This window comes from Chroicocephalus ridibundus, chromosome 3, assembly GCF_963924245.1.
Source record: "Chroicocephalus ridibundus chromosome 3, bChrRid1.1, whole genome shotgun sequence".
NCBI lineage: Eukaryota > Metazoa > Chordata > Aves > Charadriiformes > Laridae > Chroicocephalus > Chroicocephalus ridibundus.
In genome coordinates, this window is record NC_086286.1 from 40243876 (window position 1) to 40308502 (window position 64627).

The 64627-nt window shown below is 43.7% G+C and overlaps 1 protein-coding gene across 1 annotated transcript; it reads left to right on the forward strand.

Moving 5' to 3' along the window:
* The first annotated feature begins 4459 nt into the window (after positions 1-4459).
* Positions 4460-55465, forward strand: LOC134512952 (protein ELYS-like). The gene is made up of 36 exons (XM_063328881.1): positions 4460-4650; positions 10488-10614; positions 11848-12101; positions 16840-17020; positions 17838-18045; positions 19083-19199; positions 20180-20264; positions 23037-23187; positions 26106-26238; positions 26328-26509; positions 26891-26952; positions 27785-27913; positions 31321-31411; positions 31500-31589; positions 31752-31892; positions 32660-32764; positions 33536-33629; positions 34578-34701; positions 34823-34879; positions 35869-36015; positions 36107-36294; positions 36464-36608; positions 36703-36834; positions 38034-38181; positions 38272-38422; positions 38961-39068; positions 39540-39735; positions 41022-41219; positions 42529-42907; positions 43612-43714; positions 44319-44422; positions 45627-45811; positions 47531-49373; positions 50145-50278; positions 50744-50850; positions 51502-55465. The coding sequence occupies exons 2-36, from the start codon at positions 10494-10496 to the stop codon at positions 51692-51694; spliced, it is 6786 nt and encodes a 2261-aa protein (XP_063184951.1). The 5' UTR covers positions 4460-4650; positions 10488-10493; the 3' UTR covers positions 51695-55465.
* The last annotated feature ends 9162 nt before the right edge of the window (positions 55466-64627 follow it).

The window sequence follows — 64627 nt, forward strand, 5'->3', positions numbered from 1 at the left end:
TTAGGCCAGTGTTCAGGCACGCCTATAACTGGGGGCGTGGTGTGTCTTTGGTCCAGACCTCTCCCTGGGGCCTTATTCAGGCCATGTCTGAGCCTTGCAAGGTTTGCTCTCTACAAAAATTCCTGACACGGAGCCTTTCTGTTTCCATCCATTCAGCTGAGGCTCTCATCCAAGCTGTTACCACTTTGAATTGTGCTTACTGCTGAAGCACTTGCCCTTAATAAAGGCAGCCCTGTCCTGCACGTCATCACTCTAAATGCCTCAGCAAAGGATATGGCTCTAGCTGGTCCTCCGCGCTGCCATGCCTGTCTTTGCATTTCTCCCCTAGCTCCCTCATTCTCTGTTGCATCAGATGAGACCTTTCGTGGTCCACCCCAGCTCTGCCTGTCTCACGCACAGCCTCTCATGCCTAAGAGAGAGTCGGCCCTGCCATCAACCATCAGCCGGTGGTATCATCCCGCTTGCCACGTTCTCGTGCGCAGCCCCACAGGCATCACGCTGCCCAGCATGTCTGGGAGGAGCTGCCTCCACACGCACCTTCAAAGTTCCCCTTCTCCTCACACGAAACGCTTGACAAGAGTCAGGCTTCCTTTTGTCCAGGCAAATGCTGTCTCACCGACACCTCGTGACAGTGTGCACAACCTCCCCCGTTAGGTCAGGAGCTGGGTTGTCCCATGCGACTTCATCACCTGGCATGGTGGGCTCCTTGTCCATGACTGGCGCTCTTACATGCTACAAATTAATTGATCTAAAATGGCAACAGCAGCCACCTAGTCATGATCATAATTTGCATAATAACGTGAAGAATGGTAGACTTAACCTTAAGAGGCACAGCTGTAATTTAGACATAATGTATGCTGTTAATAGTGCTGGGAGAAATGGAACATACTTGTCACTCCTTTGATGATCCTGCCACTTCTTGGAAGTATTGTATATTTGTTTACTAATGTCTGAAAACATCTGTTTTAAAGTCAAAGAGTGTTTTAACCATGTTACCATACATACACTCAAAAGGGGTAGCATTAGACTTGCACTTTTTGCTTCATATGTACTTTCTCTCCTTTCAATGACTAATGGTGTAACCTTAGTTTTATGTTTACTGGGTTGGCTTTTTACATATGCTTTCTTACGGAAAATAAGAGGAAGACTACAGATAAATAGCCTAGTCTCTTAAAATCCAGAGGGACTGGGAAGGGGTGCAGGTAGTTATCAGATAATTTTAGGATATTGGCAGGGGCTTCCTCTCCTGGGAAACAGGAGGTGAAGAAAGAGGTGGGTGTCTGCTAGTCATCTTTGAATCATGTGGCTTAGATGGTCTGCATAGACAATATTCTAGAGTGCTCAGTGGAAATGTTTTATATTGAGGGTTTTTTCTTCTGATTTTTGTGTTGAATAAATTTGTGTCCTTAAAGAAACTCTGAGTCTAACAGGGACCCCTTGCTGCGATGGGATACAGATTAGTCCTCACTTACAAGAAGCTATTGTTCTGAAAGAGTATAGGGGAATCTCAAGTAGGATCATTTAGTGTTATTACCTGGTTTGTTTTTTTTTTCAGTAAACCTCTCTGAGCAGGTATTACTGTGTTGTGGGTCTAAACATTTATCTCAAAGTTTAGCTGCTTTGCTCTAAAATCAATTAAACTCATTATGGATGTGGTGAAGAGGTCTGGAATGCAAGAACTGCCTCGTATTCTGATTTTCACTTTTACCATTTTTAGGGTATTTTAGGACATATATGTGGGAGTGTGAGAGAAAAGGTAGGTATTAAACTGCTGGAGTGACACTTAATAGCTCTGGTATTTTCTGGACAATTTCTAAATTGTAATGAAAATTATCTTGAATGCGATGTGCAATGAATCTCCTTGTGAAGGATACTATGTGGGCTGGAGAAAAAATAGCACGAAAGAAAAAATTCTGTTAAAATGCCAAAGTCCAAAATTCTCTCCTGTTGTTTTTAAAGCTAAAAACAGAAGACTTAGTTCCTTAGTTTAAACTGAGGGATGAAGATAAATTAGGCTGCAGGCTGTACTGTAAGTTCAGTGAGCTTTACTTAACTTGTGACAACAGCGAAATATTCACATAAAAGAAATTGGGTGGCTGCCACTTAAGTGTGTTAGTGACTGCATTACGCTGTGTTGAAGCTGGGATGGCTAACCATATTCTGAATAGGCATGTGCAGATTGATTAAAAACTGTCTTCTGCATGTTCATGGATATTTGAATACACATGGTAAAAAAGAAAAAAATTCCTAGTTCTTGGCAGTATCTTCTGTAGTCTAATTCTTGCTCGGCATAAGATAATGGGACTTTGCTCATTCTCTGTATGTTATAAACAGTGTTACACAAGGGATCAGTCTGTTACCACAGTCTCATCCCAACTAAAACAACATCCAGAACATCAACAGTCATGAACTAGGATTCAATGAATAATAATTCACAAATACAGTGATACTTCTCTCTCCTGACATTGCTGATGTTTTACCTTCAAGAGGCAAAACCCCAAAGGGCAAGTATCTTGCCCAGGTGATGGTGACACGTACCTTGTGTTGTAAAGTAAATGGAAAGAAGGTCACAACTCAGCTTGTGAGTTGACAAAGAACAATCAGCATGATGGTTGTAAAGAATAGTTTTGTACAGGTAAGTATGTCCAGCTGCCCTCTCTTCAGTGGTGAATGCATGCAATAATCATAGTTTCTACTTGTAAAGAAATGCTAATTTATGCTGCCATAGGGGTATTTTTTAAAAGCTAAAATTTTATCTAATGTCTAGACCTAAACTATTTTTAGTATTGTTAATTGCTGGTATTATTTCATTAAAGTCTAGCTGTGTTTCTGCTTCTTTGCAGTTTAGACCTTTGCAGTCAAGTAGGAACAACTGCAATAAACTTGAGACCACGAATCAAGCACACCTGGAAACCTGTTTATTTACAAAATGTATGAAGCCCTCCTCTCATTGGTACTTGGCATATTTTAGGAGCAAATACTCCTAGCATAAACCCCCCTCAGACTGCTGAAGGATGCTAATACAGAACCACTGCTTTTACAGACACTGCACACACTGGTACCAGGCTTTAAGCTTCACTGAAATAAGGTTGCATCTTCTCCTGAGTTTTCACTAACACTGCCAAGACTGTAGCTGTCGCTGAAACAGCTGTGCTGGCAAGAGTCTGTAAGGAGGTGTAAAAAAGACAAGAGCCAAGCCTGCAAACTGCTAGTGAGGAGCTTGATTTGCAGGGTAAGCTTGCTTCGAGGGAGCCCGGTGGCAAGGGATGCTGCCCCTGACAGCGGGACCTTGTGCCTGGGGAGGGACAAACTCCTCTGAAACCCATTTTCAGCAGCAACCAAGTGCCTCGAGGGGGACAGGCGGCCCCTGCGATCAGAGGGACAGGCGTGGGCAGGGCTGGCCCCAGCAGGCCATCTCCCCACAGGACTAGGGACGTGCTCGTGGTCGTCCCCCTGTACTCGGCACTGGTGAGGCCCCACCTTCAGTACTGTGTCCAGTTTTGGGCCCCTCACTACAAAACAGACATTGAGGTGCTGGAGTGGGTCCAGAGAAGGGCAATGAAGCTGGTGAGGGGTCTGGAGCACAAGTCTTATGAGGAGCGGCTGAGGGAGCTGGGGTTGTTTAGCCTGGAGGAGGCTGAGGGGAGACGTTCTTGCTCTCTACAACTACCTGAATGGAGGCCGGAGCGAGGTGGGGGTCGGTCTCTTCTCACAAGTAACAGGTGACAGGACAAGCGGGAACGGCCTCAAGTCGCCCGAGGGGAGGTTTAGATTGGATATTGGGAAAAATTTTTTCACTGAAAGGGTTATCAGGCATTGGAACTGGCGGCCCCGGGAAGTGGTTGAGTCACCATCCCTGAAGGTATTTAAAAGATGTGTAGATGCGGTGCTGAGAGACATCATTTTGTGGTGTTTTTTGTCAGTGTTAGGTTAATGGTTGGATTCGATGATCTTAAAGGTCCCTTCCAACTTGGACAATTCTACTATTCTATGGTGGGTTCCCCCTTGGAGGGACAAGGGGGCAGACACGGCCCCACACTGCTAGGTGCTGGGCGTGCTCCCTGTGTGCTCTGGGACCGCCCCCCTTCAGCGTCCCCCGGTGGATGGGGTGGCCGCTAGGGCCCCAAAGCAAAACGCTACCTCCCCTACACCCAGCCAAAGCGCCGGGCGCTGTCGTAGGCCAGGAACTACAGTTCCCGGCGTGCCCCGCGCCAAGGCGGCCCGCAGCGGAAGGAAGCCTGTTAGCGGAAGGGGCCGGGGGCGCGGCACGCCGGGACACGTAGTTCGGCGGTGACCAGCGCCCGGGGCCGCGTCCCGCCGATTTGAAAACTCCCGCGGTAGCTGCGACCGTTCTCGCGAGAACTTCGCCACCCTCCCCGCGCGCCCCTCCCCCTCCCCCCGCCCCGCCCCCCGCGAGGCGGGTGAGCGAGCGAGGTGGGTGCCGCGCGCCGGGGGGAGGGAGAGCGGTGCGGAACGGAACGAACAGCGCGGGGCGCGCGCGGCGGCGCAGGAGGGCGAGCGCGGCGCGGGGCGCACTGAGTTGCGCAGGAGCGTGAGGGGCGGCTCGGCCGGGCGGGCGGGCCCGTGACTGGCAGAGGCCGCCGTTAACCGCTGCGGGAGATGCCGCCGCCCTGATCGGCACGTACCGGGGTAAAAAAAAAAACAACACCCAGCGGGCGGGAGTGGGCGGTGAGGGCGGGCGGTTAGGGGAAAGGCAGCGGAGGGGACCTTCCTTCGCCCGTAGCAGCAGGTACCGGGTGCTCCTGAGGCGGGGTAGGCCGCCGGCGCTGGCGCAGCGGGGGCCCTCGGCGGGCCCGGCCCCTTATGTAAGTGACCCCCGGGCTGTGGCGCCGTGCCCCGCCACATGTGGCCCGGCCGCGGCGGGGGGAGGCCGGGGCGGCTGGCGGGGCGGCCTGTGCAGCGCACATGGGAGGCGGTGGCGTGCGACGCTCGGCAGCCGGGAGGCGGCCGTCAGAGGCTGGGGGGCGTGGGAGATGTGGCGGCTGCCGCCAGGAGGTTCCCCTCCTGTCCGGCCACCCGCCGCCGGCCCCCGCGTATCGGTCACTTTTTTGAAGAGTTTGCCTTTTCTACTATTTTCTTTTTCCTTTTTTCTCTCCCCTCCCCCTTTTCGGTGTGGTTTTCCAGGAGGAGGCGGGAAATTCGCGATCTGCGTAGAGCGGCGATCGCGGGAAGAGGGCTGGGTTAATGGGGAAAGCACAGCTTTATAGGAACCCACCGCGTTTGGGGGGGTGGGGGTGTCTCTTGATTTTCTGCATGAAGCATGCATCACGCAGCAGAGGTGCTGACTCAAACAAAAGTCCTTGATTTTTTTCTTTAATAAACCATGTGTCTAGGTCTGGAGCTTCTGCCAATAGAAAGGAAGTGTGGTGTAAGTCTCTCAGGTCTAATAATTGCTTCCTGATCATGTTTGATAAAGTGATGGTAAATTTAGGGACCTAATTCTGTCGGGAATGCTGAGCCCTGTGTGGGGTGTATGGCTAACCGGGGTCGTTCAGGTGCTCCCTCTGGATGGTTGTATCGGTCTTGGCTGGCAGCTGGCACAGGCGTTTGGGCACACAGTACCGTACCCTGTTCTGCTGAGGACAGCTTCTTGTTCACCTGCTGCATCAACTGGTTTTCCTGCATTGATCTGCCTGGGGTTTGCTTTGTTAAGACAGTGAAACGAACATAATCAGGCTTCTGTTAATTTTGTGCCTTCTACCTAGGAAGCTGTCGGATACAGTTTTAGAGAACTAATGGTGACAAGGCTTTGCTGGTGTGGTATTGCTTGACTTGTGTGGTGGAGAGAAGCCTTAAATTGGCAGGAGAGAGTCACCAACAAGCCGGGCCTGTTGCACGTGTTGCAAATGCATTTGCAGTTGGGCTTGTCAGGTTGCTCTTTGTCAAAGTATGTTTCAGAATGAGATACGCAAAAGCCGCCTGGACACGGTCGTGGGCAGCCTGCTGTAGGTGACCCTGCCTGAGCAGGGGGGCTGGACCAGAGGACCTCCAGTGATTCTGGAAGGCCTTTCTCTTCATTGTGATGCTGGGATTCTGGAATTCGTGCTTAATTTTTCTTCCATTTCTTCTTCTTCTTTGGCTTCTTCTTCCCACTCTTTGTCCCATTTCCTTAGAAAATGTCATCTGAACAGCGTCACACAATGCTGTCTGTTCTCTGATCGCCAAGTAACCCTTCCCTGAAATCACTTTAGCTTCCACCTCTGGCGGAATGAAAGAACGACGCCTGTCAGCTGCAGCCTTTCCCAGAGAGCTAGGGAGTCTCTCCGTGCAAGAGGGAGTTAAAAGTTGCCTGACTGTGTCCTGGGTGGTGTCCTTTCTAAAAGTAAAGGGGTTTTTAGCCCTCCTTGCAAACTGAGTGTGTCATTTCACCCGGGTATGAGCTAGCAGCCCGGCTGACTGCCACAAAAAGGAGATGGACAAATTCCCTCTCCTTCTTCCCGATGCGTGGTCCTGCCTCCTTCCTTGTGCCACCTCTTATGCTTGCTGGTTGTCTCTGCAAGGCAGTTGAGCTCTCGAAGCTGGTGGAACACCACCTGCTTTTCTGGGTGAGTTTCCTGCCTGCTCAGGGAGTGAACTTGGCTCCTAAAGTGCTCTAAGGCACTGTTAAGGCAGTGCGAGGTGAGCCACAGGAGTACGGTAGTAGAACAAAGGAGCAGATGGAGAGATGGGAGGCGGCGGCAAGTCCTCTCTTTTGGTGGCAGGGAAGTCAGCATGTTTTGTGAAACCATCTCTTCAGCTGCGGCTGGCCATATTTTTAGCTTGTTCTTCAGCAAGCATTGTTGGCCCTTGAAACGGATTTTCAGGTACTACCGTCAGTCAAAACTGACGTCCCTGAACCCTGACTTGGCTGTATGTGATTCTTCTTGAATGCGTGATTTCTCCATGTTTATTTTTTTCTGGAGCTTTTTAATGCAAAAATCTATCCTCAGCCTGTGACTCATGGTACGCTCCTTTCTTTGGAAATAGTTTGTGAAGTTTGGAAGTCATAAAGTACCTAGGGTGAAGAGCCGTGGTTAATTTTGTCAACTTGTACACAGACCGCTTTGGTACAGCATACAGCTCAGAGGTTGGATTCTGGTTTACTCCTGAACATGAAGTAAGCCTGTGGTGTTTTACACTAATCTCGTTTCTAACAGACAGAAATAGGGATATGATTGTAGTTCTTGTCTTCAAAGAGAGCAGAAATGCAGTTAGTGTTGGATATATCTCTTAAGGAAGAGGCTTCATGCCTTTAACTTGGCTCTGTCTAAGTGTTTTCCTGCTGTTTTGATTTCCCAGTAATCCTTGGTTTAACTTAGCAGAATGATGCAAGTAAAACATCCTAATAACCAGATCACTATATATATTGTTCATAACTTATTATGGTTTTTATCTTCCTCATTGCCAGTGCAGATATCTGGGGAATAAAAATGTTTAAAATGCCCATTGGCTTACTGGAGGAAATGTGGACGTGCCTGATGCTCTAGCATTTTCGCATGTTTTCATATGCAGTTAATAATTGCAGCATGATTAAATTTAAAGTTACATGAATGGTCCAGGTGTGCTCTTCGCCTGTCCAGGTAAGCAGTTGCAAAGGCAGGGTTACTCAGAGAGCGTGCGGTTGAGAAGTTTTCTTGAATGCTGTTACCTGCCCTACTGGGAGATACTTGTTGACTCTCTTTCTTAAAACTATCTTGCTACTAGTATAATGTGTTAGTAATCATGAAGTACTTAGCACACAGACTCATTTTTCAGACATCTCCATGCTTACTTATGTCTTTTTTTATTCACTACAATCATATATGCTGTTTTTGGAATTTTGTGCTGTTTTATAAAATTCCTTAATAGATGTTGTCATAGTCAGTGTTCTCCCTTGAAGGAGGTTTGGCCAACTGAATATTTTAAAATAGGCTGCTTTGGTGGGGTGGGGTTGAATGTTCAACATTTTCATTAATGATCTGGATGACGGGGCAGAGTGTCCCCTCAGCAAGCTGACGGATGATACAAAACTGTGAGGAGTGGCTGACACACCAGTGGCTCGCGCTGCCATCCAGAGCGACTGACAGGCTGGAGAAATGGGCTGACAAGAACATCATACAGTTCAACAAGGGGAAGTGCAAAATCCTGCACGTGGTGAGGAACAAACCCACACACCAGTATATGCCTGGGCCTGCCCAGCTGGGTAGCCCTTTACAGAAAAGACCCTGGGTGTCCTGGTGGACACCAAGTTGACCATGAGCCAGCAATGTGGCCTGGCAGTAAAGGTGGCTGATGATAGCCTGGGCTGCATGAGGAGGAGCATTCCCAGCGGGTCAGGGGAGGTGATCCTTCCTCTCGTCAGCGGTGGTGAGGCCACACCTGAAGTGCTGTGTCCAGGTCTGGGCTCCTCAGCTTCATAAGAGACGTATGGAAGTGCTGGAGAGAGTGTAGCGAAGGGCCACAAAGATGGTTAGAGGGAACTGGAATGTCTCTCCTGTGATGAAAGGTTGAGAGAGCTGGGACTGTTTAGCCTGGAGAAGGCTCAGGGGGGATGTCCCCAGTGCATATAAATACCCGAAGGGAGGGGATAAAGAAGACGGAACCAAGTACTTTCCAGCAGTGCTCAGTGACAGGACCAGAGGCAGTGGGCACAGACTGAAGCATTTAAAAGATGCTATTCACCAACCCAATATATCTGTATTAGTATTTGGTATTACAGGTTACTCATAAAATATATTCATTAAGTCATTACGATAAACTAAGCCAGAATGCTGGTGAAACTGTGGGCCCTTTTACTCTCTGGAGCCCCTGGATGCAGCGCGAAAATTCATCCTGCTGTCAGTTTGAAACAATGACAGGTACCAAAAAGCAAACCCAACAAAAGTACTGCAAATAAGTTGTCCCACTTGGAACTTGATCGGGGCTGGTTGTGAATGCTGGCAGAGCGGTCAGGCTACAGCAGCGTCCTGCGATACTGCCTTTGCCATCGGCAACATTTTTTTCCAAATGTTGACTTGTGTTTAGTGTGGGACCCTGATGTGCACCTCCTGTGTTTCACGTGCTCATTGTGTTCATGCTGGCAGAAGATACAGGAATGTAATGTCAAATAGAGTGCTTCTGGCTTGAAATATAGTAGATTCCAATGCCCGGGCTTTAAAGCGTAATCTTTCTTCAGAAAAGTACAATTAATATAAATTGTAACTATTTATAAACATTTCTGTTTGATAACTTGGTCTTGCTTCCAGAGTCTTGTCTTCAAACCTAGCTATAACCTCCTGTGCTCTACGGAAAATAGGTTACTGGAGCATGCTGGAAGAAACAATCATAAAACTTAATTTGCAGGAGAACATGTATGGTAGTTAATCCAATAGGCTTTGTGTGCACATTTAAGTGGCTGGCTGTACTGCTTTGTAGCATAGGGTAAGGGTTCTGCTTGATGCCCGAGTTGGTCAGCTTGTGTAACACCCAGGAATAGTGAACCATGTATAATATCTTCCTTTTGAGACCTCATGAAGAAAGCAGTGCTATTTGAACGAGATAATTAAAGCTGTCTTGTTTTCTGGGGGCATTTTGAATAACCCAGTGAACTTGAAAAATGTAGTTCCTTAAAGTAGTTTGTATTTCCATGTGTATAGAATATCTCTTATTTAGCCACCTATTTAATCTCGTAAATCCCTTCAGCTTTTGAGTTTTTCCACAAAACGTTGATCTTGACATGCAGAAATGTGAACACTTTGTGGAGCACCTACAGAAGTGTGGAAACACTGAGTGGCCTACAATTTTTTGTAAAATGCTGCAGAGATGTTATAGAGACAGGCAATAGGAAGGAAGGGACTGGAATAAGGAATACAAGGATTTAAGTACAGAATAAAATTGGTGTTTTAAAGTGCTGTGTTATGTTTACATCATAAGTGTATGGAAAACTACTTTCTAATTGATGAGCTATAAAAGTCTTTATTGCTTGTAATGTAGAAAATATCAAAAGCATGTTTTCTGGAATAATTTGAGAGTGGAGGTAGTTAAGAACTTTGTATTCCTTAGTGTTCAAAATAAACACGCTGAAAGTGAACAAGACATAAGTGATGCATGTAATCTGCTAGAAGACATTTGACAATAAGTAAAAAGTATAAAATCAAGGGAAAGGACAAATGGAAAGTTGTACCTGTTGCTGAGAAACCTTTTAAAATCTGATTTTTCTCAGCTCCCATCTTCCTAACCTGTGTGAGTAGACTTGAACTCAGTGTATTGGGCTTTTTCCTGTTATTTCTCTGTTGATACGTCTGGGTCGCTTTTTGTTGGTGATCTCACAGGCATCAGAAAAGCAAAGGATTCTCCTTTTGCTCTGCTGGGAGAGCAAAAAGTCTCCCGAGTGCCATTATTTGCAAGGAAAAGAGCTAGAGGTGATGTCTAGGGGATTTTTCACTGCATACTGATGAAACTTCTGTCACTCTCAAGAATATTTCTGGCTGACGTGAGTCTAGTTGTGCAATTTTTTCCTGTATTTACAGTGAAGAATGCGAGACCTAACAGCTGAGGTAACGAGCAGTCTGCTGCAGTTTCCAGAGGTGACTCTTCAGGCACTTGGGGAAGATGAGGGAACCCTCGGCTCTGTGCTGTGCGGGAGGTTTTCTGGAGGTGAGCATTTTCCTTTAAATTTGGTCTCGGTATAAAGTTGTTCTTGCCTGGAGGCTACCTGAAGCCTCAGGTCATAGCATCAGCTGTGTCAGGTTGGTGCTGTTAAGAGGCATCCTGTTTAGAGAGAGAGAACAAAAAGGGTGCTTCAGCGATGACAAATGCTAATATTAAAACGTGAGTATAGTTAAACTTTGAAGTTAAAAAACCTGCACCAGTCTCATGCTATTAAAATAATTCTCTTAAACATGTGGAGTCAGTGAGCCCTCCTCAATTTTTAATGAAATAAAAGGCAGTTTTCAAAAATGTGATAGTGTTGTTTTGGGTGGTATTTATTTGCACCAGCTTGAGCTCTGTGACCATTGTAACATCAGATGCAGAAATAGTTCTCCTACAGTGTTACAGGGGCAGCCCCCCGTGCTTTTTCTTTTCCAGTCTGACTAAAACCAGAAGGAAGAGGATAAGACTGTTAAGTGCTGCAGCTATATTTCCAAAGTATCTAATAGGATGCAGCTGAATACCCAGGGAGAGCTGCTGACAGTGGCTAAGCAGATCAGGTAGTTGACTTTCCAGGTGATGTGACAGTAGAGCTGGGTGCCTATCTGGAAGTCTAGGCTTCTGTTAAGACCAGGTGGAATCTATCTACCTGAGTGTAAATGCAGGAATTGAGCTCATACTTCCTTTGGGCTGGCAGTAGTTCAGTGAAACAAAATGCCTTCAATTCTTCCTGTGATCAGCACGTGTGAAAGTTGAAATTTACTCACACAGTGCCCTTGTTAGGATAATTTCTTGTTGCAGTCCAAATCCTTGCCCAAAGGAGGCATGTGTCAAGTAAAATGAATAAACCGGAAATGAATAGGCTTAGATTTGCTTTGTGTGGAGTACGCTCTAAGACTTGGTATTCCCGTATGTATTTAGATGATTTCTAGCAAAACCAAGGCGAATATGGTATAAAGGCTGTCGATCAGGACCTTGTAATCTTTATCCCAAACAACCCAGATTCTTCGGTGCAGGAATGACAAGTACAAATGCAAAATAACAAGGTGGTTAATTTTAGGAGGGATTGCTTGGGGATTTCAACGGGTGATTTTGAATCATTGACTAGAATGAGGTAGGTCGGTCTTCCTCTGCTAGGTACGTTTATTGAAGGAAAGGGGCAGGCACTGTGATTTTTTTTCAGCTGTTTTCAGTCTTCCGTTGGACATTTGCTTCAGTCCTCTTTCTTTTCTCTCACAGGGAGAAACGGCCTGGCGTGGTTGACACGTGGTCCTCAACTTGAGGTGGTGAACTCTGTGACAGGAGAGCGGCTCTCTGCGTACCGTTTCAGTGGAGTCAATGAACAGCCTCCCATTGTTCGTGTGGTGAAGGAGTTTTCCTGGCAGAAGAGAACTGGACTGCTGGTTGGGTTGGAAGAAGCAGAGGGAAGTGTTCTCTGTCTGTACGACCTTGGAATATCAAGAGTGGTTAAAGCAGTTGTTCTTCCCGGGAGGGTAGGTACTTTTTAATTGGAGAAACGAAGCTTTTATGATAGGTGCTGCGTAGGCCTGTTTTAGGACAAGCTTTGGAGCGTCTCTTTGTAGGAGGTATTTTTTCTATCGTGCGTTAACATCCTGTCACTTGAGAGTATCCAGTCAAGACGGTGTTGCTGTAAAATCTTGGGCTTAATGTGCCATTATTGTTGGAGTTTACTGAGAGTAAAACAAGTTTTCTGGTTTTATTGTAGAGCACAGAGTTACCTGATTCTCTCCTTCCGCAAAAAGGCCTTGAAAAGCACCTTTGTTTGGCCCTAATTGCTTGATTTCCATCAGAAATACCGTCTTTAAAATGGCTCAGAATTCCATAGTTGTGCTGTAAATGACTTCGACACATTGCCTTGAATCTCAGCCTAGCAAGCAGGCTGAGGAGAACACATTTTTCTGTTGACTTAGGAGAGGAAAAAAGAGCCTCCAGTGAGTTATCTGACAGATTGTTGGGAGGTCACCTTTCAGCCTGCAGTCCTTGAATCTCTGCTCTCTGACTAGTGTGTTTGTGTAGATGGGACACACTGGTGTAATGTTGCTGATGTTTTCTGTCTTCTGTAACCCAGAAACTCAAATGATGTGTGTCCCCTAGCCTCATTATCTTAATGTAAACAAGAATCGGTGGAAGTCAATAGAACATCAAGATGCGCTATATTTTTATCATCTTAGAATCTGCAACAACTAACTAACTAACAACTTAGCTTTCCATCAGGTGCTTTGGTTTGACTTGCTAGAATACAGGTGGAGTTTTGTTTGTTTGTAATGCTACAGTGTGATGACTAGTAGTAAGCATTCGTATTGGGGTCACTTATAGAGACAGGAGTTGGGTTGGTGCTCCACTGTGGTAATTTACCCATCTAAGATTGATAAATCTTAAGAGTTGTAGCTGGAAAGACAAGCTGTGTACTGACATAAGCATATAATCAGTAAGTAAATTATGTTTGAGAAAAAGGACATAGCTTAGTTTTCCTTCCTGAATCTAAGGAAGCTGGGAATAGGAAAAGGAAAGGGTAGGAAGGTTCATGACACATATCGAATCTGTGTGTACAGAAGTGATTTGAAACTGAATGTAGTTATAACTCTCAGTTATATTAGGGAGTTTTTCTATATCACAAAGAAGTGGTTCAGGAGAAAATATGATGAAGCCTTTGCGGGAAAGGTTGGTGGTTGTGAGATAAAGGTTATGAATTCTGGAATGTAGCCAAAGCTTATCTGAATTTCTCCTCTTATCCCATGAACTCTCTTGATTACAAGCATGTCTGGTCTGTTGCTTTCATTTCACTTCCTGGTTTTTTGCTATTATGTTAGTTAGATGAGTATAGACAGGACACAGGTATTGGTAGTTGGACTGTTAACTTCCAAGTTGTCAGTGGGAGTAAGGGTAAGCAAAACTGTGTAGATAAAACTTCTGTGGACAGCTAAGTTGTACAGGTTAACACAAACTACCCCTCTACTCTGTTCTGGTGAGACCCCACCTGGAGTACTGCGTCAAGCTCTGGAGTCCTCAGCACAAGAAGGACATGGACCTGTTGGAACAGGTCCAGTGGAGGGCCACAAAGATGATCCGAGGGCTGGAGCACCTCTCCTATGAAGACATGCTGAGAGAGTTGGGGTTGTTCAGCCTGGAGAAGAGAAGGCTCCGAGGAGACCTTATAGCAGCCTTCCAGTACCTAAAGGGGGGGGCCTACAGGAAGGATGGGGAAGGACTCTTTATGAGGGGGTGTAATGATAGGGCATGGGGTACTGGCATCAAACTGAAAGAGGGTAGATTTGGATATCAGGAAGAAATTCTTTACTGTGAGGGTGGTGAGGCACTGGAACAGGTTGCCCAGGGAAGTTGTGGATGCCCCTTCCCTGGGAGTGTTCAAGGCCAGGCTGGATGGGGCCTTGAGCAGCCTGGTCTAGCGAGAGGTGTCCCTGCCCAGGGCAGGGGGGTTGGAACTAGGTGGTCTTTAAGGTCCCTTCCAACCCAAACCATTCTGTGAACTGAGAATAGCTCTGGTCCAAGGTGTCAAGCCATTAGAGTATTAATACAGGTTATTTCTAGTGACAATATGACTGCCTTTTAGTGGAAGAGAGGTGTGTAGTCATTCAGAGAGAAAAGGCATGAGTTTAAAAAACAAAACTCACAAGCTTAGAAAGACATTTGACATAATTTTTTTTTTGTGTGTGAGCATCTCTTGTTGCCCTCTGGATGATATACATGTGAAATTGTGAAATGTAGCAAAAAACTGAAAATGTTAATGCAGTATTATTTGAATTGGATTCTAGTAAAAGCAAATCTGAATTAAAAACATCAGTTCTGTTAAATGGGTTTATAAGGCTTCAGAACTATTGAAGGGTATTTTCACAACCTTTCCTGGTTTGTATGAGGCAGAAGGGTAGCATTCAGATTCAGTGAGCTGAGAAAAGTTTTCTTTGTTTATTCCCAGAATGAGTTGTCATTAGTCTAAGAGAATATGAAAAGGCACTGCACAGTGCGGTGGAAAAATAGGCAGTTTCAGGAGCTTCTGCATGGAAAACTGAAGTGTTAAAATTGGGAAACGTTTTTGGAAGACTGTATGCAAAAATGGAAAAGACTCATTTGGAGCCAGTTGTACAGCGAAAAAAATCTTAAAACAGAAAGAAGTTGGAATCGGCACTTGAACTTTGGCTAATTCTGTAGCCAAATTCTGTACAGTATTTCTGCTTGCCTTGTAATGATCATCAAGACTTGGAGCAGCAAGAGTTGGAATAATCAAAAGGCTTTTGACAGTCCTTCGAGTAGCAGAGAAGATTGGAAATTTAATTTGATTTACAGGAGATCTGGAAGAGGAAATTTGAGTTGTCTAAAGTGCTCTAGGTACTTCTAAGATTAGCATTCTTGTGAGCAAGATGAAAGGTAAATTCTGGACTAGACTGCCTGGCAGTGTAATGATAGCAAGTGCTTGATATGGGAGAAGAGAAACCTTTGGGGCTCAGGGATTTGGTTATTTTTCCCCACCTCTGGGGGTAAAAAAATAATATATTAAAAAATGGAGTAGCTTGTGATGCTCACTTCTTTGCTTTATTTTCATATAAAGCTTTGTTGTTGCTGTGAAGCTTCCTGTTTGCCTTGTGTTTTGTGAGAGGGCTAAACAATAGCCTATGTCCTTTTGTTGTACAGCTTTAGTGCAGGAGTCTTCATGTGCTTGTATCTCTGTTCTAGCAGTCAATGTTGTCCTGGGATGTGTTGCAACGTGTGCTTGAAAGGTCTGTCTTCACCTTGTGAGATAGTTGCATGCAGACTGCTGGGCACGTGAAAGAGCAGTGTGCGCTTCCTCCTTTAGGTGGAGTCACCTTTTTATCTGAGAAGCTGCTGCTTTAGGCTGGCTTTTAACATTTTTCTCAACATTCGTGAAAGCGCTGGTGTGCATTTAAAGCTTCTTTTCCTTTATGTGGTTGTTACTTTTCTTCTAAATGCGGACTAGTGTGAATTTTACTAAGCTGGTCTCTCCCTTCAACGCTTTCTAAATACGTTTCGCTCCCATGGAAATGGTGTGTCTCCCATGCAACTTGGCCGCTGCCTCGTCTGACTCTCGAGCCGTGATTTATCCTGACACCCGTTTTTCAAGGAAGGCATAGACAGCAGGAAGACCATGAGCCAGCGATGTGCCCTTGTGGCCAAGAAGACCAGTGGCATCCTGGGGTGCATGAAGAAGAATGTGGCAAGCAGGTTGAGGGAGGTCATCCTCCCCCTTTACTCTGCTGTGGTGAGGCCGCATCTGGAGTACTGTGTCCAGTTCTGGGCTCCCTGGTTCAAGGAGGACAGGCGACTGCTGGAGAGGGTACAGCAAAGGGCTACGAAGATGATTAGGGGATTAGAACACCTCTCTTATGAAGAAAGGCTGTGAGGGATTTGAGTCTCTTCAGTCTGGAAAAAAAACAACTGAGGGGGGATCTTATCAATGCTTATAAATACTTAAAGGGTGGGTGTCAGGAGGATGGGGCCAGGCTCTCTTCAGTGGTCCCTGGCAATAGGACGAGAGGTTACGGGCAGAGACTTGAACATAGCAAGTTCCACCTAACTTGAACATAGGAAGCTGCTAAACATGAGGAGGAACTTCTTTACTTTGAGGGTGGCAGAGCACTGGAACAGGCTGCCCAGGGAGGTGGTGGAGTCTCCATCTCTGGAGACATTCAAAACCCGCCTGGACACATTCCGGGGCAGCCTGCTCTAGGTGACCCTGCTCTGGCAGGGGGGTTGAACTAGGTGATCTCCAGAGATCCCTTCCAACCCCTACCATTCTGTGTGATTCTGTGACAGTATCGCAGTGCCGGTGGGCTGTGAGCGGTGGGAGACCTAGATTTAGCTTTGTTTGTCAGTCTTACACCCCTTGAATATGATAAAGTTCCTTGCATGTAACTGATTTCCCATGTTTTCTTTATTATTCCTAAGTAGAAAATGGAAATTGCTAAGCGGTAATAATAGAATGCACCATTTAAGTAGAATTCAGTCAACCGTAGGAAATGTAGTAAACAGAAGGCAGTAACAGATTTTTGTACAGGGCTTTATTTATTTTTCTTTTTTCTTGATCTAATAGGAGACAATACAAAATGCTTTGGTTTTAAGTCTTATGCTCCTGTATTTACTTTCTTGTTTCTGATGTGCTAATTCAGCCTTCACTTTTGAATGAGTTCTATTGAGCTTATCAAAGAGCTCAAATAGTAACTTGTAGTTTTCCTGTAGGTAACCGCTATAGAACCCATAGCGAATCACGGTGGAGCGAGCGTGAGCACTCAGCACCTCCATCAGAGTCTGCGATGGCTCTTTGGGGTGGCAGCAGTGGCTACAGATGTTGGCCATCTACTTCTGGTTGACCTTTGTTTGGATGATTTATCTTGCAGTCAGAATGAAATTGAAGCATCAGGTAAGCTTGCAGTTTTTCAACATGAATTTAAATATAAGAAAACATTAACGTTTAAACATTGTGTCTTTTAAATAAACAGTATGCATCCCACTTTGAAGACCCTTGTGTCAGACATTTCTGACGACTGGTTACAGGTGGCAGTTTGACATCGTATAGTCCTGACCTGATTAAACCTGGGAGTGTCTGACTGCTCCTCGCAGTGTTGTAAATGCCCCCTCCCACCAAGATCCCTGTGCCACTATGATTCTTGCCAGAGAGGTGTAGGAATTTTGCCACGTGAGCCGGTGCGGCCGCCTGGTAGGAAGTTGTGTTGGAGGAGCCCTGTTTCCCGGGAATGCTCTTCTGCTTGTGTTAATTGACTTGGGGCAAATTTTGGGCTTGTTTTTTAAAATAAATCCCGCTTACCAACACCCATGCATTTGGATGAATGAAATCTCGAATAGGTGTACTCAGATTGCATACACCGTTTTGGCTATTACAACAGCAGCTTCAGCAATTGGTGCCACTTCAAACACGAGGTGCCACTTCAAATTGCATCACGAGGCCCAAACTCCTGCTTTTCAGAGTCCAGGAAGAATTTGTCTATGAAGGTTACGCTTTTACCTAGCTTTCAAATGTGAGTGAGAATACTTGTCTGATCCGAGAATTCTTATGTTCTTTAAAGACATACATAATGGAAATGGCAAAAAAAGTGTTGCATAAATGGCTATTTTGCCTGGCACGGTAGCATTAGATGATAGGGGTTGTCACGTCAGTGCCTAAAATGCAGCCTAAATGGCATAACGTATTCATTTATTGCTTGGTTTTGTGTGTGTAGATCTAGAAGTTGTCACTAGAATTCCTGCTGAAGTTGCACAAAGAAGAGAAACTGTGACCAGCGAAGGGAGACATCTCTGTTTTCAACTACAAAATGCTTCCGGAACAGCAGTATCAGCCCTGTGCTACATAAGCAGAAGCAACCAGCTCGTTGTGGGTTTCTCAGACGGCTACCTGTCGCTCTGGAATATGAAAACTTTGAAGAGAGAGTAAGTAGGCCTTTACACTTGGCCATGCCTGGAGGTGCGGGGCTCTCGATTTGTTGCTTAAGGAAGTATGTGGATGTAAAGAGAACTTTTTCAGGGACTGACATGAGTATGAGTATAATCTTGGCACGTTCAGAAATCCTCTTCTGACATAACTTTTCAGTCATACCTGGATGAAGTGGTCCGCCTTCTCCCCAGTGGACTAGGATTGTTTTCCTTATTGTGCCTGTGGATTGAGGAATTGTGGGAAGCATGCTTCCTGGGGTTTTCAGAACCGGTTACTGCAACTGGGGCATCCACTGAAAGGCTGAAGTATGTCAGTGATGTGATTTTGGTGCCGATATTCTCTAAAGTGTCCAGGGTGAAACCAGTGAGACATGAAAACTCAATAGCTGACCTGTGCCTGAAAAATGTATTCTTTCCTGCATGTCAGCTTTGGCCGAAAGAGCAATCTCACCTGAGATATTTGGCTAACTTCTGGTTGGGATTCCCTTCAGCAGATCTGCACTGACTCCCCAGAAGCTGTTGGATGCATAAATAGACAGTGGAGGAATAATTAGGTGGCAAGAGTAGAGTGTGGAGGTACAAATAAGGTTCAGAAGTCAGGAAGAACAATGCTTGACGTAGTCCAAGAAATGAGAACCTACCTGTGTTTGGCCCTGTTTTACATTTGTTCAGAAGATACGCTGCATTTTAAGTTTGATATTGAAATAGGCTCCAACAGTAGGAACAATCTTTTGCTTGGCAGCTGAAGGAATCCGTTATATTCCTCCTCTGGAGGCAGAGGATGACATAAACGCAGGTTATTGCATTTGCTGGGCAGTAACTTCTTTGGCTCTTGACTCTGGCATAAAACGTACTCTCTTCCTTGGCTCACGTGTCTGAGATGGAAGGATGACATTCTGTACTTTGAGGATAAGTATGCTAGGTGCTCTTTTCTCAGAAGATGCTTCTATCCTTCTACAAACAATTAGGGCCACTAGGCTCACATTTTTTTTTTCTTTTTCGTTTTGCTTTTTTTTTTTCCCCTAAACCTGTAGGCACCACTCTCAGCTTGAAGGAGGGAGGATTCCTGTCTATGCTGTCACTTTTCAAGAGCCTGAGAATGATCCTCGCAATTGTTGCTACTTGTGGGCTGTTCAGTCTACGCAGGAAAGGTGAATAAAAACTTTAACTATCAGCCAATGAATTAATTCTTTTTTTTTTTTTAAGGATATTTGTTCCCATACAGTTGAACATGTGTATTTGTTGTGTTTCTTCAGCTGTGCAGGAGATTCTTTCCAGTACAGAAGGTGTTAAACTTAGAATGCAATTTTTACAGGATTTACCAGACGTGAAGAGGGACCTACTAGTTCCTGCCTTCTGTCAGAAGGCAAAGCAACAGTGGCCATATTCTTCTGCTCGCATTCTCAAATGGTTTGCTTTTGTTCCTCGATGACCGCTTCATCATTTGTTTGATAGTCACACCGTGGTATTAAAATACCACTAGGAGCAGTTGAGGCTGCAGATCTAGAACACCAGACGTGCCCACACAACAGCCTGCCGCCCCTAAAGGCGGCGGTGACAGTATTGCCGATGGCCTTGTGCCAGCGTCAGCAGTCTGTGGAGCCTTGGTGAGCCAGTGCAGCTCCCCGGGCAGAAAACGATTCAGCAGAAAAGCCAATGGGTTCCTGCTGTTCTGCTGAATCAAATCGGACTTGGAAGGGTGCAGAGTGTGCAAGAGGGGGAGGGGAACTTTGGTGGTAAGGGAAGGGCAGAGAGATCTCTCTGTCTGCATCAGCAAGCGATTCCATCAGCTCAGCTGTTGGTAGAGTGGCAGTCTTTTAAAATTTGACTTCAAAGCAGTTTTGATGGAGAACTCTTCATTGTGAAGAACTATTTCCAACAATTCTTAGTCCATACAACATATTACAGCTTTCCAATTGTACGGTTGGCTTTTGCCCCTGAAGCTGTTAGTGTCCAAACACCCTCCTTTATGTTTCAGTGGCTAAATGTGGCCGGTGATCATGTTTTGGGAAGAGGTGGTGTTCTTTTCAGCAGGAGCATGCTATTAAGAAAACGTCCAGGTCTACTAACACGACGATGAGGACTATAAAGCAGCTTTGTAACCAAATTTCATAATTTATCCCTTTTTCAGTGAAGGTGATGTGGTGAGTTTACACCTGCTGCAGTTAGCATTTGGTGACAGAAAACGCGTGGCCTCAGGACAAGTCATGTATGAGGTAAGAGGTGCATGCGTGGGAAAAGCAGACAATAGTAATTTTCTCTAAGGGAGTATCAGTTGAGTTACAGGGGTGAGATTTACCATCAACCTTCAGAGCTGGCTGAAAAAATAATCATGTTTTGCTGAGTCTTCTTGGGCACGGCCTTTGTCCATACCTTTTGGAAAGAAGGCGTACCATTTTATACTGCAGTGTCGTGTGTTCCAGCTAGATTCATCTGCAAAGAGCCCGTATAAATGAAATTCCTGAAGAGGAAGCAGCTTTTGCAAATAAAATTATTCTGAAATACCAAATGAATGGCATGTAGGAAGAGAAGACTGGGCCTTGAATCGCTTGGTTTAACCAAGCTTCGGACTTGAATAAGCTTCTGTCTCTCTCCCTTTCTTAAAATTCAGTCCTGTGTCTCTCTGTTGACGATCTTTGGTTTGATATTCTCGGTTTTCTTTTGAGCTCCGTCAGCTGGACTTCAAATGAGATGTGCCTACAGAGTCTCTTAGGTGTTGATCCCTTAATGACACTTTGTAGCTGTAAAGATAACTCCTTTTTGGCTGGGTGAGCTGTTAAAATCTGCTATCTATTAAATCTGCTCTCAAAGCCAGCAAGATATGTAAATAGAGTAAATAGTGGTATGATTTGGTCAGAAGAGTGTACCTAAATGTTAGATCTGGCTCCAAGGAGGATGCGTTTAAAATACAGATGTGAGGTATCCTTGTATCTCAGATAGCTAACAGAGACAAGGCGCATCTGTTAGATGTGTAATTCCATTCAGTTGTACGCCTGGAAGTCTTCCAAAATCTTTTTGAGGGGACAGTAATCTTAGTTCAGAGCAAGTCTTTCCTCCTGATTTGGTACTTTCTCTTGCATATTCTCAATAGCTATGGAACGAAACAGGGGTGACTCTTGTATCGTGGTACGCTGGTTTTTGTAGGGACTGTGCCTTTTGATTTTTTTGGATTAATTTAGATTTTGAGTGTTTTGCTTATGTGTAGGAAAGGTGCTTCCTCATTTGGCACTGTTGCTTTTGCATAGATAGAGGTTAGGTGTTTGGAAAAGGTGGTGTTTCTTTAAAATGCATTATCTGTCACGGTGACCAAGTAGAAGGATCTTCCAGTGATTCAGCACGTTCTGGATGCCATCTCCTTATCTTTGTTGATGTGCAGGGTTTTTATGACAGAAACATACGTTGCTCTAGAGGAGCAGCGCACCCGGATTGGGTGTTTTAGTTTTAGAAGGGATTTTTCCTTGCCATTCACTGATGCATCTCTTGTAATGCTCTAAGCACTTTGTCAGGTTGATAGGAGAAAGTTTCTTTAATATATCTCCAGCTTCACTTTTTCACTTCTGCTTTGTTTATCCTCTTTTATTTTTAGCGACAGTCTTAGTAGTGGCAAAGGCAATACCTCGTACTGTGTACCTCTTTGGGAAAAAAACGCCCAGTTGTCTTTGTCCATTTCTCTGGTGGCTACTTTGTTCTGTCTCAACACTTTAATGTTAAAACGCTCTTTGCAATTTTTTGTCTTGCTCATCTATTTTACTGAACCAGATGTGATGAGTGTCGGGTTTTACCTCAGAGGGCTGAAATGTTTCAGGAGCCTTTAACAATGGGTCTACTAGAAATGCCAGCTGACACTCTTGTAAAGAAAAAGCACACAGAATAATTAAATAACGTTGTTGTGTTTGTGACTCGAGAAAGCTGTGGTGAGGTCAAATGTAAGACTTTTAACCCTCTATCGACTATGCAGCCAGTAACACATTCACAGGCTTGTAAGAAGTGTCGGGCACCAGTCTCTGGCTCTGAGATATTGTCCTCCCCTGCTGTTTCTGCATGCCCGTGATGAGTGTCGTGGAAGATTGAAACACGAAACAATCTTACAAGGCAATTGAGGAGAGAACTAAATAGAGCTGCTATTTGTCCCCAGTACACCCATTCATGTGTTGTATGGTAGACAGTTTGAATGAATGCTGTATTTGGAAAGACGGTATTTCACTTCATGCTTACTTAAAAAATGGCGCTATCAGAGGTTCAACACAATCGTGCCGGGGTTTCTGTGTATCTCAAAATTAGTTTGTTTACTGTGTAGTAATTCGTGATGCTAAAAGCCTTGGCCACGTGCACCCCGTGTCCTTTCTGGTTTTCCCTTTTGCTGTTGGCTGTGCTTGGTGAAGGAGCTGAGGGATATTTCACCCGTTAGTCTCTGACAAGATGAGAGGAGGAGCTGTCATAGCTTACGTGGCTTGAAAGAAGATTGCTAATCAGTATGAAGTTCTCACAGTAACTAGAGAGGGGTGCACGGTCACTCTGGTGGTGTGCCCATAGAAAATACCTCTTGACAGCTTTAGCTGCTCGAATGCTGGGGCTTCTCTAACTTCATCAGTTCTGCAATCAAGACATGGAGCAAAGAGCTTTGCATGCATGTGTGTTGCATCATTTTAGATATCTCTTTGTAGCAATGTATTTAGGCTTATAAAGGACATTCTTGGATGTCGCAAGGAATTCTGCAAAACATGTTTAGATCTGAATAGTGTTAGGGAAATTCTAAATTTTGAAAAAGTGCAAAGCCTTTACAGCCAAACTTACCCGTTACGATTTGACACTGCATTCTCTTGCATGTCAGGCGTAGTTTCTATTTACCGTCAGAAATAGGCTCATGCAAAATACACAGTATAATAAGCCTATTATATTAGATATAGTCTTTCATATTTAGCTATAATGTATGTTTTTATCTTAGAATGACCTTTGCTCTCTTCTCTGTTTTTTTTTTTTTTCCCCAGGGTTTGGAATACTGTGATGAAAGGTACAGTTTAGATCTCACGGGTGGAATCTTTCCCTTGAGAGGCCAGACCAGCAGTACTAAATTAATCAGCTGCCAGACTGTCGAAAAATTTCGCAACCATGTTGACAGAGAGGATAGCGTAAATGAAGGTTTGTTCTGATGTCCGTGTTTGGTGATTTTAAAAGAAGTGCTTTTGGAACCTAAGCAACGAATGCTGTTCTGTCCCCACAGTCTGAAAGTCTTGCCTATCTGCATAGACTAGATTGTTGGGATTATTTACGAAGAAAAAATGGATGCTTAAGTTATGTGGGACTTCTTTAAGGGAAAAAGTGGGTTTTATTTTATGCTTGCTGACATGGTGTCGCAATGTATGGTGGGGTCATCTATATAATGCTTGTCAGTCATTTTATTCCTCCAGCTGTCATCTTTGAATAAAATCATTCTGCATCCAGATGGTGGCAGGTCACAAGTTGGGTTTCCCAGGGCTCTGTATTGGGACCTTTTCTCTTTAATATCTTTATCAGTGATGTGGATGAGGCGATGGAGGGCACCCTCAGTAAGTTTGCAGGTGACACCAAGTCAGGCGGGAGTGTTGATCTGGTTTAGGGTAGGAAGGCTCTACAGAGGGATCTGGACAGGCTGGGTCGATGTGCCAAGGCCAATTATATGAGATTCAAGAAGACGAAGTGCCAGGTCTTGCTCTTGGGTTACAACCGCCCCATGCAACACTACAGGCTTGGGCAGGAGTGGCTGCAAAAAGCTGCCTGGTGGAAAAGGACCTGGGGATGTTGGTCAAGAGCCACCTGAGTATGAGCCAGCAGTGTGCCAAGGTGGCCACCAGCATCCTGGCTTGTATCAGAAATAGTGTGGCCAGTAGGACTAGGGAAGTAATGGTCCCCCTGCACTCAGCACTCATGAGGCCCCACCTTGAGTACTGTGTCCAGTTTTGGGCCCCGCCCTGGCAGAAAGACTTTGAGGTGCTGGAGCATGTCCAGACAGCAACAAAGCTGGTGAGGGGTCTAGAGCACAAGTCTTACGAGGAGCGGCTGAGGGAACTGGGGTTGTTCAGTCTGGAGAAAAGGACGCTGAGAGGAAACCTTATTGCTGTCTAGAACCTGAATAGAGGTTGTAGCGAGGTGGGTGTTGGTCTCTTCTCCCGAGTGAAAAGTGATAGGATGAGAGGAAACGGCCTCAAGTTGTGGCAGGGGAGTTTTAGATTGGATATTGGGAAAAATTTCTTGACAAAAATGGTTATCAAGCTTTGGAACAGTCTGCCCAGGGAAGTGGGCGTCCCTGGAGGTATTTAAAAGATGTGTAGATGTGGTGATTCGGGACATAGTTTAGTGGTGGACTTGTCAGTGTTAGGTTGATGGTTGGACTTGGTGATCTTAAGACTCTTTTCTAACCTAAACGATTTTATGATCTGCCTGTCCATTTTTTCCTCTCTAAGTCTAATAGGTTCCTACCCCTACAAGTTCCTAAAGCAATAGCTTTCCTTGTCCATAGACACAGTTAAAACTCTTATGGTGTCTTTCATTATCTTGCAATAATTGAATATACATCTCTGGGTTTAGAAATTCAGTTATGCTTTGACCATATCTTTGAGACAGCTGCAGAGATAACTTTCATAGCCTTTTGTTCTGAGTGCATTATTCACCTTCTTCCTCTTCTTACTGGCCTTGACTTATGTCCGATGTTACAAAGAAGACACTCGCGTGATCTTTCTAGGCTACTTCTGTTAATTATCTTTGATTTAGTCCTGAAGTGGCAGCTTCCTTCTCTTTTGTGATGCTATCCTCTATCAACAGTGTGTCAAAATCTAATGAAAACACCTTTGGATTTTTGCCACTTATGTTTCCTAGGAGAGTGCATGCTAAAAACTTGTTAAAACCAAACAAACGCCACCATCCCCCGTGCTTCCCCCAAAAAACCAAACCAGACCCCTTTCTGTCTTCTTCTTATGAAGTATGAAGCATGGATAAATATGTAATTTTTTTTATTAGCTTTTATTCAGAATCTGTTCAAGTTAAGTTCTAGGCAAACATGAGCTTCCATTGGATGCGGTTTGAGTCTAGCAATGAAGCTGTCTTCTACATTATCAAAATAATTGTTATCTTCAAAGCAGTTTCAGCAGCTAACACAACTGAAATGGCACAGGAGCTCACAATGAAACATAGCAAAGTATATGAGGATCCCTGAATGGTAATGATGAATTCAACAGAGAAACATTTGCCAAACAAGCTATCATCTTTTTCTTTACTCTGTTAGGTAAATGGTGTATCACATACTTTGCTTACATCTAGAGAATGCATTCTCCCTAAAGAAGACAGACCATTCCAGTTATTGGGAGAACTGGAGTATAACACTGTGAATGTTTATGTTAAAATCCTTATTCCACTTTCTGGTTTGTTTTTTCTTTTTAAATTTATTTTGTGTGATAATCGTGTTCTTCCATTCTGAGTAAGCTGAGTATTTCATTCAAGGCCAGGCTTGATGAGGCTCTGAGCAATCTGATCCAGTTAAAGATGTCCCTGCTTACTGCAGGGGGGTTGGACTAGAAGACCTTTAAAGGTCCCTTCCAACCCAACACATTCTATGATTCATTCTATTCTATGCTGGAAAGGAGCTATTCTTCAAACTTGTAACTGAGTTGGAGCTGGAAATTAATAATGCCAGCTGTGTGAATACAAGTGTATGCGACAATTATTTGTATGCTTTCTAGAAGTAGCAATGTATGTGATTCTAGCATATTTTTTTTGCTAAAGTATTCATCTGGCTAAACATCTTGACCAGCTCTACATGTATGGAAAATTTAATTAATTAGCTGGTAATTTTGTATTTGATTTGGCTTAGAACTAATACAATTTGAACAAGAAAAAGGCGCAGTGTGACTGAAATTTATCACACTGATGTTTTGCTATTCCGTAATTTTTTTTAAATTACTCTTAGGAAGTGTTGTGTTTCACGAGTGACAGAACAGAATGAAGCCAAAATAGAAAGTGGTGTTTTAAAAATACTGAATCTATTGTATTTTTACAAGTAAGAAACAATGTCTTGTCTTTTACAGTCATATCTCCTGACACCAGTGTCTCGATCTTCAGTTGGCAAGTGAATACATATGGTCAGGGAAAACCATCTACTTACCTGGGTGTATTTGACATTAATCGCTGGTATCACGCTCAAATGCCAGATTCACTAAGGTAGATTTTTTTCTTCAGTAGTTTTCCATATGCCTGCCAATAATTCATTTGAATGTCGGCATTTAGCTTATGCGTTTGTTTTCTTTAAGGCCGGAAGAACTGCTCCATGAGTGCCCCTATTTTGCACTGTGGTCGCTGGATACCGTAGTGAGCGTGACTTCTCCGAAGCTCCTTTTGGATATTCTGGTCCATGAGCGGAGTCTAAGTCGGGGAGTTCCTCCTTCTTATCCACCACCTGAGCAGTTTTTTAATCCAAGCACCTATAATTTTGGTAGGTATTTCACTGCTTTTGAGAGTGATAAGCTTAAAATGAGGTCAAATGCCATTCATTGGTTCTCTTGTTCAGTCATTGTTTGTCATTCAAAACCCAAACCAAACCAAAAAACCACCCAGTCGCCCACGAACCCAACTCTGATCACGTTGTACTGACAAGGTATTTACTATTGTGGAACATATCTGACAGCCGGCTGAGTTTTGGTGCTTTTGTAATGTAGCCGGTGAAGTGGTGCTGGTTATAGCCTGAAATGACTGTGAACTGAAGCTCAAAGCACTCAGTTATATGTTTCTAGATATCGGTGTGTAAAAAATGTAAAGTGGTCATGCCATAACTGTGAGAGTACGGAAGGTTGTCAAACGTTCCCTGTTTCTGCAGATGGTACGTGCTTGCTGACCTCCGGAGTCGTTCACATGACTTGCACCGGCTTCCAGAAGGAGGTGATCTTTTACTGTATCTTTATTGCGAGTGGCAGGAGATGTAGCTTTTCTAAGTTTTCTGTTGCACTGCTTTCCGTGTTAGGGACCGTTTCATGCTCATCCTGCCCGTCCACACGCATAGTTGCAATTGTATCCTGTCACCAGTTGTATGCAAATGGTAATGTTTTAGGTCCCCTCTTGGGACTGTACAACTGCCGTTGTCTCCTCTTGAGGCATGATCGGGGATTGAACGTCTAGAAAGGAATGCAACGTTGCTCCAGGAGCAAGAACAAAACCACTGTAAAAGGCGGGGAAAGGTGTTACTTCTTTATTGCCCCTCAGTCGAACTGCCTGCATAGTCTTGAGTTAGAGTTTCGATCCCCGATTCTCTTGAAAAAGGAGGGAATGGAGAAAATGAAAAATCACATAACTGTTTGAGGAGTGAAAATTTTGTTTTCTCCCAAACTCGGCCAAATTATACCTTCTGAGCCACGGCACAGATTGTGACAGATAATTTTGAGTGAAGTTTCAGCTCACTAAATGTTTCCAACATGAATCGGCTTCCATACGAATAGGCATAGAAAGGATCTTCCAAAGCGTGAAGTTGCATGTTAGCTTAGCTTACATAGAATGTATTTTGTGTCAGTGTTGAGGGAAAGAGCAAGGCCTGTGTATAGACAGAGAAGGTAGAAAAGACTTAATTACGCAGATTGCTAACCTAAAGCATCTTAGTGGTTCAGGCTGTCTGACGGTGTCAGTGAACATTTAGATTCTTCCTTTTAGAGGTTATCCAGAAGCGTAGTGACGGAATAACAATGCTGTCTTAATCTGTGGTTTTCGATTGATGTTTCAGACCTTGAATTTTTTGAAGAAATCTGGTCCTTCAATATGTGAAGCCATTCAGGATAGCTACAATAGGTGTCTTGTAGCTGGCTTGCTGTCTCCAAGACTAGTTGATGTCCAGCCATCCAGTTTGAGTCAGGTGAGTGCCTATGAGGGAATCAAGGGGGAAATACATCCATCTGGTCTGACAGGGCTGGAGGGGCTACAAGACACGATAATCCAATTTTTGGATTCTTTGCAAAGTTGCATTGAAATACAGGCGTGACCTGAGCTAGCAGAAGTAATCGTATCCTTAGATCCAAAGTAGTGACTTTGACTGGGAACAGCCCTAAGAGATCTGTCTTTAGAGACCCCTCTCTTAATTCGGTGCCACACACAGATGCGCACAAGGAAGCGTGCAGTCAGTGCTGGTCATGCCCAACATAACGCATGTGTCCCCCAGAGTAACCCCCATCCCTGTCAGTTTCTCAAAGCAGTGGTTCAGTGCAGTAGCCGACGATGGGGGCGTCTCACTGGGATGCGAGCTCTTGCAGACGTCGGCTTGCTGCACTGTCACTGTACGTGATCATTTGCTTCCAAGGAAGTGGGCTGTGGTAAAGGATTACTGCTGTCAGCTCTCCCTGGCAATTTCTTCACGGCTTGCCCTCGTTTTCCCTTCATCGGTAGGCTTTTCTGCATCCTCTCCGGGCGGATCTCCACCTCTGTAGCCTCTGCCTTGTGCTGCAGTAGCCCAGTTTGCTGCTCTGAGACTGCCCTCTTGCAGCTGCAACACCTTAATCACCTTTATCTCATGACACTCGCTACCTTCTCTGTGCTTTATGCCACCACAGTGACTTCACTCCCCCTGCCATAGGTTTTCCATTTGCATCAACCTTTCTCTGTCATTTGAAGAGTTCCGTGAGAGATGGAGCCTTTGTGATGAGCAGCCCATCTTCTTCCCCCCGGCAGGGTCTAAGCGAAAGGATCAGCCAGCTGGTCATCATGCAGTGGAGCCATCAGCAGGAAGGGGAGAGCAGCCTTCCCGCTGCCCTCATCTTCCTGCCTCCTGGATTCTACATCAGGCTTGTTATGCGTTTGAGCAGGGATTTCCTGTGAGTGTTAGGAAGACAAATTTCAGAAGTAGGGTCAAGAAGCTTGCTTTGCAGTTTTGTTTGCCACTGTGAGCAGTATTTGGTGTGTTTCCTTGCCTGAAACCAGTATTCAGAAAAGGTGGAAACATCTCATGTGTCTTCTAATGTGTAGAAATCGCTTTGAATGTCATGATTTTGCCTGGAAGGGAAAGATACTTTTCAATCTGTTTTAAAATAAACAAACAAACAAATCTCCCCTCCCCTCAGCACCCCCCGCAACAAAATAAAGTTTTCTGAGGGATCCTTTCATCTGAAAGAAGTATGAGAACTCCAGCTGAGACAAGCTACTACTTAATATCGCGCGTCTGTGCATACCTGTGGATTATTCTTCTAAAGGATTAGCACTACATTATAATCCAGTATTTGAAGAGCCTAAAATTTAAACCTATTAGAATGGAAATGTTTCACTTCTTTTTTGTTATTTCAGAAAATTCATAGAATCGTTTGGGTTGGAAGGGACCTTAAAAGATCATGTAGTCAACCTCTCCTGCGGTGAGCAGGGACGTCTTCACCTAGATCAGGTTGCTCAGTGCCCCATCCAGCCTGACCTTGAATGTTTCCAGGGATGGCACATCTACCACCTCTCCTGGCAACCTCTTCCAGTGTTTCACCACCCTCATTGTAAAAAATGTCTTCTGTATATCTAGACTGAATCTATCCTCTTTTAGTTTAAAGCCGTTACCCCTGTGTCCTATCGCAACAGGCCCTGCAAAAAAGTTTGTCCCCATCTTTCTCGTAACCGCCTTCTAACTACTGAAACCCCTAATAAAGTCTTCTCGGAGCTTTTTCTTCTCCAGGTTGAACAACCCCAATTCTCTCAGCCTGTCCTCACAGGAGAGGTGCTCCAGCCCTCTGATCATCTTTGTGGCCCTCCTCTGGACCCGCTCCAACAGGTCCATGTCCTTCTGATGTTAGGGGCTCCAGAGCTGCACTCAGTATGCCAGGTGGGGTCTCAGGAGAGCGAAATAGAGGGGCACAGTCACCTGCCTCGACCTGCTGGCTGCACTTCTTTGGATGCAGCCCAGGATATGGTGGGCCTTCTGGGCTGCACGTGCACAGTTGACTCACGTCCAGCTTTTCATCCACCGGTACCCCCAAGTCCTTCTCCTCGAGGCTGCTCTCAATCCCTTCATCCCCCAGCCTGTATTGATACTGGGAGTTGCCCAAGGTGCACTTGGCGTTGTTGAACCTCATGAGCTTCACACAGGCCTACTTCTCGAGCTTGTCCAGGTCCCTCTGGATGGCATCCCCTCCTCCAGGCATGTCAGCCGCACTGCTGAGCTTGCTGTCATCTGCAAACTTGTTGAGGGTGCACTTGATCCCACTGTCCATGTCACCGATGGAGATCCTAAACAGTACTGGTTCCAATCTGGATCCTTGAGGGACACCACTTGTTACTGATCTCCATCTGGACATGCAGCCATTGACCACTACCCTCTGGATGCCACCATCCAACCAATTCCTCAGCCACCAAACAGTCCACCCATTAGATCCCTGTCTCTCCAATTTAGAGGGAAGGATGTTGTGGGGGACCATGTCAAAGGCCTTACAGAAGTCCAGGTAAACGAACCCGTAGCTCTTCCCTTGTCCACTGGTGTAGTCACTCCATCATAGAAGGCCAGTAGGTTGGTCAGGCAGGACTTGCCCCTGGTGAAGCCGTGCTGGCTGTCTCAAATCACATCCCTGTCCTCCGTGTGCCTTGGCATAGCTTCTAGGAAGATCTGTTCCACGATCTTCCAAGGCACAGAAGTGAGGCTGACAGGTCGGTAGTTCCCAGGGTCCTCCTTTCTACCATTTTTAAAAATGGGTGCAGTGTTTCCCTTTTTCCAGTCACTGGGCATTGTTACCAATTTGCCAGCGCTGCTCGTGGAGGGGGTACGCTTTTTTTGACCTTCTTTTTCTGGCTGACTTATAACTTAATTTGCTGGCTGACTGAAATTTCTAACAGTGTTTTTGGGTACGAGACCTGCTTCATGTCTTCACAGTCTAGAAAACTGCTTGGCTGTAGTTTCAAGTGTTTCCAAGCAAACAGTGTATTTGTTCTGCCCCCTTCGTGCACTCCAATGGCAAACCTACATGCACAGAATGCGTAACAGGTGATAGCAGAGGATGTTTCTGAAAATAGTTGGAACTCAGTACGTGAAGACTGTAATGCAGAGGCATGCGAAGAAAGATTAGAATTAGGCTGCAGTAAGTTGAAATGTCAGAGGAGAAGTGTGTTAATGTGTTCCTCAGAGCAGTGAGCAGTCCAGCCTGTGGCTGGAATTAAGAGAAAGGACGTGGCATTCCTGGCCTGTGTCCTGATTGACTTTGTGATGTCTGAATGAGTATACAGTTAGAAAGAAACATTTACTGTTGATGGTTCACATGGTGCAAGTAGGTAAGATTCTCATTTGATTTTGTCTGTTACGTTTAGGAGGAGCAGCTGGAAGCAGTATTGTCAGCTGCTGTCCAGACAGGTTCTGTAGAACTTCTGACTGGATGCATTAAACATTGGATATCTGAAGGTAATACTTGGAACGTTGTTTTTTTACGTGGTACCTCTTTGAGTTGGAGCCTGTTGATTCATTTCTTTTTTGTTCTCTTTGTTTAAAGAGCAGCCAAGTTCTGCTGGTAATTTACGGTTTGTTCTTGAGTGGACATGGAACCAAGTGATCTCTACAAAAGAAGAATTTGACCAAATCTGTGAGTACTAGTGTAGTCATTCTGCAAACCTAAAGTCGTTCTTTCTGATTGAGCTTCCTCAGTAATACGCCGCTATAGGATATTGCACGCGGTCCTTGAAGTGCGCCTTGAAACTCTGGAATTGCTCTGTCGGCTAACGATTTAATATTTATTCTTGAAAAGGTGTTCCGCTGTTTGATGGCTCTTGCAACTTCATTGACCCCCAGACATTACGGTCTCTCCAGCACTGCCAGTTGCTTTTGAGCAACCTTAGCACGGTCTTAAACTGTTTTCTCACAGAAGCACAAGAGCTTACTGAAAAAGGTTTGTAGTAGTGCTACAAAATCTTTGGTATGTTTTATTGAGATTTGGAATTGTGGCAACATGGGCTTTTGTTGTTTTTGAGGATTGGAAGACAGTCACATTTAGCTGGGAGAAGGGGCTTAAAGCTGAGCGCTTGGGACCACCACAAAACACGCATGGAGTTCAGGGCAACAGTTTATGGTGGAGCTCATGCAAGGGGGTGGGGGAGGCTACATTCAGAGAGAAGCTTTGTAGGCAACTGGGCTGAAATTACAGCAACCGAATGTGGTATTGCTGAAAATTATTCCTTTGAGTTCTTAGCTAGCAAGTTCTAGTTGCATGCAGACACCGTGTTGCAAATTGCTAAACAATACGAAGGAAGCGTAAACGAGTAACATGCAAAGTAAGTTACTTGAGTTTCTACAGCTTTTTCTCTTAGAAATGGTTCTTGGCCTATTGAGAAAAGAAAAGAATATCCCTTTGCTGTCAGAAGAATCTCTGCTACGTGAGAAACAGATGTCTTATTCCTGCGTGCATTTAGTAGTTCAGGCTTTGGTTTTTTTTTTTTATTTTAGCCTTTAGTGAGTTTAGTTCTTTATAGGGGTTGCTTTTTGTTTTGGTGGTGATAGTGGTTTTTTTCTTCAAATAAGAAAGCGATACAGCATGAAAAACGCAAAGACAAAGATTTCTGCTGTGTTATTTTTATACTTTTGGTTTAGTAGGATGAAGGGAGTTTTGTGAAAATTAATGGCATTGCATAACACTAATCATCTCCTGCCTTTTTGCAGGTTTTGCAGACTTGACAAATAAGGAAGTGGTTACTAGCCTCATTTCTTTGTATGCACAAGTGGTCATCTGGTTCTGTCGATCCGGTCTCCTTCCAGAGGGTTTAGGTAAGTGTGACCTGTCATATGTTTGTAACAAGGCGACCATCCAGTGAGTGACTCCCACGAATGCATGCTTAGCCATGTTTTTGTAACGGTTTCGTCAGGAAGAAGTCGTGCTGGTTCAGTGGCAGGGTGTGCTGAAGTTCTGTGGGTGAAGTTGAGATTTTGCTGGGTTGTCAAGTACACAGCGTAGAATGAGGCAGGCAGTTTCTTTCCTGGGTGGATTTTAGGAATAGCAATGGACCCCTGACTTCAAGGCGCTGCTTGTGTCCACAGCTTGAACTACTTGAGATTTTAAACAAAGTACTATTAAACAACAAGTACCGGAATGCTTGTTTTTAGAGTGAGAGCATTACCTGCATGTTTTGAACTTTCTATCAGTTGCTTGAGGAGAAAGTACACCTTGGAAATCCTTCTTTAGTTGGATGGATTAGAAATTCCATTGTCAGCCTTAATTGTCTCACAGATGCTCACGCGGCATGTTTAGAAACCATTCCCTTTGAGAACTGGGTGGTTTTTTTTATAGTGAACTTCAGCTTACCCTACATGTTGTGAATGCTGCGTGAACTGTAACCTTGAAACGGCACTTGGGGCAAGAAGGAATTGAGTCTTGTCTCTTAGAGTTCTTTTAGCAAAGGCGGAAAGAGGATTGGCTTCTTTCAGAGTTGGAGGCTTCTTGATGTTTGGCTTGTACGATCTTCTGTCTCTTTAGGCAAAAATTTTCGTTTACAAGTGTGATATGACTGCTTTAACTTGCTTCTACTTTGTTGCCTGTAGATGATGCCATGCATTTGTCGAGACCTTTCTACAATTATCCTCTGATTGAGAGCTACTATACTGGTCACCGACAGAAACTTGAGCGTTTATCAAGGTAAGAGCTAGAGGAAGACTCTAGAACACTTCCACGGCAAAATCAGAAGTGGAAGGGAATGGCTTTTATCTCAACAGTTGCATGGGCTATGCGTAATGCCGCTGCCAGCAATACTCTTGACTTCAGTGACACGTGTGTTCTGTTGAACAGAGAGGTTACTTTCCTGTGTTAAAACGGTGCTATCTACCTCTGCTTAGTACCACTGGTTGGTATCATCATTTTTCGGGAGTCTACTTTATTCATTGGCTAATGTGTATAATTTCTGACTACTGAAAAAGGCCATGTGATTAGGACAGGATCAGTCACCTCCAGTTCAGCAAAGCAGGGTGTTCACAGAACAATTTTTTTGGAAGCAGAAGAAAGCGTGTTTTTTAACAAACAATCATCTCCGTCCTTGACTGGTAATAGAGGGTCATAACTGTATTGGCCTAAGTCCCCTTCTCCCAAGTACGTGGTGTGATTTCGTAAGATGGTTGGAGTTACATGGAGTTGGCACGCCTCGCACTCTGCTGGCTGTCGGATAGAAGTCACTTGCTAACGTCAGCTCTCTTTCCTGGACTAGCTGCCTAGCACATAGGCGGCATGCCTTGGATTAGCCGATAATAGGTTTTTCTTTGGAAATTGTACTGAAAACTGAATAAAGAGCTGACCAAGCTTCGGCGATGGCACTGTGACCAAGAGGCTGCAAGGTGAGTTAAGGTGGAAGCTGCAGGGTAGGAGGTATTGACTTCAAAGTTCATCTTCCTTGGCTTACTTCTCAAGTAACTTACATACAGGCTCGTGTGTTCCTTCGAAGCGCAGAGCCTCTAGTGTCCTTTTTCTGCTTTGTGCCATCGGGAGATGAAAGGGCAGGGCTGCAGTCAGCAGAAGACTGGAGGAAAGCCGTTACACCGGGAGGCTGGAATTAGTGTTTAACTCTGTCCAAATCCTTGCTACCTTTTGTTCCAGAGGAAAATGGGACTCGGACTGCTTGATGGTTGATGGAATGGTTTCCCAGTTAGGAGACCAAGTGGAGAAGCTGTGGCGGAGAGATGCAGGAGGAACTGGGAAATACCCGCCTGCCAGTTTGCATGTGAGTGTCCTGTTCACTGAGAACAACAACAAACGGCCGCCCTCCCTGCCAAACCCCACCCAAAAGCCAATGATTTAGGGAAGACAGGCCTTTTTTCAGAACTGTTAATTTTTCATTTCAGGCACTGCTGGATCTCTATTTGCTAGAAAACATTGAAGAAAACTGCAAACACGCAATTGTATCCTTTCTAGTTATTTTTATTACACCTTCAGGGGATGCACATAAATGCTCTTCAGTGTTGGTCGCCGACCTGTTTCATGACATTTTTTCATTTATGCTTCAAAGACGATGCAAGTGAAAACATTTAGTTTAGCGTTAAGTTGTAGACAGAAGCGCTGTTTTATTTCTTTGTACTGTGGATTTTTGATGATTTTTTCTTAAATGTTTTGTTGCAAAAGACTTCTCTGGTAGGAGAAAACAGGTTTAGTAAGAAATGCTGGAGATAAAAACAAAAGCCCTTAGTTTTTCTCCAAATTTAAACACCATTCTAAATTTTTTAAAACCCTCCTATCTGTAGCAAATGGCTTCTTACTAGAATGATGTGGTAAAATATTCTGTTTCAGAGCAAAAGGATTTCTAAGAGTGGTTTACCAGTACCGGATTTTTTGCTGGAATCATGGGTTTTCCAGGGCAGCTCACAGCTTTGGTTCCGTTGAAAGTGCAGGCACACGGAATAAGCAACAGGGAGAAGAGAAAAGTCATGGGGCAGAAACTTAATTTTTAAGCTGCTGAAATACACAGCCTTGCTTTTGCTGTTTGTTGCCTAACCCGCGAGGGGAGCCTAGAGAGCAAGGGGCTTAGAAACGCTTATAGCCCAGAGCTGTCTCGTTAGATGATGTCCCTAAAAACGGACGTCAGAAAGAGAAAATGACGCTACCAATGAGTGACCCGCATACTGGTTTAAATCCAGTTTTAATCATTCGGAGCTGAGCTGTACTGTAAGGATGCCACAATTTACACTCTTTTATAGACGCTGGACATGAGGGAAAAACCCAACTGTGGAATTTATTTGCTGTAATAATTGAGCGTTGGATGCTCCAATGTTTTGAATGTATTTTCTGCTTCCTACCACTTTTATATTCTTACTTCATTATGTTTTTCTAAAGGTAATGTGATAAACTTTTGGTCTTACAAACTGATTAGCCTTAATGAGATACCTGATGTCAGACAATTTACTTGCTGCTGGATATCATGCATTCCTTTCCGAATAAGACAGAAACTTCAATCGACTCCTTCCCAACTGCCTTTGGCATCCCTTGGGGTCTTGTTAAACTTGTTCAAGGTTGTTGGCTTCTAGATCACAATGATTATGAAGTAAGTATGGTAGAGTTGAGTTAGACATACATGGCAGTACAAAGCTATAATCTAGAAAATGATTTTAAAACCCGATCTCTAACTTGTACAGAATTCACTGGCCCTGCTCTTTCATCCCGCTACAATCAAAACCGCGTCATGGCAACACAAGAGAATTATTCAATCCCTCCTGTGCCAAGGGGAGCATAGGCAAGCCCTCAGATATATCCAGATGATGAATCCATCAGTGTCAAGCAGCGGGGAAGTGCAGCTTCTCCTCACTGTGTTGCTCTCCAATAGGTAAAGAAATATACCCCACCATTTTGTCACGCAAATCTTGTGAAAATGGAGAACAAAGAATAGAAATCATCATCCCCTAAGTTTCCTTTAAACTTTGAGTACAAGACTCTTGGGGCATCTCTTTGGTTATGCTATTAACATGCCTTTACGTCTGAAACATTAATTACAGGTGTATGGTGGAGGCTTGGGGTCTGTTGCACCAACATGCCACTCAGGTAAACTTAGAAGACCTCTTAAAACACATGTACGAAACGTGCCGGGAGATGGGCCTGATGGAAGACTTACTGAAGCTGCCTTTCACAGACACCGAACAAGTAAGTGGGAGCAAGGAAAAATGTTCATCGTCTCTTTGAAAAGAGAAAAGGCAGAGCCATAACAGATTTTTGGAACGATTTTTTTTTCTCATAGGAGTGTTTGGAGAAGTTTTTAAGGACCAGTGCTGGTGTTCAGAATCAAGAATTCCTTTTAGTCCACCATCTGCAGCGTGCCAACTACATTGCAGCACTAGAGCTGAATCAATCCATGAATGTCAATCTTATGGTAAGCGTGAAAGTTCTGTTCTGTCAAGCGTGCAAGTTTCTGCTGGGTGTTACTAACTGGTTTTGATAGTACTCAATAAAAATCCTGCTTTGTTTTTTTCATACCAGTCTTTGAAACACTCGGAACAAGTTTCTACACCTTTGGTTACAGCTGAAGCTAAATGTTGACCAATATACGTCACTACTCCAAAGCTACTCTATGAAGCTATAAATTAAATGTTACACACCACTGTTGACCCCACTGAGAACAGTTTGTTTGCATCTGAGGAATAAACATGTATCTTTCCCATCAGCCAATCTTACCATTCTGTGATTGAGATACGTATGTTATGCGTGGCTTAGATTACTGGAAGTTGTTTGTGTCACTCCTTCCTGTGGGATGACGAGTAGGTTGTATGTCATCGCTTGTGTCTTGCACGCAACTGTATTTTTCTAGCTGAGAGCAGGCTAGGTGCCAATCCACAGGTTAAATTTCTGTGGGTTTTGTTTTTTTTTTTTTAATTTCTGCGAGTTACAGTGTGCTCTCCAATTCCACAACTTTCATTTCACGGCTTTTATGACAAAAATTCTTGTCTAACCTCTATTTCTCAAAATAGCCAGATTACATTTTGTGTTACATGAACTTGTGTTCTGGATTTGTGACGCGTTTGCTGTTTTCTGGAATCATAGTTTTCCAGTGACTCAAACTTCTAAGGTGGTTTGGAAGTCGTAGGTCCTGCATTTGAAAACTGTCATGCGGCCAGGTGGTGTGCGTAGGTCGCTTTTTCTTGCTTGTTTTAATCTTCACATCATGTTGTCCAGGGTAATTTCCAGTTGTCCCGTATATTCAGGGCGCTGGCGTTTCAGGAAGAACAAGGGAAAGCCTGCTATGTAGTAAGTCGTTTGCAAATTGCAGGTGATATCAGAAAATTGCAGGTGATAACAGGCGTATCAGAAGAAGGTTCTGCAGAGTGCCAGCATTGTTTTAACTTCAAGTTGTAGGCTCTGTTGCTATTCCAGTCTTCCTTCCACTTTGCTAAAAGTACCAGGTGAAATCGGTGTGTGCGGATGGGTAGAACTTGCCGCTGTTCTGTGCAGTGGAGGTGTTTTCCCACACCCGTAGAGGAAATCTGCTCACTAATGCGAAATAGCACGGAGAGGTCTGTGCAAGGAACTTCTTGTAATTAGTTAATATTTTCCTTTATTCTTTTCCTTCATCAGAACGATCGTGATCCTCGCTTGAGAGAGAGAGCAGTGTCCAGAAATTCTATATTAGAGCAGTATGGCAAGATCCTTCCACGAGTTCAAAGGAAGCTGGCTGGAGAGAGAGCCAAGCCTTACCATTTGCCTTCATCGGTCTTAAGAGAAGGTAACTTTTAGGGGGGGAAATATGGTGGAGAACTAACCACCCACCTCTTTGACGGCAGCAGGCTGATATTTTTCCCCTCTTGCTTTCCAGTCTCAAGACCAACGCCATTATCCACAGTAACAAAACAAGTTAATGCAGGGAATGTGCATACGAGAGCAACTTTCATCAGTACTGTATTGTCTAAAATTGGAGAAGTCTGGGAAGGAAATGTGCAGGAAACCAGTTTCTCACAAGTTGATAGGTAAGCAGCCTTTTGACAAAGTTTAGTCTTGATCTCCTTGTTTGGAGAAAGAGAGAAAAATCCTTTTACACCACGTGAGTGTTTGGAGGGAAGGTGCACCTGAATAAATCTGGCTTTTTTGCACATTGAACGTATTACATTTATGAATCGATACTTCATAAGTACTGTGTGGAGAGACAGTTTTTCTGCTATGGTAATCTCATTTATGCAAATACATATATGTTTACATTCTGGGAAGTGTGTTTACAGGCTTTTAGGTAGCTGAAACTAAGACTATGATTACCATCAAGGTATGGGTGTACAGATACGGATAGACTTGATTGTGGGATCAAATAGTCCTGTTTTACCACCTCCTGCCCAGTGTCTGCTTTGTTTCTGCCCTTTTTGCTTAAAATTCGGCAGAGTTATAAAGAGCAGGAAGGAGGCTCGTAGTTGTCAGATGACTTTCCTACGAGTGGCGTGGTCAAATGAACTTGAGTTCTGGTACGTGTGGACTTCAGGGGAATGACAGTCAGTTACATTTTCCTTTTAATTCTAGACCTCGAGCTACAGGACCACCAGCCATAACACATCCTCTCCCTGGTGCAGAGTTGCGCGATGCATTTGTTGGGACGCCAGTTACGAAATCTTCATGGAAGCGTTCCAGGTACAGTGCAGCCACAGAATTAATGTTTCCAAAAGGTGTTGCTTCTCACAGATATATATGGATGTCTGTGTGTGTTTAGACTTTCTGTGTTTTCAAAGTGTTCTGTTTGTATTCAATTTTGAGTAAGTGTTAAAGAGAAAGTCAGCTTAGGGACACGACTAAGTGGAGAATTTGGAGTGGTCGCAGCATAGAAATGTATATGTTTTTTCTTCTGATATGAGACTTATGTGCCTTGTGCAACTTGAAATGGGATTACTCTTGCCTCAGAGGCAATGATTTGGTAAATTAATTATGAAATGTAGAGAAATAATTAAAAAAAGGAAAATCACCCGAACAGTGAGGCTCACCTGTATTTCTTGTTGATTGAATGTTTTTGTTATGTGTCATGCCAGATTTCTTGAATGCAGCATGATTTTTTTTTTCCCCCATTTATTTATATATTTTCTTTTTTTAAATTGTCTGTCTTAACAGGTTGCTGGATTTGGTGGTTCGTCCAGTTCCTTCATGTTCTCCAGCACAGGGTGGTAGCTGGCATTCACCATGCAGAACTTCCACTTCATTCATGGCATCCAGCCCATTGAGATCAGATATGCATGGTTCTGTCTCACAAAAGAATTTTTTAGGAGCATCAGAGCTGAATTTACTCGAGACTCCTGTTGTGGTTAAGGTTTGTACTTTAAAAAAACAGCCAGTAACAACCAAATAAACCAAAAGCCTGTAAACTTGGTTTAAAGTGAAACCTCCAAAGCATTTAACACAAACACTGTGGCATTCAAATTGTGGAATAGTTTCAATATGCATGTTGTTATTGTGTATATATAGTCCTTATGGAAGCAGGTCATTGGGACTAGTCTTCAAGAGGGAAAGTGTCATTCTAATTTAATTGCAGCGTGTAGGTTGTCCCATAGCATTTTTGAATACATTTGTTTATGTTGCATGAACAAGGTAAGTTAACGTTGGACTTTTCAGTGTGCTGAGAAACTTAAAGATGCAACTTTCAGCTCAACCATCTCATTATTGAAGTGCTCGGTAGCTCTGTGTAGTTTGACTGGCATCCCTACAAACAATGATGTATATGCTTCATTTTATTAATCCACTTAAGTGAGTGATAACTAAATGATGTCAGTTAAGTGATATCACTCTGTCAAATTCAGTGATGGCTTTTTACAGTAAATTTAGGTATTGTGTTAAATTGTATTTCCACTTGCTGCCATCAAACTCTTAATCATGCAAGGAAATAACACTTGACCTATCTTCTTGCTGTTGATCTTTTTGCCATTGCCTACCTGAACAAAATAGTTTTGATCTCTTGAGTTACAACCTTTTTTTTCTTATTACATGTTGTCCATATCATTAAGCTAGTTTCATTATTCTCCTTTTAAACCCTTTCAATACTGTAAACTCTTTTTCGCGTTGAGGTAAGAAGAGCTGAATGAACGCCTCTAGGTGAAGATGTGGAGGTGCTTTTACAGCAGTGCCACTTAATTTAGTCTAGTGTGGGGATTGGTTAATTAGTGAAAAGATAAGCTATCACTATGGCTTTGCTGATTGCTGCTTCACGTGGCAGAGTTTTCAGTCACTGTATCTGGTGTAACATTTGAAATTTTATGCCTTTTAGAAGAGCAGTGTAGAAATTGCTGAAAGTACTGGAATGGGAGATAACATTGCAAACAACAAAATGCTATATCCTTGTTTCTTCAGGAAATTAAATTGAAAAATAATGTTTTATGTTGGCATTAAAAAAAAGCAAAAAAAAAACCAATAAAAAAATGCTTGTTATGTTTTAAGATTTTTTTGTACCTTTTGGAAAAAGAGCAGTGCAGAGGCAAAACATGGTCCTCTCTGCTGGTGCAACCTTAGTTTGTAATTTAAACTCTTACTTCTGACAAGGGAAGCCTTCTGTTTTGAACATTTAATGGGTTTTAAATTAAGTGCTTTTATTTCTTTTCCTAGAGAGCTAAAGTTTTGGCCACATCTGCTTCTGGTTTTCCTGGGTTTACTCCTCAGTCTATTCTCAGATCCAGCCTTCGCACCACTCCCCTAGCTACTCCCTCCGCGTCTCCGGGACGATCGGTCACTCCTCCTTTACGAGCAAAGGAGCCTAGGATATCATTCAGGGAGGAGAACTCGAATGCAGCGTGGACTGTTGGGGTAAGTTGGGCTGCAGTGAGTGATCTTTTTCCAGTTAAAGTCTTTATAGACTGTGTTTGGATTTGGATTTTTATAGAGTTTGCCTGCCTCCTTAAATTGAGACCTGGAATTGCACATCAGAATGGCAGACTTGAATTTGGTCCTAAACGGCTGTGTTAGACCTTCTGTAGCATCACCTGCCTGCAGGAACACCTTCATAATACATACCAGTGATCTTGGTGGTTTTTACTCAAGTGTCGTTAGGAGCTGTGAGTGTTCCCGATTGCTAGTTCAGCTTCCTGCTAAACCTTATGAAGGGGTGGTATGGCAGGCAGGAAAGGAATATAGATTGAGCCAGGTGTTTGGGTTTGTTAAACTTGGTGAATTAAACACCTTTGAAAGCAGCGTAGTCATGAGCTGCATTACCTTCTAGTCTCTCTTTTTGCAAGGCTGGATTTACTAAAGGGACGTTAAAAACAGACCCCGGATGAAGAGAGCTGTAGCGCTGTCTGTTCTCCAGCCCTCAGGTGCTCAGTTTTGCTTCTTGCCTTGCACCAGGGGTAGCATTCGGATAGTGGTCAAAGGAAGTTGGTGCACCTGAAAGTTGTCCCCTTCCCCTCTTCCTTTTGTTCTCTCGCTTGGATTCCCTCATTCAGCTCGTCCTGCAGTTGTCGAAGTAACGTACCAAAATCAGGGGCAGAACAGGGGCACGTGCTAGTGTCTACACATACGAGCTTTCCGTACAGGTACTAACAAATTGTCACAGTCAGTTTTTATTATACCTTTTATTGCCTGTTACAAAGAGCTACTCAATTATAGCAAGAGGCTCCCTCTCCTCTACAAAGTTCTTACTGATACTGTAGCGTGAGCACATGAATTTCCTCGTTCCATGCTCCGGGCATAGTGAAGAGTGGAATATTTGAGCGGTGCGTCCAAGTTGAAAAATGCAAAGGTAAAGAAAGAGAAATCTTGAGTTATGATTTTAGGTACGTAAAGCTCCTGCTCTTCTTGATGAGACAGCAGTGAACCCAATGAACCGCCCTGAGATGACAGTATAAGCGATCTCTTTCAAGACTCACTCCATCCTAATCCCCCAAGGTCGTGGAAACTCAATGAGGCGTCAAAAGCATGCTTAATTGTGACAGCTGGCTTCAAAGGCTAACGTAGTGCCAGAATAAGAATTAATTTTGTAGCACCATGATTAAGCTGACACTTGTAATCCTTATACTGTATATCAGTTTGTTTTTCCTTTTTTTTTATTTCTTGCTTTGACAAAGAGCATTTGCGTGTTACTGATTGTCAATTTTATTTTTTTGGAAAAAAAAAAAAGGTGACAGAAGATGCTAAAGTGCTGTCTGGACCTTCGTCTGAGCATCATCATCGTGGAGTGGTGGAGGATGCTTGGTCGGAAAGTAGAGCTAAACCAACTCTGTTGACTCTGAGCAATCCCGAGGATGATCGTGCTGAAACGGAAGAGTCTTCAGAAAGCATACCTGGAGATGGTTTGGAGAAAATGGATGTCAGCAAAGAAAATAGTAACATCTCTGCCAGGTCAGACCAAACGACTTTGGAGTATCATGATGCAAAATCACCTGGTGATTTGGAAGATGACGTCATCTTTATAGCTGCTAAAGCAGCTCATTCCTCCACTGAAGAAACTGCCCATTTTCAAGAATTCGAGAAGGAAGAAGGCAGTGAAATGGTTGAAGGTAAACCTTTCCAGATGGAACAACCAGATTCATCAGAACTAAGAAAAGAAGCTGGAGTGTTTCACCCTATGATAACCTAAGTCTCTGGATTTTTCAAGTGTCTTTAAAAGGTTAAATTACTGATGGGTGCGACAGTTAACAATGAGCACTCACAAGTCTCCCAGGCACTTCCTTCCCATTGTGTTTTAGGGGTATTTCTGTAGGCTGCAGGTTTTTTACAGCAAGTTTACTGTATTGCATGCTTTGACTCGATAGACTTATTTTGTTTTCTTCTTTTTTTTTTAACCACCTCGTTAGTGCTCAGTTACGTAGTTTTCTTGTGGAAGTGAGTCTGCTTGCGTACATGCTTCTCCTTGCAGCTATGCTTGCTCATTTTGCTGGCTCAACAGCTTATGCAGCCTTTCCCAAGCCCATTTCAGTTGGTCTTTAGGGATTCAGCTGAATTCAACTCATTGAAGCCAGTCCAGCTTCTTGTGTGTTCGCAATTATACCTTTGTGTTTTATTACCTCTGCACGGATGCAGGTGTCAGAGTTCTGGGTCTGAGGTCTCGAAACAGTTTGTAGCAGTGAGTGTGTACTCCAGGATCAGTGCACCGTACGCATCCCGATTCGTCTGAAGTCTGAGAGGATTCGGGAGGATCCTGGAGAGCGATTGTTGCTATTGAAGTTCCTCAACTTTTTGGTGTGTTTTTTTTTTTTTTTAGGATGCGTGGAAGATTCAAATGCTGAATGTCTTGCACTTTCTGCGGATGTGAAATTGGCGTTCCAAGCAGCTGAGGCTGCTACTTTTGGGACTGCATGTGAAAGGTAAGTTTATAAAACAGACTTTGGGTTCACACAAGACGTAGCTGCTGCCTTTGCTGTGTTGGAAATCTATGGTTTTGACCTGGAATGGGTTCTTTCCTGTGCTCTCCTAGGTAACGGCTCTTTTATTCCTTTCTGTCTGCGAAACAGAACTAATTTGGCATGGATATAAGTCAAATTGACTAGCTGTCCGTTTGAGCTTTTTTTCTCAAATCATTGCAGAGCCCAAAGTGTGGTGATAAAGACTTCATTCAACAGGCTATGTAAACCTTTTTATAGTTTGAGGGTTATTAAGCAGATACTGCGAACATACATAAGCCCTGCTTTTGTCTGAAAACTGTGTAGCTTTTAAAGTTACACCTGAGGTTCCTGTAACATGAGCGGGTTTATTTGGGGGTTTGAATACTTTCTGGCAGTGTTTTATACACTTAATTTCTATTTTCTCTGCGTGCTCAATTAGCATCTATTTGTTTATGGAAAGGGAAGCCCTTTTCTCACCAGATGCTTTAAAAGCTGCAGCTGCTTTTTGAGAGAATGTTAGTCATTTGTAAAGTTGTGCAAGGTTTGTTTTGAAGCTTAACGAGGCATTTCTCTTTTTCTGTTCAAGAAGTGAAACAAACTACCAGGAGTCCAAAATGTCCTCTTCGTCCGAAGAAAAAGCCATAGCAGTTGCACCAAATGCACAGCTTTCTGCATCCCCGGAGACAGACGGTGAGTGTACGTACAGTGCGTTGGAGCTGTTATGTGAGTTGAGGTAGCTGGACTCCTGAAGTAAAATGTGTAGTCGGCCATACCACTAGAGGTGTCTCAGACTGAGGTAGTACTAGCATGTTACTGCCAACTTTCATTGAACTGTAGAGAAAAAACCCTCCTCAAACAAAGTCCTTGTAGAAGGCGCATAGCGAATGTTCCAGTTCTTGATAAAGATATTGAGAAAACTGGTAGAATTTAAAATATTAGAGGGAGAGATCAGTATTTATTTGGCTGTTGTGCACCACTACTAATTTGTGTGGTATGGGATTGTTGTGGTTTAACCCCAGCCAGCAACTAGGCCCACGCGGCCGCTCGCTCACTCCCCCCAGCAGGGTAGGGAGAAGAGGGGACAGAAAAAACCCTCGTGGGTTGAGAAAAAGACAGTTTAATAGAACAGTAACAGAAGAGGAAAGTCATAATAATGGTGGTAATAATAATTATTATGGTAACAGGGTATACAAGATAAAACGATACAATACCCGATGATCCGTTACCCAGCCTGTCCTGAGCAGTGATCGCGGATCCCTGCCCGCCCCTCCGCCCCAGCCAACCCCCATTTATGTACTGAGCATGACGCCTGTGGTATGGAATATCCCCCTGGTGGTGCCTATGGTCCCTCAGCTTCTCTGGGAAGCTGAAAAAGTCCATGACCAATATAAACATTAGCTAGCAACAACTGAAACAGTCAGTGTTATCTACATTCCTCAACATTCTTCTCATACCAAATCCAAAAGACAGCAGCTACTAGAAAGAAAATTAAGTCCGTCTGGCTGAAACCAGGACAGGGATCTGCTGCTTGAGTTCCTGCGTTAAAAGATGATGCATCCTCGGGGTTCAGGCTGTGAAGAAGAGCTCGCTGTGAGTGTGCCTTTCCAGCCCCCCTTTCCTCTCTTGTTGTTCTTCTCTATGGAATTGCCAGCTGATTTTCCTTTTCCTCTTTTTTCTTTTTCCTTTTTTTTTTTAGTATTTTTTTTTAATTTATTGTGGGGCTGCTTCCTTCACCAGGTAGATAGTTCTGGCTTCTAGTTTTTGGAGGAAGCCCAATATAGGTGGCAGGACGGAGACTACCATTGTTGGCTCCTGCTCTGTCTGTTACTTCTTGTTGCTTACAACTGTGTCATTTATACAGCAGTTGAGTTTAAATTATAAAAATCTCTTCCAGCTGTGATAAGTATCCTTGACAGTGAGGACATGGTCAGTACTCATTCAGAAAATCGCCTCGAGGGGAAGTGTGTGGATTTACCTGAAGACCAGAACCAGGAAGCAGCTGAAGTTGAAGAAAATGTTCCTTTTCTGCAGGAAGAAATAACTCTTTCTCTCAATCTTCCTAAAACTGAGGAAACGACTGTAAGTAAACTCTTTTCCCATTTTCTACAAAATAGAAAACGCTTTGCAAGTGTTGAGGACAGTCCCATCTTACTGACAATTAGAAGGCACACAAAACCATCTGTGTTTCTTTAGCTGGTCAACACAAGTGAAAACCTCATTCCATAAGGGCAGATCCCTTTTTCTGCTGTGCATTTTCTGCTCCTGTAGCACCAAATAGAACCTGTCAAAACTTGGGCCTTTGAGAGCTGTAGAAGGACAAACAAATGTCTAAACTATTTTTTAAAATAACCATGCATTCATTTGGTTTCCTGGAACGTAAACATTTCTTATTTGACTTAACAAAGTAGTAGTTTAATTGTTAAAGATGATACAAAAAGTTGGGGAGTGCAGCTTGTTGATGCTGGGGGCCGTTTACGAAAGGACAAAATGATGCGGGAACCAAACTCATTTTCAGAATGATTTAGGTGCTTGGATCCTTTCCTCTCTCTTCCTTATTAACATAAACAGAAATCCCAGCAGTGAGTTCATTTCAGTGTCAAGATATTTCCAGCTACTCCAGGTACTTCAAGCTCTTTTTTTTTTTTTTTTTTTTTTTTGTAAGTACAACAGCATTTTTTTGCAACATCTCCACTTCGTAAAAGAGGACTTTTTAAAGGTTGTTCACGTGGAGTGAAAATTAGCACTGGTGATTCTCTAGTTGTCCCATTATTCTTTCTTCTGCTGGGGCTGCTGAGTTCTTTAGGGGACATCCACAATGAATCCACGTACCATGCAGAGCATACTGTCAATTTCCTGTAGGATTGTAGTCACAGGAATTAGTAATAGTTAGGAGTGAAATACAAACTGAAAGGTAGGGGTACCACAAATAGATTGGTCTTAAGTAAGAGAAAATGCGTTTCGGTGTCCCAGATTGCAGAGGAAGTTAAACAGGCAGTCATTGATGTAGCTCGTCTGGGCTTTGGGATTTAGGACAACGCTGTAGAGAAGATGGTTCTAGACTTGGGAAACTTAGGGCAAACTGCTTACCGCTTTCTTGTTCATAGAGTTGTAAGCATAAAAGGAAAGTTTATGCAGACTGGTATTTCTTGGATTTAGTTTTGAAGCATGGCGCGTTGCTATAATATGATGCTTTAGCAACTTTTGACAAAGCAGGAGGCAAGAAAATGAGCAGGTTCTATGGAGACTGGGGACTGCTCTTGAGGGGCTTCTTCCTTCTGCCGGTGTTGGCTAGCTCTACAACTTAGAGGGCTGGGAAGAGATCTTTACACGTGGATTAAATTATCTTGACCATCTGAGTCCCTGGAAATACGTAACAGATACTGCTTTTGTTCTCACCATAAAAACACGAGGTGGAGCTATTTAGAATATGCTGTGTTGTCTCAGGCAATCCAAGCGGCTCCTTAGAGTGCAGGGTTGAGCTGTCGGATGTGAGAGCTGGCCAGTTTGACAAAGTGTTGCCGACTGGAACTTTCAGCTTTTCTCTCATCGTTGCCTTTTACCCTGTTAGATGGTAAATGGAGCACGCGATGGCGTACACTGAACACTCTCTTCTCTGTCCCTTAAACACAGAAGCTGTCATCGGTAGCAGGGAGTACACTGTATGTTTCTGACTTTACACCCAGCAGTGATCCGAAAGGAAAAGCAGCATTTCACTGTCCTTGGTTTCGTCTGGGTCAGTTTGAAGTCGGTCTCTTTGGTAATGACTATTGCATTAACAGGCATTTTTTTTAACTTTAGGTGATTGAAGACAGTGGGGTTAAGGCACAAATCTCTGAAGAGGCACCGGAAACACCACCCTATAGTGAACGACATCCATCAGGCAATCTTCCATACACCTGTGATCCTATAGAGCAGCAGTTTGCATGTGATTTGCCTGACGATAAAGATGGTGAATGTGATGCAGCTGAGGGAGATGGAGAGCTTTTTATATCTCAGAGTAATTTTACTTTAGTCTTGGAAGAAGAAGGTGGTGAAGGGGAGATGGGAGACCCTACACTAGGAGATGCTTCTAAGCCGGCTGGCGCAACAACAGAGGAGAAACCTGTGAACAGTTTAGGAAATACTGAAAACCAAGAACACGTTACAAACTCAGTGTCCACTGTAACTAATGATCAGGAATCTCAAAATATTGTAGAGTCGCTTCCATATGTGCCTGAACCCATTAAGGTGGCTATTGCTGAGAACTTACTGGATGTAATCAAAGACACAAGAAGTAAAGAATTCACGTCTGAAGTTGTAGAACAATCTATTCATGAAACCATAGGAAAAAAGGGAACTAGATTCCAGAAGGCCAGAGCTCCTTTAACAACTGTGCCAGAAGGAGTGGAAGATGAAACCAGCATCCATCAAGTGGAGTATGTTAGCACTCCTAGAACACGCACAAGGGGACAACTGAGTAGAAGTTTAAGTATTCCATCTGCAGGTGCTCAGCAACTTCTGAAGGCAGATAAACCGTTTCTGGTTGGACTGTCTCCTCGGAGAAGTACCAGGCGAGCCAAAGAAGCCCCTGAGACTTCTGGTCTTCAAACAGAAGAAAATGCTCAAGGTGAGCAAACACCTGTGATGCCTGTTACTCCTAGGAGAGGTAGGAAGCCTAAAGTGACTAACGTACAGAAAGTAGAAAGCAGCCATTCTGACGGACAAACATTGTCCGTCAGTACGCAGTCCATAGCCGTTACTCCAAGAAGAGGATTAAGGAGAGCAAAGGAAGCTACGTCTGAAGTCTTGGAAGAAGAGGCTATTGAGGAAACGTCTCTCTCTGAGGGTAGCATTACTGCTTCTGCTGCTTCCAAGAGGACTAGAGGAGGAAAAAGTTCAGCAGGAGATCAAGGACCTGGCCAGGCTGACCCTGATCATAAGGTAAAACCAGCCGTCAGTCCCAGCAGAAGGGCAGGAAAACTGAAGGGCATTAATTCACAATTTACTGAAAGTATTGTCAAGGACCAAGAGGCGCAGTCTAGTGACCAAGTCCTTTTACCTGTGCCAACTAAAAGAGGCAGAAGAAGAAAGATGAGTTCATCAGAAGTTTCAGAAAATTCTGACCTTGATCTGTCTAGATCGTCACTTCCTCAAACAGAATTTAAACTTCCTGTGACTCCTAGAAGAAGTGCTAGGAAGGGGGCCCAAAATCTCTTGGCAGAGATACAATCTCTCTCTACTCAGGAAGGCATACATTCAGGTGGGAAGGTGGAAATCCTTGCTACTCCCAGGAGAAGTACCAGAAGAGTTCCACATGCTAAGCCAGAAAAAACGGATACTCATGAGCAAACACCTGCACAGCCAAAGGAGGAATTAACCCCACCCAGGACGGCAGTAAGGACAGGGCGTCGGGGCAGAAAGAGACGAGCAGTGTTGGAGGAGAGCACAGGGGAGGGGGCCTTCCCCCAGGGACCTGGTGGCAGTCCTTTGCTGCTTGAAGACTTAAATCCATCAGGACGTGATGAAACATCAAGAACTTCAACAGATCGCGTTATGAGCACCAGATCCCGCAAAACTGCCGTGCATCAGAAACTGCCTGTTGAGGAAAATGCGTCCTTCCTTTTCTCCCCTCCTCTCACAAAGCTGACAAAGAAATGTAAAGGTAGGAGCATTATGTTTATACGCAAAATAGGGGATATTGCTGTTTTGTAAACCACAGAAAACAGACTGTGAGGACGGCTTTTAAGCGTTGTAAAGAATCTAACCATACAAAAAAAATTGGGGAGGAGATGATTCATCTGTTTTCTGAACTCTACGTGACTGGCTGGCTAGTGGTGGAGGAGGCTGATCTGAGTAGAGTAATATGAAATTTAATCTGAATTTTTATCATGAGCTTAATTTCTACCTGTTTCAAAAACCGGAGGGTATCTGGTAATATGTGATTGACATCTCTTCCCCACACTGGAGAAACAAAGGGGACATGCTTCCAAAATCCTGTTCAGTTTTTAACTTAAAATGAGCTGCGTCTTGTAACAAACTATCCAGCTGTTTAATGATGTGACTGTTTTCCATGGACATATACTTTGGTAGTGAAGTTACTGCGCATTGGGCTCTTTGTATTAGAGTACATGATAAGAAGAACTCTTTTGAGATGTTTAAGGATTGCTGATGCCTCTTGAGCGCAATATCTTTGATTACCTAAGTGTAGGTAAAATCACTGCACCGCATTATTTTTGTTTCACTATGTACTGCCAAAGAATGGATCCTAAGAGGCAGTAACTAGGGGAAAAATACCTCCACATTGAGTGTTTATGAACCTGATTGGACCTTTTATTTCAGGCGGCTATTGTGCTTTTGATTATCAGCTGCAATTTAATGTCACTGTCCTTTATGTCTAGTGTCCGTGTATGCTAACAGTGCATTGTGGTTTTAGCTGGAGAAGCAGACCGTTCTGTGCAGCTTAAGGATTTGGACCCGGACCTGTCTTCTCAATTTGTCTTTTCACCTCCTCTTTTGAGGTCCAGGAGAAAAAATGTATCTAGCGTTTCCCGAATTGGGAAAGAACCGGTAAGTAAAACTGTAGTTGTCTCCCATTCTTAATTTTTGTTCTGTCATGCTTTTTCGAATCATACTTTGCAACGGCTTGCCTTTTTCTGTGAACGTATATCTGAAAAGAGAGAACTTGAAATTAATCAGGGGAACAACTTATTATTTTTTTTCCTTCATGAAAACTAGTGATAAAAATCAATTTTGAATCTGCCTAAGTCAAGAATTAGTAAGCATTGCTTTGCTTTTAAGAAAAGGCACAGTGGCTTTCCTTAAACTTACTGGGTGTGTTATCTGTTGATTTCTGAATTTCAGCTTTTAGGTTGGTGTGAGAGTTTGAGATGGAAGGTTTGTTTTTGTGGAGGGAAACTGTAATGCTTTTGGCAGTACCTTTGTCATGACTTGTTCATGAAAGAAACATTCATCTGTGTTCTGTAGAAGTGTAAGAACTTGTGAATAAGTAATGTTTTTGTTGCCTTATCATAGCCGCTTCTGACTAAGGAGGAGGAGGATGCCAAATCTACAGAGTCTGTGGGAAAGCAAAAATTGAAGAGAGGTAGAACTGCAAAATCAAAAATGAAGAAAGCGAGCAAGTATGAAAAGCTTTTTGAACGCTTACTTGCATTCCTTTATTTTGGTAGCAATTCAGCTTTTGGCCACCTCACTTGCTCTTCCTCCCTTGGCGGTACAGTTCTGCTCTGACTTTGCGAGCCTGTCCAGCTTGCTGGTCTCCTGGGCACCGTTTTCCCCACTTCACGGTTCAGTTTTCTATTGGAACCAGAAGAGGGAGGGGCTAGGAAAGGCCAAGTGGGTGCTACTCTTTGCAATGATGGCGTGCTCTCCTGTCATTCCACCTTACGAAACCACGCTCTTACGGTCTTTAGTTCCCCATAGAAGGCAGGAGTGGGTCAGACGACGAGTAAAGAGAACGTCTTGTTTCTGGCCGTGTTTTCCGGTTCCTTCTGGAAAACCGTCTGGGGAGAGTTGCCTCTTAAAATCAGGGCGTGGGGGCGCTCAAAAAGCTCACGCGAATACTGAGTGAGAATGCTTGGGACAGTCTGGTAAGGAACGAAAGCAAAAGGAAGCTTGTTTCTCTATGTTTTCTGCCTTGACCCTATCTTCAAAGAAGCCCATAAACAATTCTTTGGCATCGATTTTTGTAATTCCAAAATTACAAAACGTTTTCCTCTACTGGATACTGTTGGTAATCAAAAAATCAATTTGATACTTCTCTTTCTTTTTAGGATCACGAGAAAAGAAGGCTCTTGGTCACCTCCACCAGTGGAAATAAAATTCGTCTCTCCTTTTGGAACTCCAGCAGATGGAACAAAAAGCAAACAGAAAGAAACCGCAGACACGGCAGAGAAGACTCTACGAAAGAACAAAAAAAGACTGTCTAATTTTCCAAAGCCAGTTGTGCGTCGGAAGATGCTGTAACGGTGTTTTAAGTTTATAATGTACACACACCACTGTTCGTAAAGTCATCAAAACTGTGTGGATTAGTAAAAAGAAAAAAAAAATCATCTAATTTGGAAGAGCTAATTTATATAAATTATTGTAAAATTTCATAAACAAACGGTCTTCAATAAGTAACTCCATATGGAGTGTTATTTCCTCCGTCAATGCAGTTTTCTATTTTATAGTAAGACTTCATACATTTATATAATATGTAAATACAAGTTATTTTAGGATTGTTAAATAAAAATGTATACTTCACAACATGCTTACTGTCTGATAGCTTTTTGAGGGAACATAGGGTTGAATGGCCTTTATAGGTCAGAAATGTTAATGTTGGTTTGCAAGAGTGTTTAAAGCCTTCGAAAGTGAGGCCAAAAGCTTTTTAAGCTTTTTAAAGTTTGCTTAGAACTCCTTTAACAAGTAATCGTGTAAAATGTACTAGTGTAAATTTTATAAATGATTTTTGACCTTCTGGCACAAATAATTGGGCTTACAATACAAAATGATAATTCCTTACATTCACAGTTAAGTTGTATTGTATCGAAGTCAGAATGTAAACAATTGTATTTTAAGCTGTGCAATATTTTTTTGTATTTGTCTTAAAACTTTGGGAAAGCTGCTCTTTAGCCCATAAAACTGTATCACACCTCAGATGTTTCCTCATTGTTTACAATTCGTTGTCAGTAAAAAATTAACTGTATAGAGAGTGTGATGCTTACAGTAGCATATCAAATTTAAAGGGATATTACCCACATAGTTTGAAATTTGAGCCAAAATTATTTTCATAAGGTTAGTAAGAATGCTACTATAATTGAAATAATTATTGCCTGTAAACATAGCTTGCAATATTTGAAGCCTGCATATCACAGCACTGAAAACCTGATGGTAAAGCTAACGTAGTAGTCTGAAAAAGGCACAAAAATGTATAGAAATCTTCATTACAAACCGTATTTTTGAATAATTTTTTGTTAATAATTGTGGGTTATGAGGTAAATGTCCCTGTAAGGCTTCAATTTGTAAAAGCAAATTCAAAAAAAATACTCTTTTAAAAACAGACACGGAAGTACTATTTTGATGTGCAGTCTTTTACACAATGGATTATTTTTATGTATGTCAATTTATACATGGATGCAACTTTGAAGACTACGGAATGGTGGAACCTGACATTAAACTCTTCAATGAGTAAAAACTACTACGTTTACTCCAAGAAATAATTTATTGGTTAACTAATACCTTACACATAATGGATGAATGTATGTATTAATAACAGACTAAGCTTGTAAAAGAAGCTTCTTCTAGGGCCATGGCTTTTCTGTCTCAGAACAGGTCATTCTAGAGAAGGAGCTGCATGCGCTTGGATATTTTTCTCTTTGGGAGTATTCATGACTGAATGAAAGCTTGAGAAAAGAATGACAAATGTTGACAGTGTGAAAGTGGCAGTTCGAGTGAGTCCTTTCAGTCAGGTTAGTAATTGTTTACTCGGAGTATTTTGTACTTGAACTACAATATAGTCAAAGAGGAAAGGTGGGGGAAGTTCTAGCAATATTTTTTTAAATTCACGTAGTAGAGAAATGCAGTGAATAGCTCAGAAAATGAGGTAAAAGGTCAGACTTTCAAACCCGGAAAAGAAAATTGATGTCAAATCTGAATGTATGTTTTGTGTAGGGCACAAGAGTATTTATAAAATGCTCTGATTTCTGATCAACTAGAATTGACTGATGAAATGCTAATGAAGATCACTTAATAGGACTTGAACATGTTTCTGTCATTTATACTAGAGTATATTTTTTGGTCTGAAAATTAATGGAATCAAATGAAAACGTATTAGCTAGTCTTATTAATTTGTAGTCATTTTTAACCTCTTAATTTTATAACCAGCTCAGCTGATTTTTCTTCATTTGGCAATGCTTTGGAGGAAAAAAGAAAGCAGTAGTAATAATAAGAAAATTGGCCTGTGATTTAATAACTTCCTAAAGGTTTGTAATAGTCTAGTAATTTTTTTACCTTAATGGAGTTTTATTCCAATTACATGTTAAAATGTTTTCCTCTCCCCCCCCCCCCCTTTTTTTTTTCCAGTTACCTAGATCACTGGACAGTTCTTGTGTGCTGACCAGTTTCCCCAGGGAGCAGTTTAAGAAGAACAGGAGTGTAAGCATAACGTATAACAAGGAAATGGGATTTCAGAAAGTTGAAGAACGTAGAAGGAAATCGAAGCAAAAGCAGGCACTGGGGATTTTTTTGGTAGAGCCTGAGAGAAGGAAAAGAAGCTAGCTAACAGCATTAAGACGGCAACTCAAGGAGTTTATAATGAAGTGGAGAAAATAGATTTTCCTTTGGGTTTTTCTTGTGTAGGCTCGCTACAAGTATGTGAAGGGTAGAGGGGAAAAGATCACTTCAACAAGGGTGAGAGGGATCCAGCGCATGGGCAGTGCTGCTTAACAGTGAGGTTGAATTGGGAAGGAGACTTGCCTTTTAAAAGATTAAAATGGCTTGGACATGAGTGGCTGAGCAGGCTAGGAGTCTTTAATAGAGACTTGCAGGTGCTTGCACATGTATTTGAGAGGATGTTAATGTTCGTGGTGCCAGAGAAGAGCAGGAAAGAGGGATGACGCACCGCTGTGGTGGATGCGTGCAGAAAGCTCTAGGGGCACAGAGCAGCAGTTCTCTTGTGAGCAAGATGAGAATTTCCCGGGAGCTACTTGGTACAGTTCATCACTAAACACGACAATTCTGAAGGTTTGCTATAGGAAATTGAATTGCTCGAGGGGTGTGTGTTTTTCTCGCCCTGAAGAAAAACTAGACTTTCTCAAGAGTGTTGTCGTGCGTCTGCTTTGATCTAATGTCAGACGGCTAAAAGCTGAAGCTAAATTGTGCATCTGTATCTTTGGGGCCGTAACCCCAGAGAAATGCCACTGGAAGGTTAACTACCTTGGAGTAGACTCTCACCTTTCAGAAAGAACAAAAGTAGGTGTATTGACACATTTTATTTCCAGGAAACACATTTGCGAAGTTATTAGTGAAGGGAGAATGACTTTTAATCAGATTAAGGGCTGTTGTTAGAAGGGAATTTGTCAAGAAAATAGATGTTTCAGTAGAAATGGTTCGTGAGTTACTTCAGAGATTTAACACAAACACTCATAAGACTTTTTTTTTCTTCAAATGTTTATAAGCCAAGGCTGATGAAAGTATTAATTCCAGGTTGTAACATGAAGGAGAATTAGAGCAAATCCATTTTACTTTTGATAGCTGTTTAGTGCTTAAAGCATTGACTGATTCACATGGACTTAGTTTATTTGCCTTAATATTTGTACATGCCCAGTGTGCAAATAAGGCCACAGATAACCAAGTGGTTTAATCAGAACTTCCTCTCATGGAAGACTATTCTCAGGGTTGTCAGCGCAATAAACTTATTTGCTGCAATGTCATCAGTTCCCATGTAACTAGTCATAAATAGCTTAGCTGTTGATTTCTGGTGGGGAAAAAAGAAGCTACAGCCAGAGGCCAGTTGGTAGCTTCTCGTGAGTTGTTAGGCAGTGCTTGTAACCTGTTAGTCTAGGCCCCCCTGAAAATACTATGAAGTAATAGAATTTCAAGTAATAAGATAGCATTTGTTTCTTATTTTGTTTGTACTTTTGTCTTCTGTGCAAAATTTGCAGGTTTCCATTCCAGGAATGCTTTTTTCACCAAAGTAGTCAAGGTAATGAGTCTCTTTGATATGCTTGGAGATAAATGTACTGTGGCTCCTTTTGAATTAAAGCTGTTCCTAAAATAAAATGCATTTTCCAAAGCACTGTGCTGTGTGGATGACCAATATGTGAGGTAGAGGGAAAAATGCAAGTTACGGTTAGCGATGTGTCTGTTTGTTTAGGTCACTTGCTCCTTGGCTGTGGTTCAAGAGCAGGCTTATCCCACGGCAGTCATTGGTGTGGTGTGCATTGCTGTTGATCTTGATTTAAATCCAGACTAAAACATGAATTATTATCGAGTGACTTGTAATTTTAATAGAGAGAGAAGGATGCGGGAAGTTAGTGCGTGATTTTTTTATCAGCTCCCAGCAGCACAAGCATATATGGCACAGGAAAACCTTTATTGGTCTTGTAGTGGCTTCAGCAGGATCCAACAGTTACACAGGCCAGCTAAGATTTTATTCAAAGAACCAACTAAAAGCAGTTTTACCTAATACACAGTTGTAGACTGGTCGGTTCATTTATCTCATCTTATTAACATTAATATAAGAGTAATGCAAATGACTGGCATTTATCCGTTGACTGGTTTGAAGCACTATCTAGATTTTGTCTACATTTCCATCATTGTGAAACTCAGTATTACTTTCAAGTGTGTTTGCAAATGTTAATTTCTAATTTAGTGGGGGCGCTCCTACCAGACAGCAGCGTTTGTGTATGCGTTTGCTGGCTCATCTATGAAGAGGATGCACTTGATCCTTTGTTTAGAGGGGTCTTTCATCATCTTGGTCAAGGATTCTGGAGAACACCTGTCAAGGCTATAATGCTACTCTGCTAACGTATGGTCAGACTGGCTCAGGGAAGAGCTAGCTGATGATCAGATAGGGTGCAAACAGGTGCCTGGTGCCCCTTGTGTGTGAAGAGCTCTTCAAAGCCACCCAGAATCTGGAAAAGAACAAGCGTTACCAGGTGAGATTAGCACAAAGTGTCATTTATTGCCAAGATCGTTCCAGGTTGTGCTTTCAAAGTCTCAGTGAATCAGCAAAAAAGAGAAACTGTGAGTATATGGAGCAACTTAGCACTACAAGCCGTAGTGGATCCTATAAAATAATGTTGAAAACAAAACTGATGTAGTACAACTAGATTTGCAGATAAGTCCTACAATGATAATTTGCCACAGGTGTAACTAGTTGATCCCTAACATGAGAACCAAAAATGTTCATTTTTAGTAAACCTTTTCTTAAGAGCTGTTGCAAACACTGATCTTCCTTTATGTACCATGAAGTGAGCTGCTCCTTATTGTCTGTTATGTTCCCTAGCTTCGCTCTTGCACAGGGTATTCATGAGAAAGTCTTTCCAGCACCTCAGTAGAGAAAACTAATGCTTTCTTCTTTATAGCGTACAGAAGCTTTATAGTGCCGTACCTCTCCTATATGGTAGGAGCAATGTTTTTAGCCTTGCAGTACAGCTTCTGTAGCTGATGGATGCTCCCACTCCATCAGTATCCTTCTGTGCTTGCAGTCCAGTGGATTCTAGCACATCTGTAAGCAGGAAGCTTTGCTCTAGCGCAGTAGTGCCTTCTGCCTACAGAAGTACCACCCTGGTCACTGAAGGCTGCTTGCAATTTACTCCTGTGTTACTTCCCTTAAGAAAGAGCGCTTTGTTTTCCCTAACTAGCCTCCCCAGCTCTGTACCAGCAGAAATGATGCAAGAATGCCATTTGTGAGCATGTTTCTGTGTCCCTTTGACATCCTCATCCACTGTGTGCCCTTGTGATAAACACAACAGTGAAAACTCCTTCCTTCCCATCTTGGTTGCCGTATCAATGTGTAAATAAAAAAACCAACCCTATTTGAAGCAGAGTTATGCCTATTTTATAGAGGTCTTGGATAGAGAAAAAAAAAAAATGCTGGTTGAACCACCCTACCCAGCTATCAAAAATTAATTAAAAATTCACACTTCTTGAATTTTCTACAATGCTCTTTAGATGCTTAATAACTTAAAACTTAAGTAAAATGACTCATTGAGACATATGATGGCATCTACCTGGAAAGCAATGAGGATTATGCACATGAGGGTAGGTGAGGAGGAAATGCTGGAGAAGAAACAGCATTGTGATGAAACAGTAAGGATCTGATAAATAACTGCAAGAATTAAGCTTATGTAAGGGTTTGGGATCAAGGGAAGTTTTGATCTGTGTAATCTGGGATGAAACTCCATTAAGTTTGTGGCTTTTTTCCAAATATGTTTTACCTTCTAATTACTTCTTGTCTTTACAGATCACTTTCAACGTGCTGGAAATCTATAATGACCAGGTAATGAGGTCGCTTTGCTTCCGTATTAACAAATCTTAGTTTTCTGTGTACATCGATTTCTTTTTTGCTCGTTGTAATTTGACAGTCATCCTTTATGCTCTCTTAACGTGACCCTTCTGGGCATGTTGGCTGAAGTGTGTGGGTGCTGCCTGGACCTAAGAGCATCGTTTTGCTGCTTGAGCCACCCGGCTGCTCTGCCATACCCCTGGCCAAGCTCTTTCATTCCTTGTGGTGCTTTTCTTCTTTCTCCTTTCTGTGCTTTCCTCCTTTTTGAAGAAAAAAGGGGGCCGCACTCAAATGGTTGCGGTCAGTGGCTCAATGTCCATGTGGAAACCAGTGTCGAGTGGTGTTCCTCAGGGGTCAGTACGGGGACCAGTGCTGTTTAACATCTTTGTCACTGACATGGACAGTGGGATTGAGTGCAGCCTCGGCAACTTTGGTGTTGACATCAAGCTGTGTGGAGCACTGAACACGCTGAAGGGAAGGGATGCCATCCAGAGGGACCTGGACAGGCTTGAGAGGTGGGCCCGTGCAAACCTCATGGAATTCATCCAGGCCAAGTGCCAGGTCCTGCACCTGGGTCATGCAATCCCAGGCACAAATACAGGCTGGTGGAGAGTGGCTTGAGAGCAGCCCTGAGGAGAAGGACTTGGGGGTGTTGGTGGATGAGAAGCTCAACGTGAACTGACAATGCATACTTGCAGCCCAGAAAGCCAACCGCATCCTGGGCTGCATCAAAAGAAGCATGGCCAGCAGGTCGAGGGAGGTGATTCTGCCCCTCTACTCCGCTCTGGTGAGACCCCACCTGGAGTACTGCGTCCAGCTCTGGAGTCCTCAGCACAAGAAGGACATGGATCTGTTGGAACGGGTCCAGTGGAGGGCCATGAAGATGGTCTGAGGGCTGGAGCACCTCTCCTGTGAAGACAGGCTGAGAGAGTTGGGGTTCAGCCTGGAGAAGAGAAGGGTCCGGGGAGACCTTATAGGAGCCTTCCAGTACCTGAAGGGGGCTTACAGGAAAGGTGGGGAGGGACTCTCTATCAGGGAGTGTAGCGATATGACGAGGGGTAACAGTTTCAAACTGAAAGAGTGGAGATTTAGGTTGGATATTAGGAAGAAATTCTTTGCTGTGAGGGTGGTGAGGCACTGGAACAGGTTGCCCAGAGAGGCTGTGGATGCCCCATCCCTGGAAGTGTTCAAGGCCAGGCTGGATGAGGCTTTGAGTAGCCTGGTCTAGTGGGAGGTGTCCCTGCCGACGACAGGAGGGTTGGCAGAGTCACCTCCCTTGACTTGCTGGCCATGCTTCTTTTGATGCAGCCCAAGATGTGGTTGGCTTTCTGGGCTGTGAGTGCACATTGTCGGCTCATGTTGAGCTTCTCGTTCACCAACACCCGCAAGTCCTTCTCCTCAGGGCTGTTCTCAAGCCATTCTCCTCCCAGCCTGTATTTGTGCCTGTCAACAGCAAAGTTGCTGAGGCTGCACTCAATCCCACTGTCCGTGTCGCTGACAAAGATGTTAAACAGCACTGGTCCCAGTACCTACCCCTGAGGAACTCCACTCGACGCTGCCCACCACTTGGACATCGATCTGTTGACCACTCAAAGAGTTGCAGTCCATCTGTCAAATCCACGTCCCTCTACTTTAGAGACAAGGATGTCATGCAGGACAGTGTCAGGTGCTTTGTGCATAAGTCCAGGTAGAGGATGTCAGTTGCTCTTCCCTTATCCACCAATGCTGTAGCACCGTCATAGAAGGCCACCACGTTTGTCAGGCACGACTTGCCCTTAATGAAACCTTTATTAAGATGTGAGCTTTCAATGTAGATTAAATTTACCTGGAAAGCGGAACTTGCTGGGAATGAGTTTCTAAATGTGGTAAAGACCAAATAAGCACCCCGTTCTCAATTGAAGTCAATCTTAATTTATGTTCTATCCTTACTAACTGTAGCAATATTTTTTGTTGTTGTTATTTTAGTAACGAATTTTGGCTATAAGTCTCTTTCCCTAGGTAACAGACTTACTATCTAAAACCAGGAAGCCTGGTGGGCTCAAGGTTAGAGAAGGGCAGCAGTGGGGTTTTTATGTGGACAGTTTGAAGCCGATGCTTTGTGGTAATTACGCACAGACCAAGAGGTTAATGGAACAAGGGAATAAGATGAGAACAACAGCTACAGCTACCATCAATGCCACAAGCAGTTGGTCTCAAATGGTCATCACAATCCAGTTCAACCTCCCCCCTTTAAATTTGCTTTTGAAATTTATGCTTATACTGTTCCCATATTTTCACTTTCTTTTCCCTTAGCGCTCTGGCTGAGGTTGCTACAGCAAAGAAAGGGGCTTGATCCTGAGGAACCTCCTGCAGTCTGCTCTGGGCAGAAACAGCAGGACCATCATGGTAAATTGATTCTTGCATTTATAACCCACTTTCCCTGCTGAAATGGAATTGCATGGCTCTAACGTTGGTGCAAGCGGGCGTAGTTTAAAAGTTAAGGTTGCTTTCTATGCAACACAGAGGTGAGGACCCTTCCGCTGCTCAAAAGATTCTCGACGCTACTAAATACGTTACTAAAATGGAGACCATTTCTGTTTTCAGACCAAAAATGTGGCTGACACAAAATCTCTCTCTCTCTTTCTACGTTAGAGATTGAAACCCCGTTTCTTTTAAAGAGTTTGCTGCATATTTGGAAAAATTTACCTAGATAGAGATAAATGCAACTATAAAACTCAGAAGCACCTGTTTTATATAAACGCCATGTTCTTTCCATAAAACAAAGCAGTATTATGAAACAGCTATTTGTATTTCCTGAATTCTGAGATTATTACTTGTCCTGTGCACCAGATGTTGCATTCCTAAATAAGATGAAACCCCCACAGGGTCCTCTTTGTCTCGGGTGAATTAACTGTATACTCCAGCACCTTTGAAGAGGTATTTTTTCTTAAAGCAAGTACTATCAAATGAAAGATGGAAGAATACAAATAGAAAACGTGCACGTGTGAAAATGTTGACTGTAAATGCTGACAGTCTTCAAACAGCTTACCTGAGTTTCTTCAAATGCTAACTTTCTTACTGTTTTGAACAAATTTAAGGACAGATTCTTCAACTGTTACTTGTACCAATACCATCGACGTGGTTTTGAGGTTTTTTTTTTGCGTTGGCGCTAGCGTAAGGCAGAGTTACCAGGATTTGAGCACCTTCAGTATTCACTTTGACAAAACCCACCTCTGTCTTCTCATCTGTCTGTCTCTCTTTCTCCTAAATTGCTAACCTGCTAAAAAGAGTTAGTTTATAGCCAGATTGCTAAGACACTAGGATTCTTCTTTTATGTTTAAGGACTTTATGGTCATCTTTTCCATGTTAATCCCTATCTCATTTTTGGTAGGGTTTAAAACTAATTTTAAAAACCTCCTTCAAAACCCAATGGCAGGTAATATGTTTGATACGCTCACAGACTGCAGCCGAGACTCCAGCAGACCTCTGTTACGAAGGAACTCTGTCAACCTGACGATACGCTGAAAGGCACACTTTCATAGTTTTTCCCGCTCTGGTCTCGGTGCCAATTGCGGTCAGGTGCTGGGCAAAATGAGAAGAGATACCAGCTCAAAGTGACTGACAGCTGAGGAGGAAGGAAAGGGTGAATGTGCCAATAAGGGAGGGCAGCATATTAAGAGCTTATTCTGTATTCTTATTAACGCACGGCGTATATTTTGACAGCTAAGTTATGTGACGGAGGTAGCTCTTTTTCCTGAGAATTCTGGGTCTCTCTCGTGTGCGTGACTTAGTTCAGCTTCTTTCCTTCCCTTTCTCTCCCGGCAATGCAGCACAGAGTTGAAACGTAGAGCGTACAGATGACCCCTGCTGCCAGGCGTTGGTTGTCTCTGCTTCCCGATGCCGGATCCCAGCGACAGTGCCACACAGAGCTATTCCTTCCTGCCCAGGAGCAGTTTGCTTCCCGGCCACTTCCCCAGTCCCTCGTCTCCTTCTGCAAGAGGAGGTTCCCTCTCTCCTCCTGGCCTTTCTGGGGCTCAGAACTGAAAACGGCCCTCTTTGCAGTCCTTCCAGACAGGCTTTCGCTGGGACTCCAGCACTAATTATTCCTTCTTATTCCAGCTCCCCTGAAAAGAGCTCAGGCACTTAGATGTCTGCTGTCCCAACGCGGTTCATGGCTCCGTGACCGCGTGGCTGCAGCTGCCTGGCTACGAGGAGATATCAGGAGCAGAAGATTGAACGTTTCCCGCACCAGTTCAGTCCTGCAAAGAGCTGAATTGCTTTCATGTGCTGACGAATGCAGACCAAGCAGCTCCCCATGCCTGAGCCAGCTCCGTGCAGGGGCAGCTGGCGTTGTCTCTGCAGGGCATTTGCCTGCCTACCTGGCGTACCCGCAGTTAGAGTGGATGAGGTCTGGTTTTGAAGTTTCCCATCCCACGTTGCCCCACATATGAGAGGCACAGCAGCTATGGCTACGTTGCTGCACGTTAGGCTTAGCTGGAGAAGAGAGGGATTTTCCTGGGCTGGCAGGGTCCAAACCAAACCGGGCTGTGATTGCTGGTAGCGGTACAAGAGAGGGCAGCAGATACTTCCACCCGAGGAGCGAAGTGGCCGCGAGACTCTTTCACCTGTCAAGTTCTAGAGCTACCTGAGATATTTCTGAAGAGGGAAAAGAAGAAAAGAAGAAGGAAGAAAAAAAAATCATGTTTGACAGGAAATCTTGTTTGCTGGGATTGTCTGGGTAACAGGTGCTTTTTTGTCTTTTATATATTTTCATATTTAAAAGGACAAAAATGATCAGGACCAAAGCCGTGATAAAGGCAAGTCCTGGTGAGAAGCTGCTGAGGGAACTGAAGGCTGAAAACACCAAAGTGTTGTCCAGACTGGCTGGGCTCGGGAGCGCAGAGCGATAGATAGAGGATACTTTTAAGATCATCAAGTCCAACCGATAACCTAGCACTGCCAAGTTACCACTAAGCCAGGTTTGTCAGCATGACATCTACCCGCCTTTTAAAGACCTCCAGGGATGGCGATTCCACCACTTCCTTGTGCAGTCGGTTCCAATGCTTGATAACCCTTTGGGTGAAGAAATTCTTCCCAATATCCAACCTAAACCTCCCCTGGTGCAACTTGAGGCCCTTTCCTCTTGTCCTGTCACTTGTTACTTAGGAGAAGAGACCGACCCCCACCTCGCTCCAACCTCCATTCAGGTAGCTGTAGAGAGCAAGAAGGGCTCCCCTCAGCCTCCTCTTCTCCAGGCTAAACAACCCCAGTTCCCTCAGCCGCTCCTCATGAGACTTGGTCTCCAGGTGTGGCCTCACGAGTGCCGAATGCAGGGGGACGATCACGTCCCTAGTCCTGCTGGCCACACTAGTTCTGATACAAGCCAGGATGCTCTTGGCCACCTGGGCACGCTGCTGGCTCTTATTCAGCTGGCTGTCTACCAATACCGCCGGGTCGTTTTCCACCAGGCAACTTTGCAGCCACCCTTCCCCAAGCCTGTAGCGCTGCATGGGGTGGTTGTGACCCAAGTGCAGGACCTGGCACTTGGCCTTGTTGAACCTCATACCATTGGCTTTGGCCTGTCGATCCAGCCTGTCCAGGTGCCCTCTGTAGAGCCTTCCTACCCTCAAGCAGATCAACACTCGCACCCAGCTTGGTGTCGTCTGGAAACTTACTGAGGGTGCACTCGATCCCCTCGTCCAGGTTGTTGACGAAGATATTTCCAGCAGACATCTGGTAAGTTGAGTCCCCCGTGAGAACAACTGGTAGTGATTGTGAGACTTCCCCCAGCTGCTTATGGAATATTTTGTCCGCCTCTTCATCCTGGTTGGGTGGTCTGTAACAGAGTCCCACCTTGATATCTGCCTTGTTCACCTTCCCCCTGATTCTTACTCGTATACATTCAACCCTGTCATCATCATCATTAAGCTCATGACAGTCCAAACATTCCCTAACACACAGGGACGCCCCACTGCCTCTCCCTCCTGGCTTATCCCTTCTGAAGAGTTTATAGCCATCCGATGGAGCACTCCAGTCGTGCGTATCATCCCACCGTGTTGCTGCGGTGGCCGCTATGTCAGAGTTTTCCTGCTGCACAATGGCTGCCAGCTCCTCCTGTTTGTTGCCCATGCTGCATGCGTTGGTGTAGAAGCACTTCAGTTGTGCTACTGATCCCACCACCTTTTGGGGGGGGTGGGAAAACCCCAGCTTCTACCTGACCATTCCCAGGTGCTTCCATGATTTCTAACCCATCAATATCCCTTGTGTCTTTGCTACCGCATGGCACTCCATCCCCTTCCTCCCCTGCGATGGCAGACCAAAGCACCTCACTAGCATGCTGTCCCACAAATATTGATGTGCCGCCCCCAGGCTTGTCTCTGGTAGCCTGGTTTTATCCCTTTCCCCCTTCAAATGTAGCTCAAAGCTCTTTCAATGAGCCCTGCCAACTCCTGTGCAAAAGTCTTTGCCCCTTTGAGACCGCTGTACCCTGTGTGTCGCCTGCTGGCCTGGTGTCATGTAAACCAAACCATGACCAAAATACCCAAAGTCCTCCTGGAGATGCCACACTCAGAGGGTCTTCCTATTTCTGCCCCCATTATACCCTGCAGCTGGAGGGGTAGAGGAGAACACAACTTGTGCTCCTGGCCCCTTAATCAAGGCCCTGAGGGTTTTCCTGACTGTCTTGTTTTAATTTTGTAGTTATAAAAATGATTACTGAAATAAAAGATGCTGCTGAAAGCACCGAGTCGTGTCAAAGCAGCTCAGACTTGTGTCATTGCAGAGTCCTTGACAGGGAGAACCAAAGATTTTCACTTTAAAACCAGTCACAAGATAAACATCCCACAACGTGGGGAGATGTGCTCTTTGTTCTTTTTTTTTTTTTTTTTTTTTTCTGAATTAATACTGCTTTTAATTTTTGGGCATGCTTC

Excerpts from the sequence above, each read along its gene's own strand:
- LOC134512952 (XM_063328881.1), top strand. The coding sequence starts at position 10,494 with ATGCGAGACCTAACAGCTGAGGTAACGAGCAGTCTGCTGCAGTTTCCA. Across the intron at positions 10,615-11,847 it reads GTGCGGGAGGTTTTCTGGAG|GGAGAAACGGCCTGGCGTGG; the intron begins GTGAGCATTTTC and ends TTTCTCTCACAG. Across the intron at positions 17,021-17,837 it reads GAATGAAATTGAAGCATCAG|ATCTAGAAGTTGTCACTAGA; the intron begins GTAAGCTTGCAG and ends TTGTGTGTGTAG.